This window comes from Pan troglodytes, chromosome 7, assembly GCF_028858775.2.
Source record: "Pan troglodytes isolate AG18354 chromosome 7, NHGRI_mPanTro3-v2.0_pri, whole genome shotgun sequence".
Taxonomy (NCBI): domain Eukaryota; kingdom Metazoa; phylum Chordata; class Mammalia; order Primates; family Hominidae; genus Pan; species Pan troglodytes.
In genome coordinates, this window is record NC_072405.2 from 129,518,387 (window position 1) to 129,590,475 (window position 72,089).

The 72,089-nt window shown below is 39.7% G+C and overlaps 1 protein-coding gene across 1 annotated transcript; it reads left to right on the top strand.

Annotated features, from left to right (window-relative positions):
• The first annotated feature begins 2,751 nt into the window (after positions 1–2,751).
• Positions 2,752–42,672, top strand: MAL2 (mal, T cell differentiation protein 2). Its single transcript, XM_001142529.5, has 4 exons — positions 2,752–2,999; positions 15,753–15,923; positions 37,147–37,302; positions 40,406–42,672. The coding sequence occupies exons 1-4, from the start codon at positions 2,868–2,870 to the stop codon at positions 40,475–40,477; spliced, it is 531 nt and encodes a 176-aa protein (XP_001142529.2). The 5' UTR covers positions 2,752–2,867; the 3' UTR covers positions 40,478–42,672.
• The last annotated feature ends 29,417 nt before the right edge of the window (positions 42,673–72,089 follow it).

Sequence of the window (72,089 nt, forward strand, 5' to 3'; positions counted from 1 at the left end):
AAGAGTCTTCATTATGACCTTCTTTCAGCAACCCTGGGCAGTGTGATGAATGATTCAGAGAGGGCAGATGTAGATTGTGGGTTGAACTCAAGCTGAAGAATAAGGAACGGTGAGAGTAAGTTTAGAGTCAAGTACAAGATGGGAAGAAATGTGGGACCAATACGAGCATCACGAAAATGCCTTCCCATAAGCACAGGCTGGAAGGGGAAGCTAGAAAAGCTAGAATGGGGCCAATGAGAGAATACAAGGGATGGTAAGGCTGGAGGCCAAAGAATTGGGGATGAAAGAGAGAAACCAATAGGAGACAGTCATCAGAATGTCAGTGTCCAAGAGAATGGAAGCATAAAAATTCCCAGTAATAAGGTGAGAATTTATTGACAGTAGCAAGTCGTTTTGAGTCAAGATCATTGAAAATATTATAACATGAATGTTGACATTCCATAAAAATGGAGTTCAAAGGAAGTCTATGAGCAGGGTTAAAGTTATGCTGGAAGTCAGGAACCACTGGAACAGGTTGGGAAAAGAGCAGAAAGTTGAAACTGTTAAGAGCTCATGGTTAGTGTCCTGGAGGAAGAGGCAGAGGAGTGGGGTGGAGTGGAGCTAAGTGCATTTTCTTCCTTTGATTTTAGAGGTGTTGCCTTCACTAGAAGGAAACTGGTATTATCAAGAACAAACAGGTGTTGGTAGCGATCATAAGAGAAAAAAGCGTTCTAGAAAAGAGTTCTCTTTCAGCCAGGCGCAGTGGCTCACACCTGTAATCCCAGCACTTTGGGAAGCTGAGGTGGGCGGATCACCAGGTCAGGAGTTCGAGACCAGCCTGGCCAACATAGTGAAATCCTGTCTCTACTAAAAATACTAAAATTAGCCCGGTGTGGTGGCAGGTGCTTGTATTCCCAGCTACTCAGGAGGCTGAGGCAGGAGAATTGCTTGATCCCAGGAGGCAGAGATTGCAGTGAGCCAAGACCACACTATTGCACTTCAGCCTAGGAGACAGAGTAAGACCCTGTCTCAAAAAAAAAAAAAAGTGTTATTTTTCAAGCAGATAATATGTTACAATAACAGAGCACTCATTGACAACCTTTTTCATGCCACTGGTCACTGTGGAAGCAGGAAGGAGAGGCAAAGCAAAGATGGCTGAGGATATGCAGTACAGCAAGGAGGGTGCAGTAAGAGACCCAGTTGAAAGTGTTCTCCTAGGTGGCAATGCTAAAATAAGCTCACTTGAGGCTCTTCTGAATCATTAGCCCTTCTAGAAACTCCAAGGACCTATTCATTCACTAAAATATTTTGGGCATAGCGTAGTTGCTGATCATCTCCATGATTACTTCTTTGAAGTCTTTCCTTTGAACATTTTTTAAGTGCTTACTGAGAATTCTTAGGCAGAAAATAAAACAGAAAGATCATCCCGTGCCAATCAGAGTCTGAACACAGACAGGGCTCATCGATCAAACAAATCAATGCAGAAAACTAAAATTTCCTATTAAATAAACACCACACATTAAATACCAGAAAGTGGTGACTAAGAGGTGGAGAGAGGAGGGATATACAAAAGGTTTCACCCACACCCTGTTTTGTGGTTTTTACCCGGATGCCACAACCACACCTATGAGTTTCACTTATTAAAATAATAGAGAAGTAGAGTAACTAGAATCTGCTGAGCAGAGCATAGTGCTAAATACAGTTTCTCAGAGACTGAACCTGACAGGCAAGGTCAGGATTCAACTTGGAGAATGTCTGATGAGATTAGCCAATGTTTTTTTCCAACGTGGTCTACCTGTGTGTGCTGATGCGTGTAGATTTGGTAGATTTGCTCATCTTTAGTAGACGAGAAAATTAAGCTCATCTCCTCTGTTGAACTTACAAAATGTTGACGTTAAAACCAAGGATAAAATGGAGATAAATGGGGATAAACTAGAGCAGGAAATTCGAACCATACATAGACTTAAAAAAAAAACCCCTTAAGCCATTAAAAGGCAATAAGCAAGTAGTTTTATACCAGTGAAATCAATAATTAAAAGTTCTACTTAAAAAAATATAACCCATGCAACATCGTGTGTCCACTGAGCAGTGATAGGTGCCTGTGTAAGGAAAAGAGCTCTCATCATATCAGCTAGCATTTAAGGAGGTAACTGTGCGCTAAACTCTTTTCATGTTATATGATCTAATGTGAGCATCTATGCCAGTGGATTTCACATCCCCGTTTCACGGACGAGGACACCTCCGGTGACCTGCAGGGACCCCGCGCCAGTGGCTGCTGCAGCTGACTCATCCGACTCCCACGCGCGACGCTGCCCTAGTGGCGTTTTAAAAAATCCCACTCGAGTCCCATTGAAAACATAAGCACCCCACTTTTTAAGTGTGACTGGTGACCTCGATTTTACCTTCTGAGTCACAGCACCAAGACCTGTGTATCTGTCAAACTGAGCACAGTGGGCGAGGGCGCGCTGTGAGAGCTGGGGAGAAGACAGGTGGAGAGCACAGGTGCAAACTAAGGGGAGGGCTAGAAGGTAAAAATAGCGATCAGGGGTATGGGGGTGCGCACGGAGACGCCCGCGGAGCGCTGGCGCTGGCCAGCGGAGCAGGAGGTGAGGTCGGCGGAGCTGGGAGGACCGCGCCTGGCGGCTGCAATAGCCGCACCTGTGCACGTGATCGCGAGCGGCTCGGGCGCCAGGGCGGAGCGGCGCTCACCTGGGCCCACGTGACGGGGCGGGGCTCGAGGAGCCCCCACGGCCACGCCTCCTCCCGCGCGGCGCGCCCGGAGCCCGCGGAGCTGAGCGGCGGCTGCGGCGGCGGCGGCGGCAGGAGCCCGGGAGGCGGAGGCGGGAGGCGGCGGCGGCGCGCGGAGACGCAGCAGCGGCAGCGGCAGCATGTCGGCCGGCGGAGCGTCAGTCCCGCCGCCCCCGAACCCCGCCGTGTCCTTCCCGCCGCCCCGGGTCACCCTGCCCGCCGGCCCCGACATCCTGCGGACCTACTCGGGCGCCTTCGTCTGCCTGGAGATTGTAAGTGGGGCCGCCGGAGCGAGGGTCGCGCGGGGAGCGAGGACGGGCGGCGGCATCCTTGTCCCCCGGGCTGTCTTCCTCTGCGTCCGCCCCCGGCCTCCTTGCCTTCGACGTGGCTTTGTCCTGCGCTCCCTCCCGGGGTCCTCTCGGTGCCCCGCGCCGCCGCCCGGGCCCTCCCTCCTAGCACCTGTTACGCGGGCACCTGCTCCCCCGCGGGCGACGGAAATTGCCTGGGGAGGGCGAGTAGGCGGCTGCCGAACATTGGGGACGTGGAGGAAAGAAAGGTGTTGGGGCTCAGAGGCGCCTTTAGAAACCCAGGGCATGGCCAGGGGCCGCGCTTGGCCGGAGCGAGCTCCTGGCTCTCGGCCTCGCCTGTTGCTAACCTGCCATTTTGTTGGGTGGTGCAAAGGTGTAGCCGATGACTGGGTGACCTGGTGGCTGCCACGCTGTGGAAAGTGGGGGCGGGAGGCAACAGGAAGAGGAAGAGGGCTGAGGACTTGAGTATGCTTTTTCCCCACTCACCCTTGCCATCATTAGTGGCCTTTGGATTGGAAAGAGGAGCTGGGCAGGAGGCAGGGCAAGGAGAAAGGTGAGTTATGTGCCATGCCCTGGGCAGTTTCTAATCCAGTGGGTGTGAGAATGGTGGGGGAAAGGTGGAAACGTGGCTTTCGAGTTCTTCTCTGCCTGCCTTTGCACCTTCTCACTTCCTGGCCTCCTTACGCAACTCCAAACCTTTTTAGCACACTTTGTTGGGCCCAAGTAAAGGTGGGGTTACCTGCCTGTCGTGCAGCCTTTTTAGGTAGCACTTGAACTTTTTAAATGGAATTTTATGGAGTTGGAAACTTTCGAAGCTCCTTGTGGACAAGTAGAAAATGTGCAAATATAAATTGGGCAACCTGAGGTTGCATCATGCCTGAGAATGGCAAATAAAAAGTGAAATGTTAGCGAGTTAGTGCCTTTCCGGCAGGCTGGTATTGTTTGCTCGGTTTAGGATTTTCATCTCTCCCCTCACCCTCGCCTTTGAGCTTGCATAACCTTTATTTGGGTCGCTTTGGTTTCACTTTTGTGCTTGTGGAGCTGGAACACCTTGTGAGCACTGTTCTATTATGCTCAGGTGGCCACATCACCCTAAGTTAAGTTTAGCCCGGATTTGAATCTGAAAGAGGAGACGTGAGTGAGTTGCAGGCTATGACATCAGTAATGGGATCCTGACTGCGAGGCTGGTTTGAGTTTGAGCCTGGTTCAGAAGCATCTGAGTGCTTGGGATGAGGTGCAGGCATCCATGTGGGAAGAGCGGAGAGAGGATGGCATTGGGCTGGCTGCCTTGCTGTGGGAGGGAGACACGTTTAGAACTGGAAGATCTGCAAAGAACGATTTCTTAGGTTCTCGGCTACTTTATTCCATGTTCTGCAAGCTCCAGTTTTTTGCCTACCTCTTTGAGAAGTTTTTGCCATATCCGCATTCCACCTGTACTAGAATTTACAGACAGTTCATTGAAATACTTTCTAAACTTCAGTACTTTTGTCTTTTCTTAAGCAATAATATACATGAAATTTCAAATTTGATATTCTGGTTATATTTTTCTAATGTTTATTCAAATATATGTATGTATGTATGTAAAGATACATGTATGTGTATATGTAAATATATATACATGTGTATATGCAAAGAAGGCTTATCCATATGCCCTCTAATCAAATACCATCTCAAGAACCTGTAGTCATGTCAGACTTTTAGGAAACAAGGCCTAATTCTGGGGGAAAAGAATAGAAAGTGACTTAGTCAATTTCCCCTTCCCCCTCCCCATTATATCTTTTTTAAATCTAGCCCAGTGGTTAGTTCTCAATTCTTGCTGTACTTAATAACTTGAACAGCTTTTTAAAATACTGTTACCAGCCCAGACTAATTAAATCAGAATCTCTGGGGGAGTGCCAGAGTTCACTAGTTATTTTTTAAAGCTTCCCTGGTGATTCTAATATTCAGAGCCTAGAGAAGACAGCTCTGCTTTCAGAGATGTGAATTCTATCTGCTAAAACTACCACCACTCCCCAACCTAGGAGGGATTCCAGACTCACAGAAGTGTCCAATCTAATCCTCTTATCTCATTTCCTCTGGCTTCTTACATCCTGAAACATGTCTCACACTCCTGGCTACGTAGAACAGCATCACTTCCAAAAGCTTATTAGTTTGCTTCTCTCTTTTTATGGCCAACTCAATAAGTTTACATTTTAGGCCCCCTTTATCTCCTTTACTTGAATATCAATCTCCCCCACCCCATTGAAAAATGACCAAAATGTTCCAGTGAAACTGGTGACCTTAGAGAAACAAAACAAGAGATCACACTAGAGTCAAACTATAGCTCCTCGGCTCTCATCCTTTAGGACTGTTTAGAGATATTGGTTTACATGCTTTAAGAGAGCAGAGATCAAAGCTGCCTTGTTACCCCTCCATTTAGAATACTCATCTTGAGTGGATGTACAGATAGAAGCTAAGTGAACACTTTTGAAGCAACTTAGCTCCTAGATGTCTCAATTTCCATCTAATTTTCTGATTCTTTTAAAATTGGCCATCTCCCATGGCTCCTCCTCAGAAATTCCTCAACCTGTAAAGTAAATGTGAGAATTTCCCAGGCACTGTCCTAAATGCTAAGTGATCTCCATTCTGGGGACCCATTATTTTAACCTCTGCCAGTGTTTCTGGATATCCTCAAACTCCATTTTAATTTTGACCTTCTGTTCAAATTCGTTTGTCTTTAAGAGTTCTTCATTTCTGTCCCATTGCCTTCTGAAACTTAACATGTGAAAATTGTACCTCACAAAGGAGGACTGGGCTATCAACAGTTGACTACGCTATTGACACCATGCTCTTGGAGTTTGGTTCTCACACTAACCATTTAACTTGGCTCAAAATATTCATTCCCAATTCCCCTTAACGTATTCTATTCATAGCCTGTCAGATATAAGCCATTTGTTGGGGAGATATTACAAAATATATAAATAGTGCCAGCCTACGAGCACCAGGAAAAGCATTATAGCACTGGCTTCTTAAGTGGAGAATATTACAATCTCACATGCATAGTGATTTTTTTTTTTTTTTGAGATAGGGAGATAAGGTGTGTTCCACTCCTGGATACCTAATTGTCAGCTCTTTGGTTTTGGGCTTAGCAGTACTTACCAATGTATGCTTGCCACAGAGTTTAATACTAAGTTAATATTGCAAAGCTAAGCCTTTTAGCTTAGAATGGAAGACATCACCTTCAAAATTCTCATTTTCAAAATCTCACAGTTTTTTGAGTGAATATTTTATAAAAATCACTCATCGGGTATTTACTGAATACCTACTATGTGCAAGGCACTCCTCTGGGAACAAAGATGTTTAAACCCTTCCTCACTGGAAAGACCTATAACCTAGTTGAGAGTATATTCACAAAAGTAACTACCATTCAGGGAAGAAAGAATTAAGTATGGGAAGTGAACTGCAGCTAAAACATTTTCCAGGTGGGTCTATCTACTTTAAAAAATAACATGGGATCATCTGCACTATTGGGCTGAACAAGATATTTAGGGTCCCTGCTCTCAATGAGCTTATCTTGTAAAATGCACAAGAAAAATTGAATTTTTAATAGTATTAATCACGAAAAAGAATACAGATAATCATTGAATTCATTGTGTTTTATTTTGCAGTTTTAGTGTTTAAGAAACTACTTATATTCCCCAAGTTATTCATTCACATTTATCTTTGTGGGAGATACTCTAGGATTCTTATTCACATGCTTCTAACTGCAGTGTTTTGAGTGCCATAGTAATTTTCATTTACTCAGCTTATAATTAAGAACATACTAGGCATCAAGCCTTCTTTTATGCCCTGAAAATAGAGTAACCAACATGGCTCCTGCCCTTAAAAGAAATTACTGTTTGGTGGAATATAAAGTCAAGAAAGAATTACCGTGCTGTGTATGAAGTGCTAATATAGGTTTATAAAAAGTATTGTGGAAAAGCAGGATAGAGTACATCTGACTTCTGGAGAGGTCAGAACAGGCAGCTTTAATGAGGTGGGGACATTTGAGGTTAGCCTTCAATAATGAGCCATGGTTCATTAGAAAATGGGAAAGATAATTCCAGGTAGAAACAAGGACACGTACAAACACAGAGACAAGAAGGACAATGGCAAGAACGTTCTGTCAGTTGTGAGATTTTGGTGGGCAGTGGCAGAAGAAGGAAAAACAGCAGGTAGGACTCAGGTTCTGGTTTGCTGAGAAATGCTAGGCCAAGGCATTGGATTTATTGTCTGATGGAAAGCTGTGAAGGACAGAGATAAACTTGATCCAACCTGTGTCTTACAAACCTTTGAGTGATGAAGTTTGGTTGTAAAACAAAGAGACTGAAGGCAGGAAGAGCAGTTAGGGAGCTTATTGCAATAGTTTAGATAAGGGATGAAAAGAACCTGAAATAGAACCAATGAAAGAAGGATGGAGAAGAAGAGAGAGAGGTTTGAGGTTTGGGAAGTCAATTAAGTATGTAAAGTTTGATTTGCCCCAAAATGATACCTAGACTAAACTTAAATATAAGATGTAACTCAGAGGAATTATGCCAGAAAAACAAATGTTAATGAAAGGATGATTGTGAGGGAGGGACTTTAGGGGAGGCAGGTTCAGTCATGCAGATAAATCTATGAAAGGGACTTCAGGTTATTTTCAACTGAGAGCTTTGACTTTGGACTAGTAACATGTATATGTTCTGATGTATAGAGTTTGTTGCCTGGAAAATAAATTTTGACTGTGAAGGGACATTGCTTATTTGCAGTGTGCAAGAGGGAGCTGTCCATGGACATAGTTGTCCCCTAAATGGGTTTTAAAACTGTTAAGTATTTTTTTTCCTTTGCCTCTGGATTAAAAATCTTCATCCACATTAAAAGAATCTTTAGGCCGGGTGCAGTGGCTCATGCCTGTAATCCTAGCACTTTGGGAGGCTGAAGCAGGTGGATCACCTGAGGTCAGGAGTTCGAGACCAGCCTGACCAACATGGTGAAACCCCCATCTCTACTAAAAATACAAAATTAGCCAGGTGTGGTGGCACATGACTGTAATCCCAGCTACTTGGGAGGCCGTGGCAGGAGAATTGCTTGAACCTGGGAGGCAGAGTTGCAGTGAGCCAAGATTGCACCATCGCCCTCCAGCATGGGAAATAAGAGCGAAACTACATCCCCAAAATAATAAATGAATAAATAAATAAGCATTAAAGTTTCATAAGGGAAAATAAACCAATGCCCCTGCCAGAGATTATTATCAACAGTCATTTGCTCCGACTGGCAGTCCTTTAAAAAAAAATACGAAGAACTGAAATATGGAAAACTTTAAACCAAGTAGCTGAAAAGATTCACCTTGAGCTCCAAAGGAAAAAGTCATGGAGAAGAGATTTGTTTTGTAGAGGCTGATAGAAAGGTTGTACGTGGTGGTAGGAGCTGTGGACATGGTGTATTTGCAGTGATATGGCTGAATAGAAATGACCCTGTAATGACAAAGGACAGGAACCAGGTTGGCATACCCAGTATCATGCACATGCAGTACTTAACAAATGCTACTTGTTTGTTCTATAGTACAAACTGAGCAGTATGTGAAAATAGTCTGGAGACATTGGCTGGAGTGGAGAAGGGCAGCTTGGGAGTAGATGCCCTCTTAAATCTTGCCCAACATGTAAACTGCCATAATTCTTCTCCAGGTTTCTGCACTTTAACTTGAATTTCCTAAGTGTTCTATTTCATATGAGAGTACCATGTCCTTTTATAGACAACATATATAACAATCTCAACTTTTGTATAATAGCTATGAGAAGGAGGAAGGTAAAAAGAAAGGAAAGAGCAGTGATTTATGCAGGTCTGGCCAATATCAGGGCATTGGCACGCAGGAACAGCTTTAAACTAAAAGTGATAACTAGTTACCTGCAAACATGAAAAGAGAATTTTCAGAATCGAGAGGAATTATTATAAAGAAGAATAAAAAGAACCAGAACATATTTCTCCTCTGTAATATGAGCTTTCCATTTTAGGGTCAGTGTCAGCTATTTAAGCAGCTGAATTAGAGGTTTAGGTCACATGGGGAGGAAGAAAGTATAACTCTTTATAGCACTCTCAGACATATTTTTAAAGCCTTCAAATGTAAAGCTAAAAAGTAGAACTTCTTTTGCAATGAGTATTAACGTATTTTGGTCATAAGCCTCTTATGTGTATGTCATTTCTCATTACATCCCAGAATTTGTTCTGTTTTCCTAAATAAATAAATAAATAAACACCTTGCTGCCTTGCATCTCTAATGCAGGTCTATGCCAGGGCCAGTCCAGAAGCAGTTTGGACAGAAGTCAGCATGGTTAGAGGACAGATGGGGACTGATGAGGGGAGCAGGAGGCACTGGGAGAAGGCACAAGATTTACCCTGGTCAAAAGTTCCAGTGGCAGTTACAATAGAAATAGGTCATGTGGGCAAATTTGGGGCCGAAAAAAGATTTAAAATTGGGTGTCATGAATTCAACTGGCAAGAGGTACAAAGTTTCCCATAACTTTCCATCTCAGCCTCCTGAGGTCTGGTACTAGGTGGTGGGTGTCACCAATAATAACTTGAGAATTGAGAAGTACATATTCTCGCTTCACTCGTTTTCATGCCTATTTTTGGACATCCACCATGAACCAGGGAGTGAGCTGGGCTCCAGACCGGAGTGTGTTCCTAGCATCCCAAGCTGCACTCCTCGAGCATTCTCTTTTGGAACCATTCATTACACACGCCGGTTGGTTTCCATTCATTTCAAGGAGGATGGATTGAGGACCTTCTGTAGAAAGCACCATCCTGGGTAATGAGCATACGGAGATGTTGAAGGCAATGTCACCGACTCTGACGTCACAGTCTAGTGGGTGAAACGGGCATGTGGATCCATGATTTTGATCCAGTTGTAATTGCTGTGGAGAATACACGCGTCAGTAACCGTGGAAGCACCGAGGGATGGCACCTGGCCAGGGAAGTCTTTCTGGAAAACATGGTAACTGGAGTTTAGTTATCCAGCAGAATTTTTACTGGCAGCATGCTAGGCAGACACATGGTCAAGTGTGATCATTTCTCTGTGCTCAGGGGATGAGGGGTAGAGGCTGGAATGCAAAGAGAGGGTGGTAGGAAAAGAAGCATTACAGGGAAGATGATGAGCTTGGGGAGGGGGGCAGCAGTACGCCTTGTAGTGGTACCAGTGATCTACAGTCGCATTGTGAATGAATCCATACTTGTGTGGGCTGCTTTGTAAATACATCTACCAGTTATTATATTGTATCTGTTGGCTAAGTATGTTTCTAGTTTAAAGAAATCTTTCAAAATGTGAATTGTATGTAAAATGTAGCTAATTGTAGATAATCTTTTTTTTTCTAGCTGATAAATTTCTGAATATACTGAACACTTCTATAACCATGATGTTTCCTGTGAACACCCCATAAGTAAACATCCATTAAAATAGAAGGGGTTACAAGTAGATAAAGTGTTCTGAACTTCTGGTTGGGGGGGCCACATGCCCCTTTGTGATTCTGATGAAAGGTGTGGACTGTGTCCTCAGAAAAATGCATATGTACTTGTCCACCCAATTTTATATGACTTTAGGAAATCATATGGAATATGGGTAGAAACCCTGCTTTAGAATGAACACTAAACCATGAGAGGGGCAGAATAGCAGAATGTTAAAATCATAAGTTCTGGAAGCCAATTGCCAAGTTCAAATTTCAGGTCTAACACTTATTAACTATATAACTAGGAACAAGTTATTAATGGATTTTACCTCAATTAACTTATCTATAAAGTAGGAATAATAATGTTGTCTCTCAAGGTTTGTGAGGATTAAATTGGCACAAATAAAACCCTTATAACAGTGCTTATAACATAAGAGCTCAGTAAATGTTAAGTACTATTTCTGCTATCACCATTAGCTTCAACTTCTTACTCTAACTCTACAAGCCAGACTGGAAGACAAATATTTTTTTGCTTTTCCTCTATGTTTACTGGGTGTTCATTCTCACTGCAGTAGAATAATGAATTATCCAATATATAGATAATAGAATTAGAAGGAGGGAGCTTAATACGGAAAGTTCTAAATAGTGTTTTCCCTTATGGGTAGTTTAGCCAGCCTTTATCCTTTCAAATTCACTTACCTTTTCCTGTTCTCATTCCAAACATTAATTGAAAATAGGTCACAGTAGAAATTAGCCTGTTTACTTTGTGGGTATACTAAGATGGAGGTGTCAAATTGGTTTGAAAAAATTTTTAGCTGTCAGAGGGTATGTTTAAAAGCAGGTAATTAGGAAATAAGTGACATTTGAAAAGAAAAAGGGCATTTGCAAAAGGAATCCTTTGGGAACATAAGACCGTCCAAATAGGAGATGAGTTAAGAATCTGTAATTCATGCACCCAGAATTGCAAGAGTTGCTACTTGCTCAAGAGCATGTTTTCCCGTGGGACTATGTATTTTTCCCATTCCACAGTTTCTAGTGAAAACATGTTTTAACATCAAACCCTGAGGATTCAGTTTAGTGTGATTTGTGGATAAATACTTCTGTGGTTTTCTTATGGGAGGGTTTCAGCCAAGTCATACCTTTCTGGTCTGCAGAGACCAAGCAAACATAACAAACATATGTTAAACCAGGAAGAAGATCAGTTGTTTTAGGAATGTGTAGCAATTTAATAACTGCAACTCAGAATATATTTGAGTACTTCTGGTATGTACCCAGTACACCTAAAGTTGGGTTAAGAAGATAAAAGGTGACTGAGTCACCGGGAAATGCTGATACCTACTCCTAGGAGGTTTTTACCTTTGTATTGCCTGGAAGCAAAGGTAGTCTTTTTGTTAGAGCTTGAGGTTTGATGTCATAAGCACTGACTTAGTTTCTTAAAGAAATTTCAAATTGAGGGGCATTTGGCTATTTTATACATAATTATTGGATTTTTTAGAACACTAGAAAGCAGTGGAAGGCAGTGGCAGGGAAGGGGTCAGAATATGGATTCAGATCCAAGACGATGAGAATAACGTGGGCGAAACATATAATAGTTCCGAATACCTTTCTTCACAGTGTGTACTCTGCAGTTGCTACGGTATTTATCATCTGTTCTCTGTCAGATTTAACCATTTTTGTGTTCTGCTTTTTACTTCTAAAAATATGGCCACCTCCAGAGTCATCTCTACTGAACAAGAATGCTGATAATTACACCATTTTGCAAACACTCTAAGCTCACTAATGCCCAGAATTAGAGGAAGTGAATATACTGAGCATTGGTCATCTCAATTTTTTAAGTTCAGTTTTTTAACTTAAAAAAACTGGAGCCAAGTTTAAGTTGGAGCCAAGTTGGGAAGCTCAAGAAGAAAAGTAGCTTTTGTCGAAAGGAAATCACAAAGTAGGGAATAATAACTGTGTCAAGGCCAGAGTGATCCATACACCAGTATGACAGTTTCAAAATGAGGATGGTGGCCCTCCAAAGTGGGCTCAATTATGTTCTCTGGCCCATCCTCTCTCTTCCAAAGCGAGCCTGGATTTCACAGAATCTCAGCTCTAGGGATGTATCATATGTATTTACTTGAGTGAGAGAGAGGGGGCATTCCTACACTCCTTCCCTCTCCCCTTTCCATGCAGCACATACCCCACAAGTGAGGAGGTGAATCTGACTCCTGTTCATGCAGCATTTAGTTTCCCTTCCAAGCCTTTGAGGTGTTTGAAGGGCTGTAATTTTGAGTACGATAAGAATGGTTAATCTATACTGTTTTACAGTATAGCCTCTGCTGTCAAAGCCTTGGTCTGTCTTGAAAGCTTACTCTGAAGCCTGCCTCCCCTGCCTACCTTTCCAGATTCTTCCCATTATATTTCTTCTCTCCTCTCCCAGCCTCTCAGAACACACTGTGTTGAGCTCTTTTTATAGCATCCACCGCAATCTGCTCCTGAATCAGTTTAATGGTGTCTATTTCTTCTTTATTTCAAGCTCCTGGAGATGGAACCTTGCCTTTTTTGTTTTTTCTTGAGTGTTCTTCTATAGTACCTAGCAGTAGGTTCGGGGCTGGCCTGTTTGAGGTCCAGTCTGGGTTTAGTAAATGCTGTGTTTAATTCCAAAGGATCATATAGCCTCCTCTTTAGAGGTGTGAATATATCATCATCCCTAACTCATATTATTATGTTTATCTATTTGGCTCTGCCTGTCCCTAACAAACAGTGGCCAGTTGCTTTTTATTATCCTTTATATTTGCACATAGGTTTTCAGGAAATAACTCAGAAGAGATACTTAATGTATATTTCTTAAACTGTATTTAAAGTTATGTAGGTTATTCTTTGTGGGAGAGTAAGAAAAGACTACCAGAAAGAAGAAAGTGGAAAAAAAGGAAAGATTGATCCACTGAAGACATACTTATATCACCTTCAGATATTTATTTAATAGTATGTAAAGGTAAATAATATTTTATTAGGAACAAGTTTTTTCTTTTATAGGCACTGATAAAGTGGTGGTTAAATGTTTAAGATGCATTGATATTCATTAGATTTATTTCATAACACTTTCTGGATCAAATGTTAATTTTTTATTTGACTTTAGCAGTTGAGGTATACACCACAACTATACATATTTTTAGACTGGTGATTTGATTATCATTGATCAAGTGATCATTTATGCTTTCAAAAATGTTTCTTCAAAGCAGTAACAAATTATATGATTGGGCCTTTTCTTGAAGCTTGAATTAAAACTTGTGTTTTTAACTTTCAGTGACTTGTGGAGTAATTTGGATATCTAGATACTGAAATGCAATGTACAGATGAGTATTGATTTTTAATATTTGGAGCTCAAACTGTTCTCATATGAGCACTAGCTTGTTTACTAAGCAAATAATTGAGAGCGTGCTCTATCACTCTCCCTGGGTGTGTGTGTGTGTGTGTGTGTGTGTGTGTGTGAGAGAGAGAGAGAGAGAGAGAGATTGATTCTCACTTGCTTGAGGTGTCTTCAGGGCAGGTATGTAGCCTAAGGTTTTGTGCTGCCAAATCTAGCATAGTACCTGACTGATGGTTAGGAAAGGATTACTGTGTAGATTAATAAATGGCTTGGGATGCAGAGACATATAAAGCAGTATGCTGCCAAGAAGGCCTGGTAGTGCAGATGGAGAGCCAAAGGGATTTAATTACAGTGTATCTCACTGATGTAACAAAGCCCAGTAGGGAGGTTGCCCAGAGGAGGGAGGCATAACTGAGCAGGGGTGGATCTCAGGAAAAATGTTGTAAATGATGTGCTCAAGATTAGATGTGAGTGGGAGAACCTCAAGTACACATAGGGAGGGAATGACATTCACGGCATGCAAGTAACAGGCCACTCTGATGTGAAAGATCTTTGTCTTGGAACTGTGGATTTTTTTTCTCCCCCTAATACAAAATGTGAGGGGCATAGTGGCAAGAGACAAGGATGAAAAAGACATGTCAGATCACAAATGGCTTGGAATGCCAGGCATGGTAGTATGGAGGAGACCAATGGTGATAGATGCATAAAACTCATCTTCACACCATTTCTCCTGCGGTGTTCTCTCAAGCCTAGAGGCCTTTCCAGAAATCTGGGTGTTTTCCTTATCTGTCCTTTTTCTGTTGTGTCCCACATCTGATCAGTTACCAACTATTATCATGTCTACTTCTAAATTTCACTCTAATCCATTCCTTTCTCTCTGTCCTCAGTGTTCTGATTCTTACACTCTGTTGGTATAACAGTCTCCTGTGTTACCCAATGTTTGTGAAATCTCTGTGTTGATAGAGCTGAGAAACACAGAGATGTGCTGCCTCACCATCCACCCTTGCCTCCCCAGTCCATTCTCACATTCTAGCCAGAGACAAATTTCTAAAGGCAAATCTTGACCATGCTAGTTTCTGCTCAAGATGATCTTGGCTTTGTCATCGCCCTTAGGTGAAGTTCAGTTCCTTGGCCCGAGCTTCAGCACCTCCTCGCTCAGTCTGCAGTACAGTTCTCTCCATTCCCCACCAGCACATGCCCCTCCTGTCTTGCTGAGCTTTGTTCTTCACCTATACGGGGCTACTCTCAGCTCCTGCCATGGAACCCCCCGTTTCCTCCCTCTGCTTTACCCCATAGCCCTGTGCTTTGGATTGTTGTTTCTAGGAAGTATTTTCAAATCTGGATTTATAGCCCTTGCTGTGTGGACCTGCAGTGCCCAGTATTTGCCCAATTGTGACATTTATGAAGCAGCTTTTTAATCACTTGCTTACTTGTCTCTTTCCTCTAATAGACTGTGAGTTCTGTGGTGACAGAAACCAAGTGTAACCTGTTTACCATTTGATTCCCAGCACCTGGCATAATGCCTGAACTGTAGTAGGTATTTATTGATACTTAGATCCACAGATATGTGAAGTACTTATTCCTATGTCGAACACATAATACTCAATAAATGATGGTAGTTTTTATTGTTTACTGCCATATACAACAGCTGCAACTATTATTCTAGCCATTTTTTACTAACTCTCTGAGTCCAACCTGAAGATACAGGTGTGGAGTTGGATCAGTTCTCCAAGCAGGAGGATTGATCTTGCACCTGAGGAAAGAAGGCATCTTACATAATAAGGGGAAAATCGAAGGGATGGGGTTGCTGGAATATGTGCAGGGGTCTGGGAGGAAAATGAAGGCAATGCTGAGGGTAATACAAGCATGTTTAATTCTGTTGTGTGAAAGGTATCTTTTAAGCAAACCAATTACCCTCTTTTTCTCTTTCAGCTGTTCGGGGGTCTTGTCTGGATTTTGGTTGCCTCCTCCAATGTTCCTCTACCTCTACTACAAGGATGGGTCATGTTTGTGTCCGTGACAGCGTTTTTCTTTTCGCTCCTCTTTCTGGGCATGTTCCTCTCTGGCATGGTGACTCAGATTGATGCTAACTGGAACTTCCTGGTAAGGACTTTTTATTTTAAGTCTATTGCAGGAAGATGGGAGAAACCTGTATCCTATTCTGTTCTGAAATGCCAGAGTCCCAGTTCTGTTGCCCCTAATGGGAGAGAAGCGGTCCAACCACAGAGACTGCTGTGGTGCTGTGGTGGTGTGTGGCTGCCTTGATGGACAACAGGGCCCCAGTTTGCGAAATCTCTGTGTTGATAGAGCTGAGAAATAATTGTTACTCCTACAACTTAGATAACTCTTACTCAAAAACTGTTTCATTTCATATGGCAAATGAATTGCATTACAATTATCAAACAATTGAACAAATGCCTTTGGGAACTAAACATTGTCACATCTTGAAATTTTCCATCAATTTCTGCCCCAGATATTTAAATATGTATTTTTTTTCAGAAAACAAATACTTACAAAAGGGCATGTTTCATATTGATAATAAACGTCTGTCCCAAATTAAAAAGAATTGGTGAGTTTTTAAAAATGAATTTGTGGCCGGGCGTAGTAGCTCATGCCTGTAATCCCAGCACTTTGGGAGGCCGAGGCAGATGAATCATGAGGTCAGGAGTTCAAGACCAGCCTGGCCAACATGGTGACACCCCGTCTCTACTAAAAATACAAAAATTACCCCGGGCATGATGGGGTGTGCCTGTAGTCCCAGCTGGTTGGGAGGCAGAGGCAGAAGAATTACTTGAACCCGGGAGGCAGTGAGCCTAGATTGTGCCACTGTACTCCAGCCTGGGTGACAGAGCAAGACTCCATCTCAAAAAAAAAAAAAAAAAAAGAATTTGTGACCAAGTGCAGTGGCTCATGCCTATAGTCCCAGGACTTTGGGAAGCTGAGGCAGGAGGATCACTTGAGACCAGGAGCTTAAGGCCAGCCTGGGAAACATGGTGTAACCCTGTCTCTACAAAAACTACAAAAAATATCTGGACATGGTGTTGCACTCCTGTAGTCCCAGCTACTCAGGAAGTTGAGGCAGGAGGATCACTTGAGCCCAGGAAGTCGAGGCTGCAGTGAGCCATGATCACACCAGTGCACTCCAGCCAAGGAGACAGAGCAAGACCTTGTCTTTCAAAAAGAAAAAAATTTGCAATCAACACAATGTTTAAAATTATGACACCATTAAATTAGATCAACTTTTTGTTTAGTATATAGAGCTTGTCTTTCATGCTTGCAGCCATTTATTCTCTAAGACTGTTTTAGAATGACTCAGAGGATCACAGTGCTTCAGGGAAGTTCAAGAAGAACCCCCATTAGGTTATGATCATACTTTGGTGTTTAGAAGCTTACATCAGACCTTCAGTCAGGCTTTATATATATTCCTTTCAAGTATAACAGCATATTATTCCACAGCTTTAGTGCAGATGTTAAATATCTGTTCTTGTTTTATTTATAGGGCATAAGAGGAACTGTAATCCTAAATGTTATTAGTGGTGAAGTGTAGGGAATGTGGCTGGCCTTTAAGCCAGCCCTGGGGCAAATGGCATAGCTTAGTATAAAGCTAAGAAGGAAGTGGAGTACCGTGGTTACAGTCCTGCATGGGCTTTGAGCATAGATCTGGTTTGCTTAGTAGCTGTGTAGCCTTGGGCACAATTATTAACCTCTCTCAATTTTAATTTCTTCCTCTGTAAAATGAGAATAATATATTTGATATTGAGTACAGTCATTCATGTCCTTATTAATTTATTTGTTTTCCCAAGTTTGCATTTCCCACCCATTTGTAGCATTATATCTGATGTTCAGAAAATTAAATGTTAAGCGTTTCTGTTGTTTTAATTGTGCTACTCTATGAAAGTGACAGCTGAAATTGGAAATCTTTGTTTCATAGGTCAGCTGCAAAGGTTACCTGTGGTCTTTTAGCTGGAGTAGTCTTTTAGCTCAGTAGCTGTTACTGAGGCCAAAGATGGTAATAGCAATGCACAGTGTTGATTGCATGGTAGGCATGCTTTCTAAGAGCCAAATCTTGTCTTCAAGGAATTTATGAAATGTTTTCCCTATTTCGAAAGGGCTTCTCTTTTTTTCTTCTTTTGTGTGTGGGTCTTTTTTTTATTATTATTCAGTCATTTTTTATTGCATGGCTTGCTTTTGATAGGTTTGGTAACATATTTTGTACACTCTCCCAGGAAAGCTTTTTAGCCATGTATATAATGGAATTGTCACAAGTTGGTAACAATTTTTAATTGTTGCATTCTGGAACTGTCAGACATTAATGGCTCAAAAATAGTTGTTTTCTCCTGTGATAATAGTTTACCACTTTATACCATACTTGAAGGAAGCAAGAATGCATTTTGATAAAGAACTTATTTTCTAGATGTATTTGTTGTAGGATATTGAGTTTACTATTTCTTCTGGGTTTTATTGACTAAGAAAATTACATTCATGATAGATAGCTTCAGCAGTTTTTCCTGAGCTTTCTAGCTTTTATATAAATAGTGAAATAAAAATATACTATCTAATAACAGATATAAAGTACTAAATACTTGCCTCATTCTATTCTGGGAAAATAAGGAGATTTTGGTTTTGAAACAGGTTTTCTGTATTTTTTTTCTGGAGAGGAAAAAAATACCATTTTTGTGGAACTTTTAACAGAAGATTCTAAATTTATATAGTCCCCTTTGTAGGGGAAGGGTACTAAGGAAAGATACATTTTAGAAAAATAGAGCTATTTAAAAATCCTATGCAATTAAACATGTTTCCCTTTATTCCCCCAAAGTATAACTGGCACACATTTTATCATTTGCCTATTATGGACATCACTTAATATATTGGTTTTTTTAAGATTTTTTTTTATTTCAATAGCTTTTAGGGTACATGTGGTTTTTTATTACATGAATGAATTGCATAGTGGTGAAATCTGAGATGTTAGTGTAACAGCCCCCCGAGTAGTATACATTGTACCCAATATGTAGTTTTTTTATCCCTCCTTCTCCTCTCCCCACCCACTCTTGAGTCTCCAATGTCCATTATACCACTCTGTATGCCTTTGCATGCCCATGGCTTGGTTCCCACTTACAACTGAGAACATACAATATTTGGTTTTCAAATAATAAGTGAGTTACTTCACTTAGAATAACGGCCTCCAGCTCCATCCACTGCTTAGTATCTTACATTTCGTCAGCTATATTTTCTGGCCCCATATTCATTTGCTTATTTGACCTTAATGACAATTCTTTATGGGTGATAAGTATTCTTGTTCTCATTTTTACAAATGAGAAAACTGAGGTTCAAAGTGGTTGTCATCCATTTTTCTTGCTGCTGTTAATGTAAACGAGGATCCCCCTATACACAATGCAGCTTTTTTTTAAGATTAACTTTGTAGAGTTTTACTACATAAACTTGCAGATAGTATTTTCTCACTCCAACTTTTTTTATACTTTAAGTTTTAGGGTACATGTGCACAACGTGCAGGTTAGTTACATATGTATACATGTGCCAGGTTGGTGTGCTGCACCCATTAACTCATCATTTAACATCAGGTATATCTCCTAATGCTATCCCTCCCCACTCCCCCCACCCCACAACAGACCCCGGTGTGTAATGTTCCCCTTCCTGTGTCCATGTGTTCTCATTGTTCAATTCCCATCTATGAGTGAGAACATCAGTGTTTGTTTGGTTTTTTGTCCTTGCGATAGTTTGCTGAGAATGATGGTTTCCAGCTTCATCCATGTCCATGCAAAGGACATGAACTCATTTTTTATGGCTGCATAGTATTCCATGGTGTATATGTGCCACATTTTCTTAATCCAGTCTCATTGTTGGACATTTCGGTTGGTTCCAAGTCTTTGCTATTGTGAATAGTGCCGCAATAAACATACGTGTGCATGTCTTTATAGCAGCATGTTTTATAATCCTTTGGGTATATACTCAGTAATGGGATGGCTGGGTCAAATGGTATTCCTAGTTCTAGATCCCTGAGGAATCGCCACACTGACTTCCACAATGGTTGAACTAGTTTACAGTCCCACCAACAGTGTAAAAGTGTTCCTATTTCTCCACATCCTCTCCAGCACCTGTTGTTTCCTGACTTTTTAATGATTGCCATTCTAACTGGTGTGAGATGGTATCTCATTGTGGTTTTGATTTGCATTTCTCTGATGGTCAGTGATGGTGAGCATTTTTTCATGTGTCTTTTGGCTGCATAAATGTCTTCTTTTGAGAAGTGTCTGTTCATATCCTTCACCCACTTTTTCATGGGGTTGTTTTTTTCTTGTGAATTTGTTTGAGTTCATTGTAGATTCTGGATGTTAGCCCTTTGTCAGATGAGTAGATTGCAAAAATTTTCTCCCATTCTGTAAAAAATTTTCTCCCATTCTGTAAAAAATTTTCTCCCATTCTGTAGGTTGCCTGTTCACTCTGATGGTAGTTTCTTTTGCTGTGCAGAAGCTTTTTAGTTTAATTAGATCCCATTTGTCAATTTTGGCTTGTGTTGCCATTGCTTTTGGTGTTTTAGACATGAAGTCCTTGCCCATGCCTATGTCCTGAATGGTATTGCCTAGGTTTTCTTCTAGGGTTTTTATGGTTTTAGGTCTAACATTTAAGTCTTCAATCCATCTTGAATTAATTTTTGTATAAGGTGTAAGGAAGGGATCCAGTTTCAGCTTTCTACATATGGCTAGCCAGTTTTCCCAGAACCATTTATTCAATAGGGAATCCTTCCCCCCCCCTTTTTTTTTTAACTAGTAGATGGAAGTTTGACCCTGAAATGAAGAGCAAACATGGGCTTAAGACAAGAATGTGAGATATAGTCACTTGCGGGCGGGGTGTGGGGTGGAAGCTATGCCTGAGGCTGAGGTTGCCCAGGGAAAAGGCAAACACATAGTGGGCAGTGCTCTGGGGTGTGTGAGCATTGATAAGATGGGTGAAACAGCAAGAGCACATGAAGGCAATTAAGAAAGAGGCTGGGTTCATCTGCTAATAAGTGGAGGCCAGGGGCCTAGGGCAGAGATTTACAAATGGTGGTCCTGGCCAGAAGAGCAGCAGCATCTGGAAACATGTCAGAAATGGACATTATCAGGTTCCACCCTGACCTGCTAAGTCAGAAACTCTGGGAGTAGGACTCAGCTGTCTTGTGTTTAAACAAGCTCTCCAGGTGGTTCTGATGCAGGCTAACATTTGAGAACCATTCACTTAGCAGAAATGATCTGGGCTGTCAAATGCAATGAGTGAGGCTTATGGAAGACCTTCTTAACACACATCCCACACCTGGCACAAATTGGAATAGTACACTCAGGATGGCCAAATACAAATATAGGTACAGTCCACCAGGGGTTGGGAATAGTTACTGAGTAGTTGGCCCTATACTAGGCCCTGGGAATACAATTGTGAAAAAAGACAGATCTAGCAGTTGCTGTCAAAGAGTTTGTTGTAGTAGACAATGTAAGTAAATTGTTACAAAATTAATACATTAATTAATGTTATGTTAGTAGCCAAAAAGGAAAAGCCTAGCATGCCAAAACAACATATGTGTCATCTCAGCTTCACTGGGAAGTAGATTCTAAGATGGATTGAGAAGTACAAGAGTTTTGGTTTGGGCTTTTTGTGCATTTTGTTGTTGTCGTTATTGTTTAAGGGAAAGGGGAGATAACACTTGTAAAAGAAAATAAAAGAGGAAGTAAGATCAGGAAGAAAACCCAGAATGATACACTCTACAAAGTCTTGACCAAATCCATACAAAACTTCAGAACACAGCCTGTCCTTTGAGAGTTTTGTGTTGGGCACAAGTGGCCAAGCACTAGTACCTCCACTGTGCTGTCATTAGTGGGGTTGGGGGATATCCAGGAAGAATGTGGCCTTGGCTCATGCATTGTAGCAGATCGCAAATCCACTGAAGCTGGAGGCTGTCAGCTACCTGCACCCCTCACAGCTAAACATCAAGTTCCTTCTTGATGGAAAATGTGTGCAGTGCACAATTAGATGCTCCACTCTCCTCTCATACTGCAGATCCATTTCTCCATATACATCTGGGAGTCACTCCTCTGGGGTTCCCATGTGCCTTTCTTCCTGAAGAAAGACTTAAAGGAGAGAGGTTAGAGGGATACATGACATCTCCGTTCATTGGAGTTGGTCTCAAGGCCAACTGGTACTCATCTTCTTCTTCCACTGACCATTTTACATTCCTCTTCTCAGCTTTCCTGTCTGGTGGTCTCAGTGGTTTCCTGTTGGTGAATCCAAATCTCATTCCTGAGAGAGTCAGGGCCCCTGGCAACCACATCTGCTTCAGGCCAGCATTGCTACACTTGTTTGTTTTTAGTCACAATTGGCAGAGAGACTTCCAAGAAGACCTCAAGTAGATCACCTGAGGTCTACATATAATTCCTTTCGCCCTCTTGTGGCACATACACGAGGGCAATACATGCTCCTTACTGCCATCCTGACTTCCAGCAGCTCTGCCTTCTCTTGAAGTTTAGTGGCAACTACCTTTGTCAAGATGGTAACTCCTCTTCCTGCCTTTTTGTCCCTGGACAAAAGAGTCCAAAGTGGCCAGAGAGTAGCCATAGCTTGTAGCTCAATGGGACCATTGCTGTCCCTTTGGGGACAAGGACCCCTGACCATGAAAAACCTAGAGCTGTGGGAACATAAATCATAAAGGATTTCATCAGGTTATTAGAAGCGATGACAAGTGGAGAAACTCTTGCTTTTACCCCTAAGTTTCCATTCTTCCAATGGGGACACAATAACATGTAGGAAGCTCTTCTTCAGTGTATCTACTGCATCCTAAAGGATGACCCCCATCCTCACAGACTAGTGCCTCCAAGCTGTGCCTTCAGCCAGCCATTCCTTTGTGCTATCAGGCCAGGCCAGCAGCTTCTAGGTGGTGCAGTACATGATGCAGCCCATGGGTAGGCACCCATTTCCACTCCTGCTTTGTTGAGAAGTGGTTTCCTTGATCAGAGACTGAGTGAATGCAGTCTGTAAATCCTTGGGTATAGCTGGTGGCTCAAGCTCAGAGAGTCATAAAAGCAAATTCATAAATCCTCGATGCCCTAGGTAATTGTATTTTAGTGAGAATAACCATTATGGGTGTGTGTTTTTGTGAGAGTGAAATATTTTGCCCTCCAGGAAGGTAGGAGCTCAGTTTTCATTCATTTACTACAGGTAAGTGGTTGGTCCCCTTGAGGATAATCCCTTATGAGGAGCTCAGAGTTGGTCTCTGTTGCTGGCAGTTCAACATTCAGAGGAAGCAGTGGGTAGATCAGCTTTGGCAATAAGGAGGCCATACTCTTGGGCCTTTCCATGGCCACTTTCTCTGACCATGGGTACTCTGTTTATGTGCCCATAATGCCAGGTATGGGATGGTTGATGACAAAGGATTGCTAACATCAACTCGAAGGGTCCTTTTGGCTACGTAGCATTCTAAAGTGATGCTTCTGGTAAGCATTACCAAGTGACAGAAAGATCTCCACATAGTATGCCTAATCCCGTATCCCTTCCTTGTCCCTGAAGCTTTGAAATGTTTTAATCCCATGGCCCTGACAAGTACAGTAGTCTATTTGCTATTGATCATCAGTCTATGTATATTCTCACTGTGGGCCTCTTTTTTTTTTGAGACAGAGTCTTGCTCTATCGTCCAGGCTGGAGTGCAGTGGCAGGATCTCTGCTCATTGCAACCTCTGCCTCCTGGATTCAAGCGATTCTTCTGCCTCAGCCTTCTGAGTAACTGGGATTACAGGCATGCACCACCATGCCCAGCTAATTTTTGTATTTTTAGTAGAGATGGGCTTTTGCCATGTTGGCTAGGCTGGTCTCGAACTCCTGACCTCAAGTGATCCACCACATCGGCCTCCCAAAGTGCTGGGATTACAGACACGAGCCACCGCACCCAGCTATGGGCCACTTTTCTTTCTGAGCAAAGTGTATAACATGCATCATCACTCAGCTCTACCCATTGGGAAAATAGTCCCTAACCACTGTCTTTCAAAGCCAACTCTGAATATGGCTATAATGCACATACAATACAGCTGCTGTCCCTTTCAACCTTGCAACCACATAGGAGCCAACTCTTCCAAAAACAAAGCTCAGGGTTTTTTTCTCCTTCAGGTGGGCATAAGGAAACCACTCTTCCCTGTGGCCATAGGTACAAACTGAGGAAGGACAGCAGTTCCACTCTGGTGGGTAATATGAGAGCCTAGGCTACCTGCTCTTGCAGTTACCTCTTGTTAACTGGTCTTGCTCAGGTCAATATCATATGTGCCCTTCCCATCACAAGGAGACAGCTGCTGGCCCACCTGATTTTTTGAGTTAGTGGCTTCCATGGAACCCAACCCAAAATAAGCAGTTCTGGATGCCTGGCCACTGGTGTTAAGTGTTTCTTCTCTACCAGGTCTAGTACCAGGAGCTACTTTTCAAACACTTGTCACTCTCCAGTGCAGGTTACTAGAGGCTCTAAAACTCCAGGAACCTCCAGTGATTTTCGCATTGGCATTGCCATAAATTCCACACTATGTACTTTCTCCTAACACCAAGAGTATATATGACCCTGGCTGGATAGGATGACCCAAGCATATGGAGTGAGAAGCGCGAGAAGTGTGTTGGGAAGTAACACCTATAAAAGATGAAAGGGGAAGAAATAGGATTGGACAGGAAAGCCTTGAAACCACAATTTAATTCAGATACTTCTGAAAAGGAGGGAGGAAGGGAGGGAGGAAGAAGCAAAATTGGCAGGATTGGGGGCGGGAAGGGGCAAGCAGTAATTGCTTGTGGGCAGAATCCTTTCTGGCAGACAATACCATGTGTAAAGAGTAGCATCCTTGAGCTATAAAATGCTTCCTAGGGACCAAAATGAGGTGAATGTGGGTGACATTGAAAAAGGTATGTAATGGTAGAGAAATTAAGGGATCAGATCACATGAAGAGTTGCAGGTCCTGTCACCAAATCTCTTTATTTAAAGATAAACTATTTCTGATGATTCACCTCAGTAAGTTAAATGAGTGCCTAATGATCTCAGACAAATTTTCTCTTAATTTTTCTTACTAAGATCTAGCATCATTTCATTAAGCCATTAAAAATGGTGACATTTGAATTTGGGGTTTGACCTTCATCAGCTAATATTTGTTGAATAACCACATGTATTTGTGCATCTCTCCTACAAACGTGTGCCCAGTATGTAACACTTTTCTTAAATCTTTTGAAGGCATTTGTGAATCAGTTTACAAATGAGAGTTATTTAATAGAAAGCACACCTTTGTAGTTCTTACCCATGGTTAGTTAAATTTGTCCTAGCAGAGTATTTTAGATGTGAGAACAATTTCTTTTTTTTTTTTTATTTTTTGTTTGTTTTGAGGCAGAGTCTTGCTCTGTTGTCCAGGCTGGAGTGCACTGATGCAGTCTTGGCTCACTGCAAGCTCCACCTCCCAGGTTCACACCATTCTCCTGCCTCAGCCTCCCAAGTAGCTGGGACCACAGGCGCCCGCCACCACACCCAGCTAATCTTTTTGTATTTTTAGTAGAGACAGGGTTTCACTGTGTTAGCCAGGATGGTCGGTCTCTCCTGACCTCATGATCCGCCCGCCTTGACCTCCCAAAGTGCTGGGATTACAGGCGTGAGCCACTGTGCCCAGCCAGATATGAGAACAATTTCTATAAACAGTATGATTTGCTGTATGGGCATTTACAAAAGCAGTGCAATGCTCTCCTTTGTAATATTGCTATAACGGTAATAGAAATCAATAATAGGTTTGATAGGAAAGAAAGTAGACTTCAAAGGGAACCCTTGCACACTGTTGGTAGGAATGTAAATTAGTGCAGTCATTATAGAGAACAGTGTGGAAGTTCCTCAAAAAGTTAAAAATAGAACTACCATATGATCTAGCAATCCCACGCCTGGGTATATATCCAAAGGAAATGAAATCAGTGAGATATCTGCATTCTCATTTTCAATACACCATTATTCAAAACGCCAAGATATGGAATCAACCTAAGGGCCAGTATATGAATGGATAAAGAAAATGCAGTATATATTCACAATACTAATTGCCTTTAAAAAGGCAGAAATCCTGTCATTTGCAATATAGATGAACATTGTGTTATGTGAAATAAGCCAGGCACGGAAAGACCAATACCGCATGTTCTCACTTATATGTGAAATCTTAAACAGTTGAATTCACAGAAGGAGAGAATAGAATGGTGATTACCAGGGTATGGGGTGATGGGGGACTGGGGAAATGTTGGTCAAAGGATACAGAATTTCAGTTAGGAGAAATGAGTTCAAGAGATCTATTGTACAGCATGGCAACTATAGTTAATAACAGTGTATTATATTCTTGAAAAATGCTAAAAAATATTTTAGATGTTCTCACCACAAAAAAAAGATAATTATGGGAGGTTTTATATATTTTTTTATATATTTATGTATATATAAATTAGCTCCACTTAGCCATCCCACAATGTATAAATATTCCACAATGTATATTTAAAAACATGTACACGATAAATATGTATGATTTTTGTCAATTAAAATAATTTTTTTTGAAAACTAAAGAAACTGGACTTTGGGACCAGACACACTACATGTTTTTCTTCCTCCAAAAGTTAATATTTGTCTGGCTTCAAACAGTCAACAGTCATTTAACTGAAAAGAAAGAAGAAATTCTTTGTAAAATGGAGATAATAAATGATGGTTATAAGGATGAGTAATAATGCACATAAGGTACCTGATATGTGGGAGCTATTAAACAGTGATGTGTTGATGGTATATTAATTCAGGTAAGACAATATGAACTGAAGTAGTGTTATGCTTCACATGAATGTCAGCAACATACAAAGAAGCCTAATAAACGAGTTCTTATACTTTTGGTGGAAGTATATATGCTGGTAGTTTTTAATGAAATATATGAATATATGTTATTGAATTCTATTATTAGTCTTCTGTATCTTTCAGTGGAAAATCTCTAATGATAAAAATAACTGCTCAAAAATAAAACTACATAATGTGTATGAATACATATCATAACCATAATAAAAAGATGTTATTTAAATGCTATTTTACTTGAATTTTAAAGACAGCATATGTTATGGCTTTTTCATATTATCCTAATTAACATTGATCTCTATGGCATCTTAATCCAAATTAAAATTACATATTATTAGGAGCAGGTTGTTCAGTTTCCATGTAGCTGAGCAGTTTTGAGTGAGTTTCTTAATCCTGAGTTCTAGTTTGATTGCACTGTGGTCTGAGAGACAGTTTGTTATAATTACTGATCTTTTACATTTGCTGAGGAGAGCTTTACTTCCAACTATGTGGTCAATTTTGGAATAGGTGTGGTGCTGAAAAAATGTATATTCTGTTGATTTGGAGTGGTTGGGTACATAACAAAATGAAGGCAGAAATGAAGATGTTCTTTGAAACCAACGAGAACAAAGACACAGCATACCAGAATCTCTGGGACACATTCAAAGCAGTGTGTAGAGGGAAATTTATAGCACTAAATGCCCACAAGAGAAAGCAGGAAAGATCCAAAATTGACACCCTAACATCACAATTAAAAGAACTAGAAAAGCAAGAGCAAACAAACACATTCAGAAGCTAGCAGAAGGCAAGAAATAACTAAAATCAGAGCAGAACTGAAGGAAATACAGACACAAAAAACCCTCCAAAAAATTAATGAATCCAGGAGCTGGTTTTTTGAAAGGATCAACAAAATTGATAGACCACTAGCAAGACTAATAAAGAAGAAAAGAGAGAAGAATCAAATAGACGCAATAAAAAATGACAAAGGGGATATCAGCACCGATCCACAGAAATACAAACTACCATCAGAGAATACTACAAACACCTCTATGCAAATAAACTAGAAAATCTAGAAGAAATGGATAAATTCCTCGACACATACACCCTCCCAAGACTAAACCAGGAAGAAGTTGAATCTCTGAATAGACCAATAACAGGAGCTGAAATTGTGGCAATAATCAATAGCTTACCAACCAAAAAGAGTCCAGGACCAGATGGATTCACAGTCGAATTCTACCAGAGGTACGAGGAGGAACTGGTACCATTCCTTCTGAAACTATTCCTATCAATAGAAAAAGAGGGAATCCTCCCTAACTCATTTTATGAGGCTACCATCATCCTGATACCAAAGCCGGGCAGAGACACAACCAAAAAAGAGAATTTTAGACCAATATCCTTGATGAACATTGATGCAAAAATCCTCAATAAAATACTGGCAAACCGAGGGGAGGAGCCAAGATGGCCAAATAGGAACAGCTCCGGTCTACAGCTCCCAGCGTGAGTGACGCAGAAGACTGGTGATTTCTGCATTTCCATCTGAGGTACCGGGTTCATCTCACTAGGGAGTGCCAGACAGTGGGCGCAGGCCAGTGGGTGCGCGCACCGTGCGCGAGCCGAAGCAGGGCAAGGCATTGCCTCACCTGGGACGTACAAGGGGTCAGGGAGTTCCCTTTTCCAGTCAAAGAAAGGGGTGACCGACGCACCGGGAAAATAGGGTCACTCCCACCCGAATATTGCGCTTTTCAGACCGGCTTAAAAAACGGCACACCACGAGATTGTATCCCACACCTGGCTCGGAGGGTCCTATGCCCACGGAATCTCGCTGATTTCTGGCACAGCAGTCTGAGATCAAACTGCAAGGCAGCAACAAGGCTGGGGGAGGGGCGCCCGCCATTGCCCAGGCTTGCTTAGGTAAACAAAGCAGCCCGGAAGCTCGAACTGGGTGGAGCCCACCACAGCTCAAGAAGGCCTGCCTGCCTCTGTAGGCTCCACCTCTGGGGGCAGGGCACAGACAAACAAAAAGACAGCAGTAACCTCTGCAGACTTAAATGTCCCTGTCTGACAGCTTTGAAGAGAGCAGTGGTTCTCCCAGCATGCAGCTGGACATCTGAGAACCGGCAGACTGCCTTCTCAAGTGGGTCCCTGACCCCCGAGCAGCCTAACTGGGAGGCACCCCCCAGCAGGGGCACACTGACACTTCACACGGCAGGGTATTCCAACAGACCTGCAGCTGAGGGTCCTGTCTGTTAGAAGGAAAACTAACAGAAAGGACATCCACACCGAAAACCCATCTGTACATCACCATCATCAAAGACCAAAAGTAGATAAAACCACAAAGATGGGGAAAAAACAGAACAGAAAAACTGGAAACTCTAAAACGCAGAGCACCTCTCCTCCTCCAAAGGAACGCAGTTCCTCAACAGCAACGGAACAAAGCTGGATGGAGAATGACTTTGACTAGCTGAGAGAAGAAGGCTTCAGACGATCAAATTACTCTGAGCTACAGGAGGACATTCAAACCAAAGGCAAAGAAGTTGAAAACTTTGAAAAAAATTTAGAAGAATGTATAACTAGAATAACCAATACAGAGAAGTCCTTAAAGGAGCTGATGGAGCTGAAAACCAAGGCTCCAGAACTATGTGAAGAATGCAGAAGCCTCAGGAGCTGATGCGATCAACTGGAAGAAAGGGTATCAGCAATAGAAGATGAAATGAAGCGAGAAGGGAAGTTTAGAGAAAAAAGAATAAAAAGAAATGAGCAAAGCCTCCAAGAAATATGGGACTATGTGAAAAGACCAAATCTATGTCTGATTGGTGTACCTGAAAGTGATGGGGAGAATGGAACCAAGTTGGAAAACACTGCAGGATATTATCCAGGAGAACTTCCCCAATCTAGCAAGGCAGGCCAACATTCAGATTCAGGAAATACAGAGAACGCCACAAAGATACTCCTCGAGAAGAGCAACTCCAAGACACATAATTGTCAGATTCACCAAAGTTGAAATGAAGGAAAAAATGTTAAGGGCAGCCAGAGAGAAAGGTCCGGTTACCCTCAAAGGGAAGCCCATCAGACTAACAGCAGGTCTCTCGGCAGAAACCCTACAAGCCAGAAGAGAGTGGGGGCCAATATTCAACATTCTTAAAGAAAAGAATTTTCAACCCAGAATTTCATATCCAGCCAAACTAAGCTTCATAAGTGAAAGAGAAATAAAATACTTTACAGACAAGCAAATGCTGAGAGATTTTGTCACCACCAGGCCTGCCCTAAAAGAGCTCCTGAAGGAAGCAATAAACATGGAAAGGAACAACCAGTACCAGCTGCTGCAAAATCATGCCAAAATGTAAAGACCATCAAGACTAGGAAGAAACTGCATCAACTAACGAGCAAAATCACCAGCTAACATCATAATGACAGGATCAAATTCACACATAACAATATTAACTTTAAAAGTAAATGGACTAAATTCTCCAATTAAAAGACACAGACTGGCAAATTGGATAAAGAGTCAAGACCCATCAGTGTGCTGTATTCAGGAAACCCATCTCACGTGCAGAGACACACATAGGCTCAAAATAAAAGGATGGAGGAAGATCTACCAAGCAAATGGAAAACAAAAAAAGGCAGGGGTTGCAATCCTAGTCTCTGATAAAACAGACTTTAAACCAACAAAGATCAAAAGAGACAAGGCCATTACATAATGGTAAAGGGATCAATTCAACAAGAAGAGCTAACTATCCTAAATATATATGCACCCAATACAGGAGCACCCAGATTCATAAAGCAAGTCCTGAGTGACCTACAAAGAGACTTAGACTCCCATACATTAATAATGGGAGACTTTAACACCCCACTGTCAACATTAGACAGATCAACGAACTAGAAAGTCAACAAGGATACCCAGGAATTGAACTCAAATCTACACCAAGTGGACCTAATAGACATCTACAGAACTCTCCACCCCAAATCAACAGAATATACATTTTTTTCAGCACCACACCACACCTATTCCAAAATTGACCACATAGTTGGAAGTAAAGCTCTCCTCAGCAAATGTAAAAGAACAGAAATTATAACAAACTATCTCTCAGACCACAGTGCAATCAAACTAGAACTCAGGATTAAGAGTCTCACTCAAAACCGCTCAACTACATGGAAACTGAACAACCTGCTCCTGAATGACTACTGGGTACATAACGAAATGAAGGCAGAAATAAAGATGTTCTTTGAAACCAATGAGAACAAAGACACAACATACCAGAATCTCTGGGACGCATTCAAAGCAGTGTGTAGAGGGAAATTTATAACACTAAATGCCCACAGGAGAAAGCAGGAAAGATCCAAAATTGACACCCTAACATCACAATTAAAAGAACTAGAAAAGCAAGAGCAAACACATTCAAAAGCTAGCAGAAGGCAAGAAATAACTAAAATCAGAGCAGAACTGAAGGAAATACAGACACAAAAAACCCTTCAAAAATTTAATGAATCCAGGAGCTGGTTTTTTGAAAGGATCAACAAAATTGATAGACCACTAGCAAGACTAATAAAGAAAAAAAGAGAGAAGAATCAAATAGACACAATAAAAAATGACAAAGGGGATATCAGCACCGATCCACAGAAATACAAACTGCCATCAGAGAATACTACAAACACCTCTACGCAAATAAACTAGAAAATCTAGAAGAAATGGATAAATTCCTCGACACATACACTCTCCCAAGACTAAACCAGGAAGAAGTTGAATCTCTGAATAGACCAATAACAGGAGCTGAAATTGTGGCAATAATCAATAGTTTACCAACCAAAAAGAGTCCAGGACCAGATGGATTCACAGCTGAATTCTACCAGAGGTACGAGGAGGAACTGGTACCATTCCTTCTGAAACTATTCCAATCAGTAGAAAAAGAGGGAATCCTCCCTAACTCATTTTATGAGGCCAGCATCATCCTGATACCAAAGCCTGGCAGAGACACAACCAAAAAAGAGAATTTTAGACCAATATCCTTGATGAACATTGATGCAAAAATCCTCAATAAAATACTGGCAAACCGAATCCAGCAGCACATCAAAGAGCTTATCCACCATGATCAAGTGGGCTTCATCCCTGGGATGCAAGGCTGGTTCAATATACGCAAATCAATAAATGTAATCCAGCATATAAACAGAGCCAAAGACAAAAACCACATGATTATCTCAATAGATGCAGAAAAACCTTTGACAAAATTCAACAACCCTTCATGCTAAAAACTCTCAATAAATTAGGCATTGATGGGACGTATTTCAAAATAATAAGAGCTATCTATGACAAACCCACAGCCAATATCATACTGAATGGGCAAAAACTGGAAGCATTCCCTTTGAAAACTCGCACAAGACAGGGATGCCCTCTCTCACCACTCCTATTCAACATAGTGTTGGAAGTTCTGGCCAGGGCAATTAGGCAGGAGAAGGAAATAAAGGGTATTCAATTAGGCAAAGAGGAAGTCAAATTGTCCCTGTTTGCAGACGACATGATTGTATATCTAGAAAACCCCATTGTCTCAGCCCAAAATGTCCTTAAACTGATAAGCAACTTCAGCAAAGTCTCAGGATACAAAATCAATGTACAGAAATCACAAGCATTCTTATACACCAACAACAGACAAACAGCCAAATCATGAGTGAACTCCCATTCACAATTGCTTCAAAGAGAAAAAAATACCTAGGAATCCAACTTACAAGGGATGTGAAGGACCTCTTCAAGGAGAACTACAAACCACTGCTCAAGGAAATAAAAGAGGATAAAACAAATGGAAGAACATTCCATGCTCATGGGTAGGAAGAATCAATATCGTGAAAATGGCCATACTGCCCAAGGTAATTTACAGATTCAATGCCATCCCCATAAAGCTACCAATGATTTTCTTCACAGAATTGGAAAAAACTACTTTAAAGTTCATATGGAACCAAAAAAGAGCCTGCATCGCCAAGTCAATCCTAAGCCAAAAGAACAAAGCTGGAGGCATCACACTACCTGACTTCAACTATACTACACAGCTACAGTAACCAAAACAGCATGGTACTGGTACCAAAACAGAGATATAGATCAATGGAACAGAACAGAGCCCTCAGAAATAACACCGCATATCTACAACTATCTGATCTTTGACAAACCTGAGAAAAACAAGCAATGGGGAAAGGATTCCCTGTTTAATAAATGGTGCTGGGAAAACTGGCTAACCATATGTAGAAAGCTGAAACTGGATCCCTTCCTTACACCTTATACAAAAATCAATTCAAGATGGATTAAAGACTTAAACGTTAGACCTAAAACCATAAAAACCCTAGAAGAAAACCTAGGCATTACTATTAAGGACATAGGCATGGGCAAGGACTTCATGTCCAAAACACCAAAAGCAATGGCAACAAAAGACAAAATTGACAAATGGGATCTAATTAAACTAAAGAGCTTTCTGCACAGCAAAAGAAACTACCATCAGAGTGAACAGGCAACCTACAAAATGGGAGAAAATTTTCTCAACCTACTCATCTGACAAAGGGCTAATATCCAGAATCTACAATGAACTCAAACAAATTTACAAGAAAAAAACAACCCCATTAAAAAGTGGTCAAAGGACATGAACAGACACTTCTCAAAAGAAGACATTTATGCAGCCAAAAAACACATGAAATAATGTTTATCATCACTGGCCATCAGAGAAATGCAAATCAAAACCACAATGAGATACCATCTCACACCAGTTAGAATGGCAATCATTAAAAAGTCAGGAAACAACAGGTGCTGGAGAGGATGTGGAGAAATAGGAACACTTTTACACTGTTGGTGGGACTGTAAACTAGTTCAACCATTGTGGAAGTCAGTGTGGCGATTCCTCAGGGATCTAGAACTAGAAATACCATTTGACCCAGCCATCCCATTACTGGGTATATACCCAAAGGACTATAAATCATGCTGCTATAAAGACACATGCAGACGTATGTTTACTGCGGCATTATTCACAATAGCAAAGACTTGGAACCAACCCAAATGTCCAACAATGATAGACTGGATTAAGAAAATATGGCACATATACACCATGGAATACTATGCAGCCATAAAAAATGATGAGTTCATGTCCTTTATAGGGACATGGATGAAATTGGAAATCATCATTCTCAGTAAACTATCACAAGAACAAAAAACCAAACACCGCATATTCTCACTCTTAGGTGGGAATTGAACAATGACATCACATGGACACAGGAAGGGGAACATCACGCTCTAGGGACTGTTGTGGGGTGGGGGAAGGGTGGAGGGATAGCACTGGGAGATATACCTAATGCTAGATAATGAGTTAGTGGGTGCAGCGCACCAGCATGGCACATGTATACATATGTAACTAACCTCCACAATGTGCACATGTACCCTAAAACTTAAAGTATAATTAAAAAAAAAAAAAACCCATCTGGGGCTGGACACGGTGGCTCATGCCTGTAATCCCAGCACTTTGGGAGGCTGAGGCGGGCAGATCATGAGGTGAGGAGTTCGAGACCAGCCTGGCCAACATGGTGAAACCCCGGCTCTACTAAAAATACAAAAATTAGCTGGGCAAGGTGGTGCGTGCCTGTAATCCCAGCTACTCAAGGGGCTGAGGCAGGAGAATCGCTTGAACAGGAGGCGGAGGTTGCAGTGAGCCAAGACTGTGCCACTGTACTACAGCCTGGGTGACAGAGCAAGACTCCGTCTCAAAAAAAAAATTAAATAAAAAATAAAAAAAATAAAAATAAAAATAAAGAAAGAAGGGGGAAAAAAGGCTGTGGTTTTCGGGTTAAGTGAACTCCTTATAAACATGTAGTAACCGAAAAAAAAAAAAAAATACTGGCAAACCGAATCCAGCAGCACATCAAAAAGCTTATCCACCATGATCAAGTGGGCTTCATCCCTGGGATGCAAGGCCGGTTCACTATATGCAAATCAATAAATGTAATCCAGCATATAAACAGAACCAAAGACAAAAACCACATGATTATCTCAATAGATGCAGAAAAGGCCTTTGACAAAATTCAACAATGCTTCATGCTAAAAACTCAAAAAATTAGGTATTGACGGGACGTATCTCAAAATAAGAGCTACCTATGACAAACCCACAGCCAATATCATACTGAATGGGCAAAAACTGGAAGTATTCCCTTTGAAAACTGGCACAAGACAGGGATGCCCTCTCTCACCACTCCTATTCAACATAGTGTTGGAAGTTCTGGCCAGGGCCATCAGGCAGACGGAAATAAAGGGTATTCAATTAGGAAAAGAGGAAGTCATATTGTCCCTGTTTGCACAAGACATGATTGTATATCTAGAAAACCCCATTGTCTCAGCCCAGAATCTCCTTAAGCTGATAAGCAACTTCAGCAAAGTCTCAGGATACAAAATCAATGTACAAAAATCACAAGCATTCTTATATACCAATAACAGACAAACAGGGAGCCAAATCATGAGTGACCTCCCATTCACAATTGCTTCAAAGAGAATAAAATACCTAGGAATCCAACTTACAAGGGACATGAAGGACCTCTTCAAGAACTACAAACCACTGCTCAAGGAAATAAAAGAGGAAACAAAGAAATGGAAGAACATTCCATGCTCATGGGTAGGAAGAATCAATATCATGAAAATGGCCATACTGCCCAAGGTAATTTATAGATTCAATGCCATCCCCATCAAGCTACCAATGACTTTCTTCACAGAATTGGAAAAAACTACTTTAAAGTTCATAGGAACTGAAAAAGAGCCCGCATCACCAAGTCAATCCTAAGCCAAAAGAACAAAGCTGGAGGCATCACACTACCTGACTTCAAACTATACTACAAGGCTACAGTAACCAAAACAGCATGGTACTGGTACCAAAACAGAGATATAGATCAATGGAACAGAACATAGCCCTCAGAAATAATGCCACATATCTACAACTATCTGATCTTTGACAAACCTGAGAAAAACAAGCAATGGGGAAAGGATTCCCTATTTAATAAATGGTGCTGGGAAAACTGGCTAGCCATATGTAGAAACTGGCTGAAACTGGATCCCTTCCTTACACCTTATACAAAAACTAATTCAAGATGGATTAAAGACTTAAACGTTAGACCTAAAACCATAAAAACCCTAGAAGAAAACCTAGGCATTACCATTCAGGACATAGGCATGGGCAAGGACTTCATGTCTAAAACACCAAAAGCAATGGCAACACAAGCCAAAATTGACAAATGGGATCTAATTAAACTAAAGAGCTTCTGCACAGCAAAAGAAACTACCATCAGAGTGAACAGGCAACCTACAAAATGGGAGAAAATTTTCTCAACCTACTCATCTGACAAAGGGCTAATATCCAGAATCTACAATGAACTCAAACAAATTTACAAGAAAAAAAAACAACCCCATCAAAAAGTGGGTGAAGGATATGAACAGACACTTCTCAAAAGAAGACGTTTATGCAGCCAAAAAACACATGAAAAAATGCTCACCATCACTGACCATCAGAGAAATGCAAATCAAAACCACGATGAGATACCATCTCACACCAGTAGAATAGCAATCATTAAAAAGTCAGGAAACAACAGGTGCTGGAGAGGATGTGGAGAAATAGGAACACTTTTACACTGTTGTTGGGACTGTAAACTAGTTCAACCATTGTGGAAGTCAGTGTGGCGATTCCTCAGGGATCTAGAACTAGAAATACCATTTGACCCAGCCATCCCATTACTGGGTATATACCCAAAGGACTACAGATCATGCTGCTATAAAGACACATGCACATGTATGTTTATTGCGGCATTATTCACAATAGCAAAGACTTGGAACCAACCCAAATGTCCAACAATGATAGACTGGATTAAGAAAATATGGCACATATACACCATGGAATACTATGCAGCCATAAAAAATGATGAGTTCATATCCTTTGTAGGGACATGGATGAAATTGGAAATCATCATTCTCAGTAAACTATCCCAAGAACAAAAAACCAAACACCACATATTCTCACTCATAGGTGGGATTTGAACAATGAGAACACATGGACACAGGAAGGGGAACATCACACTCTGGGGACTGTTGTGGGGACGGGGGAGGGGTAGCATTAGGAGATATACCTAATGCTAAATGATGAGTTAATGAGTGCAGCACACTAGCATGGCACATGTATACATATGTAACTAACCTGCACATTGTGCACATGTACCTTAAAACTTAAAGTATAATAATAAAAAAATAAAATAAAATTACATATTATAAAATTCAGTATATGGAAAGGTTTACCAATGTGCCAATTAAGATGGGTTAGTTGCTTTTCGCTTGGGTTCTGATAGTCTAACATTTCTAAAGCAGCTAAGCTAAACAGTGAATATAGTTAAGATTGTTTAATTAAATGTTTTGATCTTGCTAAACCTAAACTTCATTATTTAAAATAAGGAACAGAAAAATATTTTTTTTTAATTGCAGATGTCTTTTCTCTCCTCTTTTAGGATTTTGCCTACCATTTTACAGTATTTGTCTTCTATTTTGGAGCCTTTTTATTGGAAGCAGCAGCCACATCCCTGCATGATTTGCACTGCAATACCACCATAACCGGGCAGCCACTCCTGAGTGATAACCAGTATAACATAAACGTAGCAGCCTCAGTAAGTATTCATATTCAATGAGTACCATTCACCAGCACTTCTGCTCCACTGTCAAGGCCTCCAAGAAACTCCTCAGGCAACAATAGTTTTCTTCAATGCTAGCCATTGGCATTAAATATGTAATAGCTATTTATCTGTACAATAACCCTGTAAGCAAAGTGCCATGATCACCCCAGTGTTGTGGATGATTAAACTGTAGCACAAAGAGGTTGATGTTCATGTAAGATCATAGCGAGCCAGTAGGACTGCTTGGCTTTGCACAGCAGTGTCTACTTTGCAAAAAGAGTTGTGTTTTTTGCTTCTGATAACTTTCAGAGATGGTAAAGGAGATTTCCAGTTTTGTTCTTTAGTATTCAATAGCTGCTTGCAATTTATTTCTATTGAATGAATAGTTACTGTGGGCCTACCATTTATCAAGTAATTTTGCTGGGTGTTGAGGATGGGGTGAATAAGTTGCAGTTCCTGCCATTAAGGAAAGTGCAGGTGAGAAAGGGAGGCAAATATGCCAGCCGTTGCAGTAGATGATAGGCAGATGAAATATATTCCTTGGGGTATTTATTAAATTTTTAAAATCATCTTTAATTCATATACTGGAGTGAATTTGTCATTTTGTGTAGATAATTTGAGGAAATAATATATTATTTTTGTTGTTAGAGATCATTGTTAAGATGTCAGAAGTCCAAATTATTTTCTGAAATATTGTGATATTTAATATAAGTATATGGCAAGTTAGTGACCCTAATGTTTTATTATGTTCCCCAGGTAGCCTATAAATAACCCAGTACTCATATAGTCATTGAAATCTGTCTGGAGCAGCACTGTCTAGTAGAACTTTCTATAATGACAGGAATATTTCATGTAAGTGCTGTCCAAAATGGTGGCCACTGGCTTCATGTGGCTATTGAGCAGTTGAAAATTAACTAGGCCAAGGAATCATAGCTCATGCCTGTAATCCCAGCACTTTGGTAGGCCGAGGTGGGAGGACTGCTTGAGGCCAGGAGTTTGAGACCAGCCTGGTCAACATAGCAAAACCCTGTCTCTGAAAAAGGAAAAAAACAGAATAAAGAATTGGCCAGGCCTGGTGGCTTGTGCCTGTAGTGCTACCTACTCAGGAGGCGGAGGTTGCAGTGAGCAGAGACCACACCACTGCACTTCAGTCTGAGTAACAGACCAAGACTCTGGTCGGGGGAGAGAAAGATAACTAGTATGACTAAGGAACTTGAATTTTTAGTGTTATTTAATTTTAATAATCACATGTGCCTAGTGGCTATCATGTTAGATAATACATGTCTAGAGTGAGTTTTGAGGGGTACAAGACAAATGATTTCAAGACCTATTGTAAGTTTCCCAAGTCTCTGGTAGGATTTGTCAAAATTTATTGAGTGCCTGCAATGAATTAGGCTGAAGGTGGGATTACAACAAAAAGGAGTCATGGTTTTAGCTTTGAAAGGTTTATAGTGTAGATTCATGACTTTAACACTTGCTTATAAAAGAAATAAAGGTTTTATTTAATCAATTCTTACCTAAAACCCCAATAAATCTAGAAGATAAAAGTGTAAGTGCTGTAGTTGAAGTGGAGGAAGAGGGCCTTGAATGATGCTCATTCTCTTTTCATAAAGCTGCCTCTACCCACCCATATGATCCCTGAGGATGATAGAATCCTTGTGATCCACATTAGAAAACCCTTGGTTTTAACAGCTTTACAAAGCAAAGTTCAGGGACTTTTTCCTATGCTATTAGTCATCAGTTCCCATTGTATTTGCCTTTATGTGTTTCTTACTTCCAGTCCCTTCATTTTAACGGTGCAGGCTAGATTCTTGTATGTTGGATCATTGAAGTAGCCCCAAATCTATTGACAGTCACCCTAGAACCTACTTTCACAAGAATAGTAGCTGCTGAAATACGTGATGGTTGTCTGAGGTCTTTAATTTGTCACCTTTGTCCTAAGGGCCTAGTTTTCCGTGTTCTCCATAATGTAGTTCTGTTCTGGCTGCTTCTCTTTTGTGACTTTGTCCCTGTTGTCCTTCCCTTTCTAAGTGAAGCTGTCTCAGTAAACCTCTACATGCTTCAAGTTCAGCATTACATCCCATTTCATCCATATGCTCACTCCAGTCTAAGTAAATCTCTAGTTTGAGTTTTATTGTAACTAAAATGTATTAGCCATCCATTTGGGAAATTAGAGAGGAAAATTCCTTTTCCCTAATAATAGGTATCAAATAATAGGTATCAAAAAATAGATATCAAGAGCTATTGCTCTCATTCAGAAAACAATGTCTAGATTAGAAATGTATCAGAGAAACAATCAGCAGAAGAAGGGTGGAAAGAAAAGCAGAATAGTAAACTGTGAAAATGGTCTATAGGTGAATCTGGTATTCCTTCCCAGAACTAGTTTCCTGGTTAAGAATCCCTGTGCTAAACCCACAACATTTATCATGTTGAACTGCTTTTGCTTTGTCTTTTAGTCTTCTATGGATCATAAGCCCCAAAAGGGTGAGGACATTATCTACTGTTTGTTTATATGTACCAAGTACAGTGATATACACACAGTTGGTGCTGAAGAAATTCTTATTAATTCCAAGTAGAGTGCAGATTTGTACATAGGACTGTCTCCCATACAAGAGCAAGCCAACCTGATAATTCATTTCCACTTGTCTTAGTTGAGTTTTAAAGTTACCTTCCATCATCATAGAAATTATTTGATGCATCCTCAGGTTCTGATAGTTGCTGGCTTCCTTGGCTGTGAAGCCACTACATGAACAGAACTTCATGCTGAATTTTTAAATACAGTGCTTAGGGATTCACAAATACTTAAGTGAGCCCAGAATGTGAACAAATTGAACAAATTTTCAGTGTAAAGTTGTCCACAAATGAGAAAATTATTAGGACCTAAAATGTTTAAAGGAAGGGGGGAGGGTAATTGTATGAGGGAATAAAACAGTTGTACAAATCATCAAAAAAAAAAAAACCAATGTAAAATATTTTTGTAAGTGTCGAAGTATCTTTAGGTAGATTGTTGGTCAAACTTCATATGGTTGTTCTTTATGACACTGTTTATAAGTCGGTGTTGTAAATCTGATGTGAATTTTTGTTTCTTTTTTCTTAGATTTTTGCCTTTATGACGACAGCTTGTTATGGTTGCAGTTTGGGTCTGGCTTTACGAAGATGGCGACCGTAACACTCCTTAGAAACTGGCAGTCGTATGTTAGTTTCATTTGTCTACTTTATATGTCTGATCAATTTGGATGCCATTTTGTCCAGATGCAAAAACATTCCAAAAGTAATGTGTTTAGTAGAGAGAGACTCTAAGCTCAAGTTTTGGTCTATTTCATGGATGGAATGTTAATTTTATTATGATATTAAAGAAATGGCCTTTTATTTTACATCTCTCCCCTTTTTCCCTTTCCCCCTTTATTTTCCTCCTTTTCTTTCTGAAAGTTTCCTTTTATGTCCATAAAATACAAATATATTGTTCATAAAAAATTAGTATCCCTTTTGTTTGGTTGCTGAGTCACCTGAACCTTAATTTTAATTGGTAATTACAGCCCCTAAAAAAAATACATTTCAAATAGGCTTCCCACTAAACTCTATATTTTAGTGTAAACCAGGAATTGGCACACTTTTTTTAGAATGGGCCAGATGGTAAATATTTATGCTTCACGGTCCATACAGTCTCTGTCACAACTATTCAGTTCTGCTAGTATAGCATGAAAGCAGCTATACACAATACAGAAATGAATGAGTGTGGTTATGTTCTAATAAAACTTATTTATAAAAACAAGGGGAGGCTGGGTTTAGCCTGTGGGCCATAGTTTGTCGACCACTGGTGTAAAACCTTAGTTATATATGATCTGCATTTTCTTGAACTGATCATTGAAAACTTATAAACCTAACAGAAAAGCCACATAATATTTAGTGTCATTATGCAATAATCACATTGCCTTTGTGTTAATAGTCAAATACTTACCTTTGGAGAATACTTACCTTTGGAGGAATGTATAAAATTTCTCAAACTATCTCAGGCAGAGTCCTGGATATAGGAAAAAGTAATTTATGAAGTAAACTTCAGTTGCTTAATCAAACTAATGATAGTCTAACAACTGAGCAAGATCCTCATCTGAGAGTGCTTAAAATGGGATCCCCAGAGACCATTAACCAATACTGGAACTGTTATCTAGCTACTGATGTCTTACTTTGAGTTTATTTATGCTTCAGAATACAGTTGTTTGCCCTTTGCATGAATATACCCATATTTGTGTGTGGATATGTGAAGCTTTTCCAAATAGAGCTCTCAGAAGAATTAAGTTTTTACTTCTAATTATTTTGCATTACTTTGAGTTAAATTTGAATAGAGTATTAAATATAAAGTTGTAGATTCTTATGTGTTTTTGTATTAGCCCAGACATCTGTAATGTTTTTGCACTGGTGACAGACAAAATCTGTTTTAAAATCATATCCAGCACAAAAACTATTTCTGGCTGAATAGCACAGAAAAGTATTTTAACCTACCTGTAGAGATCCTTGTCATGGAAAGGTGCCAAACTGTTTTGAATGGAAGGACAAGTAAGAGTGAGGCCACAGTTCCCACTACACTAGGGCTTTTGTGTTGTTCTACTTTTTCAGCCCTTTACTTTCTGGCTGAAGCATCCCCTTGGAGTGCCATGTATAAGTTGGGCTATTAGAGTTCATGGAACACAGAACAACCATGAATGAGTAGCATGATCCGTGCTTAATGATCAAGTGTTACTTATCTAATAATCCTCTAGAAAGAACCCTGTTAGATCTTGGTTTGTGATAAAAATATAAAGACAGAAGACATGAGGAAAAACAAAAGGCTTGAGGAAATCAGGCATATGACTTTATACTTAACATCAGATCTTTTCTATAATATCCTACTTCTTTGGTTTTCCTAGCTCCATACCACACACCTAAACCTGTATTATGAATTACATATTACAAAGTCATAAATGTGCCATATGGATATACAGTCCATTCTAGTTGGAATCGTTTACTCTGCTAGAATTTAGTTGTGAGATTTTTTGTTTCCCAGGTATAGCAGGCTTATGTTTGGTGGCATTAAATTGATTTCTTTAAAATGCTTTGGTGGCACTTTTGTAAACAGATTGCTTCTAGATTGTTACAAACCAAGCCTAAGACACATCTGTGAATACTTAGATTTGTAGATTAATCACATTCTAGACTTGTGAGTTGAATGACAAAGCAGTTGAACAAAAATTATGGCATTTAAGAATTTAACATGTCTTAGCTGTAAAAATGAGAAAGTGTTGGTTGGTTTTAAAATCTGGTAACTCCATGATGAAAAGAAATTTATTTTATACGTGTTATGTCTCTAATAAAGTATTCATTTGATAATCTTTGTGGTCATCTTTTACACCATTCACTTTGAAATTCAGTTAAAGGTTTGATATAAATTTGGCAGAGCTTATAGAATTATAATGTATAAAAAGTTCTGTTTTAAACATTTCTGTGTAAAAGTCTCTCAGGAATTGTCAGTAAGTCTTTTTTCTTTGATGAAGGTGAAAGAGGCAAGTCTTTGGAAGTAACGTTGCAAAGGAAGTTTAAATGAGAATTCTGTTTTGCCGAGTGTGATGACTTATGCCAGTATTCCCAATACTTTGGGAAGCCGAGGCAGAAGGATCACTTGACACTAGGAATTCAGGACCAACCTGGGCAATATAGCGAGACCTCATCTCTACAAAATAATTTAAAAATTAGCTGGGTGCATGTGGCACGTGCCTCTAGTCCCAGCTACTTGGGAAACTGAGGTGGGAGGATTGCTTTAGCCCAGGATGTTGAGGCTCCAACCTGGGTGACAGAGTGAGACCCTGTCTCACAAAAAAAAACAAACAAAAAAAAAAAAACCACTATCCATGCTAAAAAGAATTGTTTTATTTAAAAAAGCATTTATACCATGTTTTATATGTTTCAGGCATTTTTTTTCACATATTCATTTATTTCTCATCATAACAACCCTATGAGGTGTATACTCTTATCCCATTTTAAAGGCTTGGGGACTAAAAAACCTTAAGAAACACCCAGTGCTGCCTGCCTAGCAAGTGAGAAAACTGGGATTTAAACCCCAACAGTCTGACTCCAAAGTGCAGACTCTTAATTTCTGTTTGCCTCAGTTCACCCAGATTTTATATCTATATCCAAAAATGTGATCTTTTCTTCACCCAGAGAAGTTTTAGCAGAATGTTTAACATCATAATTATTGTAAATGTCATATCTTATAACTTTTTTGTCATAACCAAGGACTCATGATTTTAGCTGTAAGAATTTAAGCCAAACCTGCATGATGGAGAAAAGGTTAGGCCACTTGCCTCTAGAACGGTCCCTGAGTGCTTGTCTACCTGAGTGTTTTTCCACTTTGTCACTTCTGGCATGAACTATGGGGGCTTTGGTCTGCTGTATTACCTTACATTGAGTCAGCCTTTTCCCAAATTATCCAGGCTTCCAGGGATGTCTGGAACTGACTTCAGAAAGGTTTTCCAGTCTGAGAGATGCCATTCGATCTTGAGCATGGACTATGAATTTCCACCTCTGAATACTCTAGAATCTGGAACTCTGGATCACTGTCATGAAGGTTCTATCATTAACAACATGCCTGAAGTTCATTAATTGGTGAATCAGTGTCTCAGGTGTCAGCTTAATGTATTCATCAGGCAGGGGTCCAGAGTATGGGGATAGCAATGATCTTTAACCTATCTATGCCTAGTGTTCCATTATTGGAACACTAAGCTTGTGGGAGTTATTTATATCCTACTGCTCAAGGTCATCGCCAAGGTCTGATTTTTCACAAAAAACACTTGCAACCTCTGGCAAAAATTGGTTATGTTTAATGTTTTGAATGTCCAGCTTTGTAACAAAAAAGGACGTTAGTTACACTTTTATTAGGCTGTGCCCCTAGCAAAAGGACAATCCTAGTTCCTCTCTCTGGAGCACTTTTTTCTCAAGTTACCTACAGAGCTGGCTTTCTCACCCTCTTTGGGTCTTTGCTTAGTCATCACCTTTACAGTGAGGTCCTACCTCAGAACCACATTTAATCTTGAATCTCACACTAGCACTCCCTGTTCTCCTTTTCTACATTTTTCTCCATAGCTCTTAGGACATACTTTATGTATAGTGTATATGCATATAGCATTAATTTATTATATTTGTCCTCTTCTCCACTAGAATGGAAGGCTTGTGTTTTGTTAATTTTAGACAGCAGGTTTTAACAGTTGTCTCCATTTTTGAGCATACATAGTTTATGCATGTGGAATATATGAACTGGTGTCCGCCTATTTTAAGTATTTGGTTGGTTCAAAAGTAATTGTGGTTTTTGCTATTGAATGTAATGGCAAAAGCTGCAATTCCTTTTGCACCAACCTATTAGTAAAAGTTTAATTTTATGTTCATAAAATAGTTAAAATATTTCCTTTGTCACTCTGTGTATTATCTTGCATATTTCTTTAAGTGCACATACTCCATTTTAGAGGCCATAGTAATAGAATATTGGCTTGGAGGGCATAAAACTGGACTATCTCCTTTGCTGTTTTGATGGATGTGTCTAACACAGGCTGGCAGCCATAAGCATTGAAATTGGTTTCTCAGTAAGACGATAGGTACTCCATTTCTTCAGAATGACTACATTGACTAAATCTCAAAAATTAACTCTTGGCCAAATATGCTTTCATAGAACAAACAAATTCTCAACAAAAAAAAATGTGATATTATTTACTTTTCCAATGTGGGATAACTAAGTTGACCAGACGTAGTCTTGTTTTTTATTTTAAATTTAATAGTTATACTTTCAATGTGAATTAGGGAATTATAACTTGCGTGATTTCATGGATATTATTCAGTATGAGAATAAGTATTGTGAAAAAATAGTCCATTTAACATTTGTGGGACCTGAGGTGAGCCACTTAATTTATTCAAGCCTAAGTTATCATCTACCAGTGATGATGATGCAAGTCTGGGAGAGGAGGTCCTTTGGAAAGAAGAAGCCAAGATGCAGTTCAAAGTACGAGATGTTTGTTGGAGATAATGCCTATAAAATATAAAGAGGAGAGAGAGCACAAGCAGGAAAAAAAATATTTCTGCCCCTGATAGAGGTTTGACTCACATGAAAGGAGAAGTAAGATTAGGTAGGAAGAGCCTCAGACTGTGCTCATTCTGAGAAAGTCTCAACCAATTTAGCAGTGAGCTCCAGCACCAAGACTGCCCATAGAGGAGGAGTCTCACACTAGCTGGAAACGATGAGCCCTGATACCAACACCATGTGCAGTCATTGCCTGTGGACTGCCCAGAATGAATGGCCTCAGCTCATTGGTGTGGACACTGAAGGAAGATCCTGAGGGTATCTGCAACTGGTGCTGTCAGATAACTGCACTCCCTGTGGATGGTTATCTTTTGGAGATCTAAATAGCACACTTCATAACTGCCACTTTTCACCCCTTGTACCAAATCAATCCACTTCTCCATGCATATCCTGGGAGCTACTCCTCAGTGGGCCTCTCATCCTGAGGGTAAGACTTTTAGAAAAGAAAGGTTAGTGGGTCAAACTCAGCCACATCACTGCAGTTGGTCTTGGGGCCACAACTGGTATTCATCTCTCTCTCCAACCATCCATTCTGAATTGTCTTAGCAGCTATCACCTACCTTTGCAGGTCTGGGTGAATTATCTGGTGGTGTGACCCACACACTCATTCTTGAAGGGTCTGAAACCAAGACAACAGTAACTTTTTCAGGTGGGGGTCACTGCACTTGTCCATCCACAGTCATAATTGGACAAGGAATTACCACAAAGGTGCCCATGTGGATCACCTGAGTTTCATACATATTCCTATTTCTATTGTGTAATAACAGCCCTACATACCTTTTTATCAGGATAAATTACCCCTGCAAAAAGGGCAACTCCTTCCTGCCCGCTTGGTGCTTAAAGACTCCAAAATGCCTCAACAGCAGCCACAGCTTGTAGTTCAATAAAACCCTTGCTCTGCCCCAGATAAGAATAAGCCTCCTTTGGAGATCAGAATGGTAATCAAGCAGAACCCCAAATCGTAAGGATGGGAAGCACAAAATCCATAGTGAGTCACTGGGAGTGATGGTAAATGAGGCCACTCCTGTTTTCATCTCTCTTTTCCCAGGCCGATTAGTTTTTCCTTTTGGGAACACAATACTCTACTCTATAGAAGTTTCAAATTCAAATTCAATGTGCATGTGGCATTCAGGAAAATGGCACCCCACTGTCATGGGTATTGCCTCTGTGCTGGTGCTTCAAATGTGCTTTTAGCAGGCTATTCCAACACTATCAGGCTGGTTGATCCTGAATCATGAATTATGTGATATGGTCAATGACCACAGTCATGGGGCTATCTCCTGGTTAGATGCTAAGTTGAGTGTGATTTCATGCTTCTGGAGCAAGCACTCCATAAGCCCACTGCACATGACTGTATATATTCTCACATCGGAGCACTTTTATTCCACAAAAGTGTCATCAGATAAACTCAGAAAACATAGGGGTAAATCCCAATGACCTTGAATTTGATCATGGATTCTCAGGTATGACACTAAAAGCATAAGCAATCAAAGAAAAAACAGATAAATTGGTCTCCATCAAAAGTTTAAACTATTTTTACATCAAAGGACACTGCAAAGAAAGTAAAAACTTACACAATGGGAAACATTTGCAAATACATCTGATAAGGGTCCAGTATCCAGAATACATAATTCTTAATCCAGTCTCTCATTGTTGGACATTTGGGTTGGTTCCAAGTCTTTGCTATTGTGAATAATGCCACAATAAACATACGTGTGCATGTGTCTTTATAGCAGCGATAGACTGGATTAAGAAAATGTGGCACATATACACCATGGAATACTATGCAGCCATAAAAAATGATGAGTTCATGTCCTTTGTAGGGATATGGATGAAATTGGAAATCATCATTCTCAGTAAACTATCGCAAGAACAAAAAACCAAACACCGCATATTCTCACTCTTAGGTGGGAATTGAACAATGAGATCACATGGACACAGGAAGGGGAACATCACACTCTAGGGACTGTTGTGGGGTGGGGGGAGGGGGGAGGGATAGCATTGGGAGATATACCTAATGCTAGATGACGAGTTAGTGGGTGCAGCGCACCAGCATGGCACATGTATACATATGTAACTAACCTGCACAATGTGCACATGTACCCTAAAACTTGAAGTATAATAATAAAGAAAAAAGAATTCTTACAACTCAACAAGAAACAAACAACTCAATTTAAAAATTGGCAAAAAACTTGAATGGACATTTCTCCAAAGAAGATATACAAACAGCTAAAAAGCACATGAATAGATACTCAGCAACATTAGCTACCAGGAAAACGCAAAGTAAAACAATAATTACCACTTCACCACCCACTAAGATGGTTAGCTATAATTTTTTAAAGAAAAGAAGTTGGAAGCCTTGTACATTGCTCATAAGAATGTAAGATGGTGCAGCTGCCGTGGAAAATAATTTGACAGTTCCTCCAAATATTTTGGCAGGCAAACAATATAATTATATATGACCCAGTAATTCCACTCCCAGGTATGTTTTCCAAAGAATTTAAAACAGATACTCAAGCAAATAAAGCAAATACTATACACAAATGGCCATTCACAATACCTGAAAGGGGGAAACAATCCAAATCCCATCAATGGATGAATGGATGAACAAATGTGGTATATCCATAACATGGAGTATTATTCAGCCATAAAAAATGAAGTACTGATACATGCGACAACATAGCTGAACCTAGAAAACATTATGCTAAGTCAAAGAGGACATACACAAAAGGTCAAACATTGTATGATTTTATTTATATGAAATATACAGAATCAATAAATCTATATAGACAGAAAGCAGATCAGTAATTGCCAGGGGCTGGAAGGAGGAGGGATTGAAGAGTGACTGCTTAATGGATATTGAATTTCCTCTCAGGGTGATGAAACTAAGATGTAGGTAGACGTGATGGTTGCACAACATTGTAAATGTACTAAATGCTACAGAATTGTACACTTTAAAATGGTTAATTTTATATGTGAATTTCACATCAATTTAAAAATGCTCCAAAAAACAAGGGGAGGTGATGATTAAGCTCCACTTATTTTTAAGATATTTTCCTCACCACTTTCTTCAAAACCACCCCTGGATATGACTCTAATGGAGCTATCATGCATTTTCAGCTTATACCCACATAAGGAAACCCCCATAAAAGGCAAAGGTGTGAGCTAGAGGGAAAGGTGATGGCTGACAAGCAAGTCTGAGCTAACTGCTCATGCAACTTACTCATGCCTTCCACCCTAAAGTAATGTCTCCACTTATAATAAACTACTGTGCTCACCCAAATTTATGACTTGATTGTAGCCCAACAAAACCTAGCTCAATTGAGCAGCTCTGGGTGGCTGCTCACTTGGTATCCCATGGTCCAGTGTTCTGTCTCTACCAGGGCCCAATGGCATGTAGAAGCTATTCCTAATAGGCATTTAATTCTCCACTTCAAATGGGATGACCTTGCTGCAGAACCCACAATTTGGGGCCTAAATTGTGATTCTATTTTTACACACACCTCCACCTGAATTCATATGTTGAAGCTCTAATTTCCACCGTAATTGTATTTGGAGATAGGATCTTCAGAAGACAAAGATAAATTATTTTATAAAGGTTGGGCCCTAATCCATAGGACTGGTGGACCCATTAGAAAAGCAACTCTCTCTGACTCTGTCATGTGAGGGCAGAGCAAGAGGATGGCCATCTGCAAGCCAGGAAGAGGTCCTAATAGGAATTGACTCTGCCAGAAACAGATTTGGGACTTCTAGCCTCCAGAACTGTGAGGAAATAAATTTATGTTATTTAAGCCACCCAGTTCTGTGGCATTTTCTTATGGTAAAGTGAAGTCACCAAGACAAGCTGCTATGTCACAGCCTGGATCTGCTGCACAGCTCTTTCCTGTTCCAGACACCACTCAAAGATGATTCCCTTTTATGTCAAACCATGTATGAGCCAAAGGGACATTCCTATGAAACATATTACCTTAGAAAACCCAGTGAGACCTACAAACCATGGTACTTCCATTGTGGAATTAAGAAAGCAAAATGCAACCATTTACCTTTTTCTTTGGAGCGGAGGTCCCAATATGCCCCTGACAAGTAGATGCCTAAAATTTTTACAGAAAGAGCAGGTGCTTGAATCTTCAGAGGCTTCATCTCATGCCCTCTGGAATGCACATTTTACCAAGCTCTTCATTCTGCCCTTGCTCATCCTGATGTTATTGATGTAATGAACCAATATCATGTTTTACAGTTATATCCAGGTGGTCTTCAGATTATGACATACAACAGGAGAATTATGCCAGTCCCAGTACAAATCTGTCAACGTCAGATGTGGCCAATGTGATGATTCAGGCCTTTGTAAGTACAGAGGAAACAATACTTGAAAGTACAGAGGGAACAATATGTTTAGTGCTGTTTGATCCATGTAGTAAACTGTTTCTGATGCTCTTTTCTGACTAAAATAGAACAAATTCCTTCACCATACCATAATATGATATTATGTACTTTTCCAATGTGGGATAACTAAGTTGCCCCGACTTAGTCTTCTTTGTTTTTTATTTTAAATTTAATAGTTATACTTTCCATCTGAATTAGGGAATTATAACATACCTCATATCTGGCATCACAGCTGTAGTCAAGATCACCAGTTGGTTGAGCTTGTGGTATTCTATCTATGGTCAATCTCCAGGATGCTTCTGATTCCTGCAAGGGCCATACTGTTGAATTAAATAGAGATGTATTAAAGACAAACTTCCCTGCATCATTAATATCCTTAGTGATGGCACTATTCTCTGTCAACCCCCTTCCCATGAAATGTAATTTTTTTTTTATTTAGTGCATTGGCTGAGGGACTGCACAGTTTCAGAAACTTTTACTTGGGCTTCCCCAATATGACAGTTCTTAATATACAGACTAGAAATTCAATACAAGGTTTACACCAATTGCCAAGTATGGTAAAACCAATTATACATTTAGGGACCAGGGAGATGACAAAGCTTAGTTTACAAACTCAGTAAGTTTATCATAAGATGGACTTTGACCAGGGTTCTATTTATTAACTTTCTACCTAATCTAACAGTGAAATGATATTGATGTTTTGGGCCTTCATATATGAATGTCAACTCAGTCCCTGTGTCCAAAAGCTTCAAAATGTCTTATAATTCCCCTTGACCCAATATCAATCACTTGAATAAGTTGTCATACATCTCTTTGGGGGAAAGACCAAGGGAATCATCATAGTATGCAATTGCTCTAGGGTTGCAGGGTTTTTTCTGGCAAACCATCCACCTCGTCAGTCAATAGTTTCCTGGTCTTCCAACTGCTTCAGATTTGTGAACGGACCAAGAAAATGTGAGCCCTTGCCAAAAGCTTCCTGCTCATCTATTCTTGCCTCTTTTATTGTGTGTAATAAGCAGTACCCTCATTCACTGTCCATTTGTTCTTGCCCCTAAGAATGCCATGTTCTAGTAAACATCTGCATAAATCCCTGTGGGTCAAGGCTCTATGACTACCTCTCCTAGAATGTGCAGCCCCCTGGACGTGGGTGGTTAAGGTTTACCATCTAGACTCTTATCTTGGGGTCTTATCTTCATTAATGATGAGGCAGGCTCTGTTAATACCTTTTATACCATCATTCCTGGTCTTTGTAGGGGATCCATCACTGATATTAGGATGATCTTGATTCCTCTCACCAGAGCCTTCCTGAGAGCATTGGTAAATTATGTGTCCTCTATGACTTCCTATAAAATAAAATCTTTTAGAGAGTATTGTTCCTTCACATAATATATTATCCCGACACATTCAAAGCAGAGGGAAATTTATAGCACTAAATGCCCACAAGAGAAAGCAGGAAAGATCTAAAATTGACACCCTAACACCATAATTAAAAGAACTAGAGAAGCAGGAGCAAACACATTCAAAAGCTAGCAGAAGGCAAGAAATAACTAAGATCAGAGCAGAACTGAAGGAAATAGAGACACAAAAAAACCTTTCAAAAAATCAATGAATCCAGGAGCTGGTTTTTTGAAAAGATCAACAAAATTGATAGACCGCTAGCAAGACTAATAAAGAAGAAAAGAGGGAAGAATCAAATAGACGCAATAAAAAATGACAAAGGGGATATCACCACCGATCCCACACAAATACAAACTACCATCAGAGAATACTACAAACAACTCTATGCAAATAAACTAGAAAACCTAGAAGAAATGGATAAATTCCTCGACACATACACCCTCCCAAGACTAAACCAGGAAGAAGTTGAATCTCTGAATAGACCAATAACAAGCTCTGAAATTGAGGCAATAATAGCTTACCAACCAAAAAAAGTCCAGGACCAGATGGATTCACAGTCGAATTCTACCAGAGGTACAAGGAGGAGCTGGTACCATTCCTTCTGAAACTATTCCAAGAATAGTTCCTTCTGAAAAAGAGGGAATCCTCCCTAACTCATTTTATGAGGCCAGCATCATCCTGATACCAAAGCCGGGCAGAGACACAACAAAAAAAGAGAATTTTAGACCAATATCCTTGATGAACATTGATGCAAAAATCCTCAATTAAATACTGGCAAACCAAATCCAGCAGCACATCAAAAAGCTTATCCACCATAATCAAGTGGGCTTCATCCCTGGGATGGAAGGCTGGTTCAACATATGCAAATCAATAAACGTAATCCAGCATATAAACAGAACCAAAGACAAAAACCACATGATTATCTCAATAGATGCAGAAAAGGCCTTTGACAAAATTCAACAACCTTCATGCTAAAAACTCTCAATAAATTAGGTATTGATGGGACATATCTCAAAATAATGAGAGCTATCTATGACAAACCCACAGCCAATATCATACTGAATGGGCAAAAACTGGAAGCATTCCCTTTGAAAACTAGCACAAGACAGGGATGCCCTCTCTCACCACTCCTATTCAACATAGTGTTGGAAGTTCTGGCCAGGGCAATCAGGCAGGAGAAGGAAATAAAGGGCATTAATTAGGAAAAGAAGGAGTCAAATTGTCCCTGTTTGCAGATGACATGATTGTATATCTAGAAAACCCCATCGTCTCAGCCCAAAAATCTCCTTAAGCTGATAAGCAACTTCAGCAAAGTCTCAGGATATAAAATCAATGTGCAAAAATCACAAGCATTCCTATACACCAATAACAGACAAACAGAGAGCCAAATCATGAGTGAACTCCCGTTCACAATTGCTTCAAAGAGAATAAAATACCTAGGAATCCAACTTACAAGGGATGTGAAGGACCTCTTCAAGGAGAACTACAAACCACTGCTCAATGAAATAAAAGAGGATACAAACAAATGGAAGAACATTCCATGCTCATGGGTAGGAAGAAACAATATTGTGAAAATGGCCATACTGCCCAAGGTAATTTATAGATTCAATACCATCCCCATCAAACTACCAATGACTTTCTTCACAGAATTGGAAAAAACTACTTTCAAGTTCATATGGAACCAAAAAGGAGCCCGCATTGCCAAGTCAATCCTAAGCCAAAAGAACAAAGCTGGAGGCATCATGCTACCTGACTTCAAACTACTACACAGCTACAGTAACAAAAACAGCAAAGTACTGGCACCAAGACAGAGATACAGACGAATGGAACAGAACAGAGCCGTCAGCAATAATGCCGCATATCTACAACTATCTGATCTTTGACAAAGCTGACAAAAACAAGAAATGGGGAAAGGATTCCCTGTTTAATAAATGGTGCCGGGAAAACTGGCTAGCCATATGTAGAAAGCTGAAACTGGATCCCTTCCTTACACCTTATACAAAAATTAATTCAAGATGGATTAAAGACTTACATGTTAGACCTAAAACCCTAGAAGAAAACCTAGGCAATACCATTCAGGACATAGGCATGGGCAAGGACTTCACGTCTAAAACACCAAAAGCAATGGCAACAAAAGCCAAAATTGACAAATGGGATCTAATTAAACTAAAGAGCGTCTGCACAGCAAAAGAAACTACCATCAGAGTGAATGGGCAACCTACAGAATGGGAGAAAATTTTTGCAATCTACTCATCTGACAAAGGGCTAATATCCAGAATCTACAATGAACTCAAACAAATTTACAAGAAAAAAACAAACAACCCCATCAAAAAGTGGGCAAAGGATATGAATAGACACTTCTCGAAAGAAGACATTTATGCAGCCAAAAAACACATGAAAAAATGCTCATCATCACGGGTCATCAGAGAAATGCAAATCAAAACCACAATGAGATACCATCTCACACCAGTTAGAATGGCGATCATGAAAAAGTCAGGAAACAACAGGTGCTGGAGAGGATGTGGAGAAATAGGAACACTTTTACACTGTTGGTGGGACTGTAAACTAGTTCAACCATTGTGGAAGAAAATGTGGCAATTCCTCAGGGATCTAGAACTAGAAATACCATTTGACCCAGCCATCCCATTACTGGGTATATACCCAAAGGATTATAAATCATGCTGCTATAAAGACACATGCACACGTATGTTTATTGTGGCACTATTCACAATAGCAAAGACTTGGAACCAACCCAAATGTCCATCGATGATAGACTGGATTCAGAAAATGTGGCACATATACACCATGGAATACTATGCAGCCATAAAAAATGATTAGTTCATGTCCTTTGTAGGGACATGGATGAAGCTGGAAACCATCATTCTCAGCAAACTATCGCAAGGACAAAAAACCAAACACTGTATGTTCTCACTCATAGGTGGGAATTGAACAATGAGAACACATGGACACAGGAAGGGGAACATCACACACCGGGGCCTGTTGTGGTGTGGGGGAAAGGGGGCGGGATAGCATTAGGTGATATACCTAATGCTAAATGACGAGTTAATGGGTGTGGCACACCAACATGACACATGTATACATATGTAACAAACCTGCACGTTGTGCACATGTACCCTAAAACTTAAAGTATAATAAAATTTTAAAAATAAAAATTAAAAAATGTATATATTATCCCAACATGCCAACTTTGCTGAGTTTTCCAATCCCTTCTTGCACTGTATTCTTTTCTAATTCAGTTACCTCAACCGCTGGGATTAAAGAATTCTTTCTTATCTAGTCCTATGTTCCGCTTTGCTTGATCAAGCATCCTTAAAATCCAATCTCATTGGTACTCCTCTGGCTCCTACTAATACATGCTAGTTAACTTTTGCAACTGCTTTGGGTATAATCTCCTTATACTTTAACATATCCTGCATGAATTCAGCTGGGATATCTGAGGATTAACTGTAGTTATCAGCCTGGCAGCCAGGAGAACAGTGAGGACATATCCTAAAGAGAGCCTTCTGCTGACTCCTGAGGGATAGGCCACTATGTGGGGAAAGTGCTAGCAATTGATAGGGAGGGATTAAAGGAGGGAGCAGCAGCACCTCTGCAGCTCTAAATGTTTAGGGGATTCTAGAGAGCCTCAATATTTGAGAGTATTCATTCAAATGTCCCATCTCATGTTTTCCTAGGCTTTCCCTACTAGGGTGCTGAATTTAGCATTACATATTTGCCTTGGCAGAGCATTCTACTATCTTTGAAGTTCAATAAACCTGTCAGATCTTGAGTGGGCTCTTTAGCTGTGTTGCTCTTTGACTGCAAAAGACTGGTCCTCTTTATAAACTACAGAATAAGCCCCTTGGCTGTTATATTTAGCTTTCATTATTTGTTAAGGACCTCCATTGCTCATTATCCTTCTGTAGGGCATCAGTATAGCCAATCATTAGATTTTGTTGTTTATTTATAATTTAATGTGTCGTTCCCTCCGTGCTTTCAAAGGCCTGAATCATCACATTGGCCAGAGTGCTCACCTCCATGTTGACATTCCCCTGTAGAGTGGAATTAGGATGATGATATTTACCATTAAAGTATTTGTGCTTTTTATTTTATCAGTTCCTCTGACTGTAACTATAAAACTTAACATAAATGTATAAATGTGCTTGCCATTAACCCAAAAGAATACTATTTTATTCTACATAGAGTATCATTGCAAAATTTACTAAGGTTCCATAATATTTTTTTAGTCCAAAGGGATTTGAGTAGATTTGGTTTCCAAATTTAGAAAAAAGAATCCAAATGACTTGCTAAAACAAACTCGAGGAATAATGTAAGAGATTCCCACAAACTACTATGAGTCTCCTTCAGACAAGTGCACACTATCCGGAACCATTCGGTCCTAAATTTACCTGTGGTATTTGTTCATGTTTTAATAACACTTGTCTGGATAAAAGTCCTCCTCCTTTCCTTCCGTTTTTTTTAATTTCTTCCACTTTTGAATCTGTTGGTCACTTCAGGTAAATCAAACATGGATATTTAAATTGTTAAACTATGTCATGTGGGGTAATTTGGGGGAGTGCAAATTAATATTGAGCATACTTGCTCATTTTTAAAAAGCTGAGTACTTTTGTCATTGTGTTAATCCATTTTGCATTGCTCTAAAGAAATATCTGGCTAATTTATAAAGAAAAGAGGTTTATTTGGCTCACGGTTCTGCAGACTGTACAAGAAGCATGGTGCCAGCATCTACTTCTGGTGAGGGCCTCAGGAGGCTTACAATCATGGTGGAAGGCAAATGGCCAGCAGATTTATCACATGATGAGAGGGGGAGGAGAGAGAGAGAGAGAAGGTGCCAATCTTTTTAAACAACCAGCTGTAATAGTGACTAATAGAGTGAGAACTCACTCACCACCGAGGGGATGGCACCAAGCCATTCATGAGGGATCCACCCCCATGACCTAAACACCTCCCACTAGGCCCCACCTCTAACAGTGGGGATCAGATTTCAATATGAGATTTGGAGGGGACACACATCCAAACCATATCAGTCATTTGCACTATATATTTTTTCTCATTTGGGTACAATGGAACAAGTGGGAGACTGTTATTTAAGAGATCTTTCACTCATCCACTTCATTCAGCAAATATTTATTGAACTCCTATGTGTGCTATGTGTTCTATATGCTCCAGAGGCAGACAGTGAAGAAAATTATGTCCCTGTCTTCATAGGGCTTCCATTTTGGTGTAAGGAGAGAGGCAAGACAAAATTGCAAAGTACATACATGAAGTATTACATACTCATGAGTGCTAAGGAAAAAAGCAAAGTAAGGTAAAGATTGTGGACATGCCAGGGAAGGGGGAGTTGCAATTTTAAATAAGCTAGAAAAGGAAAGCCTAACTTGGAAGCAAGGAACTGAATTCTGAAGTTGAGGGAGGGAGTCATGTAGGTATCTAGGAAAAGGAAGAACCCTTTAGAAGGACTGACTTGAGAGCATGGTAATGTGGTCAAGTTTAGCAAAGAAGGTAGTGTATCTGGAAAGAAGTGAGTAGGAGAAGGAGTGGTGTGAGATGAGGCAGGAAGCTATGCTGTTGGATGCAGCTCACATAAAACGTTGACATCAGATGATAGGACCCTACATTTTTCTGAGAGATACGGGGAGCCATTTCAGAGTTTTGAGCAAAGGTGTGGTATAATCTGACATGTTTTAACAGGACAGTGCTGGCTGCTGGGTTGACAGTAGATGGTAGGAGAACAAAAGGAGGAACAGGGACCCTCATGAAGCGGCTACTGAAATAGACCAGGTGAGAGATGATGATGGGTGAGAGATGATGATGGGTGAGACCTCAGTGTCAGCAGTGGAGGTGGTGGTAAGTGCTTAGAGTGTAGATATGTTGTGAAGGTAAAGCTAATTGAATGCACTGATAGATTGAGTATGGAGTGTGAGCAAAAGAGAAAACAAGATATTAAGACCAAGGATGAAGTTACCATTTACTGCTTTACAAGAGACTATGGCGGGAGGTGTGTGCAGGCAAAGGTGACCCCATCTTGGATACTAATCCACCATATTGACATTTGAGTTGCCCCAGTTCTGGAAATGCCTCCTGATTCCTACTTTTTTACTGTCCATATTATTCTCCATAAATTCTATTCTAGATCAAAACCAACTTGATGTTATCACACAAACTATAGGCTATGATTCACATAGCATTCTTGCCTCTTCTGGAAGGTTGTCTTTAAGTGTCTCTATTGAGCATGTACACCCTTTCTCTATAGTACACAAGCCCTAGGTCTGGGGAGTCATGATGTGGAGATCTACCTGTCTTACCAATGTCCAAGAGTACACCTCTGTTCATAACATTCCCAGTAAATCATCCTCTACTGACAAACTGGATTTGTCTGCCTTATTCTTTGATTCCTCAGCTCCTTCTGCACTTGGGGGTCACTTTGCACATAAAAAACATGGTTTGGAAGAGAATTGGGCATTAAGTTTTGAACATTGCATTTGTTTTTTTAGGGTTGCCTTAACAGAACACCGCAATCTCGTACCTTATGACAACAGAAATATACTTTCTCACAGTTCTGGAGGGTAGAAGTCTAAAATCAAGGTGTCAACAGGATCTTGCTCCCTCTGAGACTCTTATAGAACCCTCTCTCACCTCTTAGCTTCTGGAGTGGCCTGCAATGCTTGGCATTTCTTGGCTTGCAGCTGCATCACTCCAATCTCTGCCTCAATTGTCACCTGGCACTCTCTCTGCATGTCTCTGTCTCTTCTTCTTATGTAGACACCAGTCAAATTGGATTAGGGCTCTTCCTAATGACTGCATTTTAACTTAATTGCATCTGCAAAGATTCTATTTACAAATAAGGTCATTCCTGTGTCCCATGAGTTTGGACTTCCATATACCTTTCTGGGGGACACAATTCAAACTGTAACAAACATGTCAAGTTTGTTTCTAAGTTTGAGATTCCTTACACATCCATGTTGAGAAGGTAGTTGGATATACAAGTCTGGAGTTCAGATGGAAGATCCAAGTTTAGGGCTGTCAACTCTGGCACCCACTTATTTACTGGATAAGCCTGGGAAAACTACAAAGCAATCATAATATCCTTCTTCTCTGTAAGATGGGAAAATACAATACCCACTTGGAAGGGGCCATTGCGAGAGTTTAATGGGACAATGAATGCGAAAGACCCCCATGAAGTTTCAAGAACGATATGAGTCAAAGCTCCTCATATTGTCTATTGCTCTAAATTCAGCAATCATATATTTGGCACAAACGTTTTTGGAATATAACATGCTTTAGTATACCACCAGTTTGTATTTAAAGCTAAATGTCAGCTTGCTTTGGGGCAGCTGATGTATACAAATAATGATAAATTACACACTGGTGAGAATTTTTTAAAAAAAGAAAAGAGTTCTAGGTTGGTGGTTGACCAGAGAGCTTTTAGACTCTTTAACATTTCATTAAAGCAATATCCAAAGCTTACCACACCACTAAAGTGAAATCACCAGAGAACTTCTCAAGTGGAAGTTCTGCATGATTCTTAGAGAAAGTAAGGGAATCCTTTCAATTGTTCAAAATATACATTGAGAATATATTTTGGGCTAGGCATTGTACAAGAGATGGGACTATAATGGTGAATAAGACCCAACAACTGTCCCTAAGGAGAGAGACTTACAGATAAACATACAATTAACATAGAGCAAGTTAATTTTAGATATAAACATAAGATGCTATTGGAAGCACAGGGAAAGGCTAATTAACTAGGTCTTGGAGTAAGGAATGACATGTATGAGATCTGATGGATAAATTAGAGTCATTCAAGAAAATAAGGAAAGGGCATTCCAGGCAGAATGACTCAGAAAGGCTCAAAAGAAAAAGAGATGATGGGTTCAGGAAGGAAAGTAGTTCGATGCAGCTGTAGCGTGGAGGGTCAGATGGTGATGGATGTAGGGATGACTCTACAGTTGTTAGCAAGAGCCCATTATGAAGACCCTTCTGTGTCGCGCTGAGGAGTATGTGCTTTGTCCTATGAGACTTGAGGCCACTTTAAACCAAATTGCACCTGCTCAACTATTTCTCATTATTTCTTTATGTACATACTATTTTTTTTTTAACTTAAGGACTATGAATGCTGAAGTTTTCCCAACTGCCCTGGAAGAGTTTGTCCAACGGTCTTGGCTATATCACTGTAGTCTGAGAATTCTAATGCTTTGTTTCAGAAGCATATAGCAGTTTATTCACAGACACTTAGAGGTAGCAGGTCCTATTTTTAAGTTTACCTTCCTTTCTCTGTGCCAATTTACTCTCATAATCCACTAATCTGCTGCCAGGTATTCTGTGACCTGGTATTCTAATCTGGCAACATTCTAGTTCACAACTATCTCTTTATTTCTGAAATAAAGAATGGTCAGAAATTCCTATTCCTTTTCCATTTTTGCTAACAGATTTAAGAGCAAAGGTGCATATCTGATATAGTATAATTATGTGCCCAGTCTTCTTGAGTCGGAACCGCTGGAATGATGCTAAATGGAAGGCAAGCGCCTGTTGGAGCTCCGTAGTGAGTGGAGTACTCAAGGGGTACTTACCATTGCCTGGCCATTGTGAATTTGTGTTTTCCCTACCATCTGAATAGTGAAGTTTTTCTTCCTGTCCATCATTGGATAAAAGGAATAGCTATATAATCCCTTTCAGAAAATTTCCTATTAACCTATAAAAATTCAAGTCACTTCTGACATTTTGAGCTATTCATTGGATACTTGGCCTGAAGGTATTTTAAAGGAAGAATTTCTTCTACTTTAAAACAGCAACAGAAAAAAAAATCTCCATTTGTGTGTTGTGTGGGTCACAGTTAGGTAAGAAGGTATATGCAGTAGATCTCAGGAGAGGAACAAAGATCTATAGAGTGTTTTGAGGTCAATGTAATTCTACTAGACACATCGAATCTCTATTAGACATTAGATATGTTGGTGGCAAGGAACGTTTTTATGGTTCCTCTGCTAAATGGAGGTTCTAACAAGTTACTGATCCTACCCCTCTTTTGACTATAGAATAACATAAGCACCTATCATTTACTGAGCATTTATTCTGTGTTAGTTGCTTATCTAAGAATTTTAAATGTATCACATTTAATCTTCACAATAATCTAACACATGCTTTCATGATCACCATTTTACAGATGTGGAAACTGAAGACACAGAGATTAAGGGATTTATGGAAGGTGACACAGAGATTAAGGGACTTATGGAAGGTAACACAGCTTGGAGCACAGATGCATTTCAAACCCAGGAAGTCTGGTCCAAAAGGCCGGGAAATATCCAAAGCATTTTTAAACATCAGAATTCTGAACCAGACGCAAGGAGTTGAGTAGATACATACATTTTAGGTTTTATCACAGCCATGAATTTAGTAGATGAATGCTGGAGAAATTCTGGAGTGTTTTACAAGAAAAAACAGAACATTTTCCATGGATTTCCAGCTACCTCTGTTTTTGCACTTCAGCCCGATATCAGTCTCTTTATCTGCCACTGAGGCACCCCAAAGGGCACCAGGCTACAAAATACATAGATGAATTAAAACAAATGCAACATTGATGCCCCCCAGCTTCCACTGGGTTCTGACCTACAGTTTATGAGGCTGAAACCAAACCCATCCAGAACTTGCATGAGATCTGGCCACTCATAATAGATAACTGTGGGACAACCCTACTGACCAAATGGTCCTAAAGTAAGACTTTAGTCCAACATTGGGGTGCTTTTTCATGGAATCTGTTAAGATTTATGTTGGCACTGCAGAGTCAGATCTGAGAATTCTTCTTCTGCACCATTGTTTTTCTCTTTTGATCACTAGGTAATTTCCATTTCTATTAAATTCAGATTCATCAAAGAGCATGCAATGAATTGTTAAAAAGCAATGTTCCTAACTGCTCTTCTTGCTATTCTTACATCCAACCAGGAGAGGGCAGTCAGAGTACATTTTAGAGGCCACAGGCAGCTGCTGATGGTGGGAAACTTCGAAAAGATTTTCCATTTTAATATGAGGTACCCTTGAGTCCCTTCTCCTCAGGGTAACGTGAAAACCCAAATTTTAAAGCCATATATAACATGCTGTTCTAAATAATTGCAGAGAGCTATAGCCCCTTTTAAGGCACCAGCCAAAGCTTAATCATTAAAAGCACAGATGGCAATAAATGTAATCAGAATTAAATTAAAAGCACAGATCAATATAATCAGAATGCAAGTTTCCATGAAGCAGGGGGTTGAGGGTGGATCAGACTGAAAACATCAGTGTCTTTCATGTCCTTGAGACACTCACTGTGTTATAATTAAAAGTTATTTTTCAACATCTTGCCATATATTTCTGTTAATCAAAATACAATTTCGGAACATGTAAACTGGGCTCCATTTGCAAAACTTGGCTTCTTCTACTGAGGTTGGGCATAGCTCTTTCACTTTTCACTAAAAAACCTTAGCAGTGATTGAGTTATTAATAACAACACGGGCTTAAGGCCATCAGACATTCCGTGCAAGGAGCAAAAGTAAAAGAAAGAAGGCTACATCTTATAGTAAACTTTCTATTTTTGTCTTTGCCTTCTTGATTGAAGTCACAGTTTTTCTCACAACCAGCTTTATCAGGTGGTTCTTTAAAAGGAACACAGGGTTTAGAGCCAGGTACAACTTGTTTTATAGTTTGGCTCAGTGAAAAGATTTGGGGCAAGTCTTATAATTTCTGGGTCAGTTTTTCCCCCAGCAAAATGATCATTGCTCTGATCTTACTGAGAAGTAAGAATTGAAGCAGGAGATGCTGCTGCTGTTTTTGTCATTATTTTGACCAAACTAGCCGGATACTAACCAGTGACTTCCCTCCAAAGAGTAGCTAAGCCTTTACCTTCTTTGTTCTGGTAATACAAATATAAGTCCAATAATTCTGACTTTTACCTAACATGCCAGTTTTCAATATTAAAAGGTAAAAATTCAACTTTGGGGGTTTTTGACCCTCCAGATAGTCCTATTTCTCAAATTTCTTTCTTTATATAAAATCTTCTTATACATACTTTCCTTCTCTTTAGGAATGTGAATACCATAAATAATGAAAAACAATAGCAAAAAAAAAATCTTCTCATTACTAGTTGCAGTTGATTCTAAGTATGTGTAGCAGTTACCTCTTAGGAACCAAATTAGGTTTTTTTAAAAAAAATAATATTTTCAGGAAATACCATAAATGTACCAAGTTATTCTTAGGTTATTTGCATATTGTCTTGCATTTTATACGTGTAAATTTAATGCAGAAATAAAATTATCAGTTTTAACAAAACACTTTCACAAACATGATTTGTTATTTTACAACAGTCTTCTAAGGAAACAGATATTACTTTATTCATATTCTACCAAGAAATAAACTGAAGCTAAAGGATCACACCGTTAGTTCTACACAGATCTCAGAAACCAGGTTTTCAGACTCCTAGTCCAGTACTCTTTATACAGTAATCATTTTTACAACCCAATTTCCAGAAATTTAAATCAGGGTGCATTTATAAGGAATCAACAAGTATACCAGCCCCCATCCATGTTCTCAGCAGGTACACCAGTGGCTGGGTGTGACATCCTCTGACCACCCTTAATACTACAAAGCATAGTTTTATAATACACCATCCCGCCCCAGAGGTAACCAAAGATTTTTGCAATTTCTTATGTCAAAGGTGTAATGGAGCTAGCCCATGAGGGGACTCTCTAGCAGCTAAAAAGGCAGATTGTTTGATCTTCAGGATAATAACACCTTTCAGGGGATGCTTAACTGTTGGTAGTCAAAGTGAAACCTAGCAAGACTAAGGACTAGAAAAGCATGCCATCATTTGGATAAGAACTGGAATAATTTATTGCAAAGAACTTGGTTATAGCCATTTATTTATTTTTTCAGTATGAATGATTGGCATCTGTGTGTTGTTAGTAAACTCTTTATTCTCAGAGAATCCTAAACAATAATGATATTGGAATACTGCACAGGCACTGCTAATTAACAAGAATTTCTAATGGGAGTGCCAGAAAGGGGTAAAATGTATTTTTAACAGTGTGTCACAATAATATCAAGGGCTGACTATGTCAGGACTGTGTGATCAGGGCTTTCTATATATTGTTTTATTCAGTCTTCTTGACAAGGCTATGAGACAGGGACGGTCATTATTAAACCAGTACAGATAAGAAAGCGAAGGCTCAAGGAGGTGCTCTTTGCATGAGCCAAAGACTTTCACATGGAGATAATGAGAGAATGAGGTCACAGTGGAGGTGGAGAACAAATTATAACAGGCCTTGGGTGATAAGCTATAGGCTTAATATTTTATTATGCAACCTCTGGCGCAACACTGAAACCCTAAGGATATTTTAATGGGATTATTCAAGCTGCAATGTGTAGGAGCAGAATGAAGGAGGGGAGACAGAAGAGTCAGCAAGCTAGTGCTATATTCCAGACACGAAGAGATGAAGGCCAGGGCAAGGACAGCAGGGAGAGGAAGGAAGGATTCCCTTGGTGATGGGACGCATGGAGGTCAGGGTGAGTGTTTAAGATTTAGAGGCTCAGAGAGTCAGGCCTTCACATGCTGATATGGAAGGAGAAGAAAAATCAAATTCATATTCATCTAGAAGTTGCTTTTTAAAAATCAACCTGTGATGTTAAGCAGTGTATTTTTTTCTCACAAATGTAAAGTTTAAAATGTGATAAAACAAATTAAAGGTCTTTACATCTAAAGTTCTGCTGGTCATCAAATATTATAAATGTTCCAGGATTCTAGGCACATGGTAGGCTTGTCTTGCCTGGGGCCCATGTAATGAATTGAGGCCATATGACCTCTAAGATTAGAGATTGTTTATTACTGCTTATAACTTTACTTAATCTGAATGACACGCTAGCAGTTTGAATCACAAAAATCAGAACAGCATTTCTTAGCGTTAATGAGCCAATATCCAAACTTTAGGGAAATAAAAACATACTGAATGCTTTATGAGAGCCTTAATATGTGAGAAAGGGGAGTATGTGCATGTGTGTGTGTGTGTGTATTCATTTATTCCTCCACTCAACAAAAGTTTATTGACAAAAATGGATCCGACATTATTCTAAACAATGAGGATATAAACTTTTTGGCCTCTGCTGACATAAAACCAGCAATCTTATGAAAGAAAATCAACATTATAAAGTATTTATAATAGAATTATAAACAGAGTGCTATAGGTGTGCAGAGGAGGATACTGATTCCAGCTGGGCATGATCAGCTGGAAACTTCCTGGAGAAGCAGGTGTCTAAGCTGAGTCTGAATCATAAATATAAATTAATTAGTTATTTGAGAGGATAAGCTGTTTTAGAAAATGAGGATACCATGTGCAAAGAAACAAGACAAAATGGTTTGAGCATGTTTGGAGAGCTATAAATAATTTCCTATGACTGGGACACAGAATGGAAACCAAAAGTGAGTCTAGAAATTAGAGGCCAGGTGACCTGGAGTGTAGTATCAAATAATGGAGTTTGGACTTGATCTTGAGGGTAAGGAAAGTCACAGACTTGAAGCAGAGTGATGACTTGATTAGATTTTTGAGAAAAGTGTCTCTAATAGTAATGGAGATAATGAATTATAGAGAGTGTTAACTAGAAACAGGAAAGTGAATTAGGAGGCCACTGAGTAATTCATGCAAAGGATGATGAAGTTCAGAATTAAGATAGTCACAGAGTAAATGATGGAGAAAAAGAAATACATAAGACAGATATAAGCTAGGTACTGTGCAATAGATAAAACTTCATAACTCAGGAATGTGCCTTGGGGACCTGAATAGCCAGTGATAGTTTTCACTGAGGTATGCTCTGTGTGTGTGTGTGTGTGTTTGTGTGTGTGTGTGTGTGTGTGTGTATGTGAGATAACGGGGAGCAGAGCAGAAAAAGAAGGAGGGGAACATAATAAATTTGATCTGTAAGTCATTAGCACATTTGATTTGGGAAACATCTTGTCAACCATAACTCCTGATCTTAGAAAATCCATATAAGCGGCTGGGCATGGTGGCCTACACCTCTAATCCCAGCACTTCGGGAGGCCGAGGCAGGCGAATCATGAGGTCAGGAGTTCATGACCAGCCTGACCAACACAGTGAAACCCTGTCTACTAAAAATCCAAAATTTAGCCGGGCGTGGTGGCATGCGCCTGTAATCCCAGCTACTCAGTGGGCTGAGGCAGGAGAATCGCTTGAACCCAGGAAGCAGAGGTTGCAGTGAGCCGAGATTGTGCCACTGCACTCCAGCCTGGGTGACAGATTACCCACTTAGGGTTATCTATCACAAAAATCCTAAGTGAGTAATCTATGCAGTTTACCAGTGAAAAATATGCAGAGGAACAAGACTAGTGGAATACCAATACACAAGGAGCAGATGGAGGGAAAGTAGCCCAAGAGAGAAATCAAGCAGGACCCTCCAGAGATTGAGATACAATGTGACTTGATGAAAATCAGTAAAAGACCCAGAGAGAGCGCTCTACCCATCAAATGCTATAAAGGCCATTCATGAATGTGATGTGACCATTCAGTAGAGAGAGTGAGACAGTGAGATGAAAACACAACCCATGAGCCCAAAATGAATAGAAAGTATGCATTTCACAAACAGTTATTAAACACCTACTATAGACTCGCACAGAGGAAAAAGACAAGGAGGTAAATTCCATGTACCTTAACAATAATAAAAACAATTCAACTTATTCATTGACATTCCAGATTCCATCTCTCTTCTTTATTTTATCCAAGATGATCTCAATCACCTCTGGTGCCTACAGATCCTTTGTCCACTACTCCAGAATCCAGAAAACTCTGGAAACTTAATTTTTGAAAAAATTCAACATGACCTGAACTAACAGAAAACTATTTGTAATATTTCTCAGTGTAAACATTCATACATTTTACTATAGTAATATTGATATAGATGATTAAAGGGTGCTACACTGTATCCCACTTTTGATATCATAAATGATACATATTTTCTATTTGCTTTTTAGAATTAAAAAAATTGAATTCCAGAACACATATGGCTTCAAAGCCTCTAGATGAGAGATTATGGATATGTAGAATTATAACAGTCTTAACACCTCAGAAAATATATGATTTTCTTCCTGTATTATGCACTGCTGATGGGAGCCATATATAATATTTATTTTGAATGTGAAACTTTCTGGTGGAAACCAAGTTATTGCACCAAACAACAGTCTATTTATCCCTCTCTATGGCAACTATCACCACTGCTCCAGTGCACTCGCTCACAAAGCAGTCGGTGGTGACTGGAGGGTGCTCCTCAGCTTGCAGAGAGATGTCCTGTCCTGGAGTTGACCTCGCTCCCCTGAGAATTCTTTTTGCTTCCTTCGTTCTATGGCCCAGGGTCTGCTGGCTCCCTTTTCTGCCCTGCACCTGGGCCTGCTTCCGTTTTCTTTTCCATGAAATCTTAGGCCAGGGGAATCTTCCCATTCTCATTTGGCAAGCTTGGGATCATTACCATTTCAGAGCTGGAAGAAAACTTGGAGAGAGCATTGAGTTCAATCCCTGCCTTTTAGAAATGAGGATACAGAGGCACAGAGAAGTGAAGGGATTTGGCCACATCATCTAGGAAATTTATGACAAAGCTAGGATGTCCATCCAGGTGGTGATTTCACTTTACCAATCAAGAGATTCAAACATCAGAGAAATAGGTGCAGTAGGTGTGTAATGGACATTTTTGTTTCACTTTGTTTGCTGGTTGGGTTGTTTTACTATCCAGTATTTGTTGTCTTTTCCTCTGGGTGTGATACCTCAAGTTTCCTTTCCAATATCTCCTCCCCTGTTTCTTTCCCAGTGCTTCAAGTAGAACTCACTCAAACCCTTAGTTCCACCAGGTAGCACATAACTCGGCCCTGAGCCATCAGAAAACCACAGCTTTCAACCACAGTGATTGGCTCATAAATGAGCTCTTGACCCAATCAGACACCTAAGGAGTTTTGGTATAATTACTGAGAGAGGAGCATGTGCATGTCATTTTAATCCTCCATCAGGCCTCAGGAAACTAGGAGTACATGGCCTCAAGTTACTTAAAAACACTTTCCCATCACATGAAGACAAGAGAGGAAACCAAAGATCAGAGGTGGAAAGACACAGAACTCTGTCTTTGACACTGTTTATTTGACATGTTCTGATGATATTGTTTGAGTCTCTAAATTCTCCCATACCTGAAACTCACTCTACCTCTGACTTTTTCAGCCACTTAAACCAATTAGTTTCTTATTTTAAGCCCAGTCTAGTGAATTCTTTGTTACATACGAACAGCAGGGCCTTACCCAATAAAATGACCTTTTACAATGCCTCTTCAAACACTGTCAGTATGTAATTTGATGACCTTTTTTTTTTCTGTAAAGGTCTGGTACTTCTGAAACTCAACAGCTTACTGAATTAAAGAAATAAGCAGAGTGAAACTCTTACCTCTCAATGATATGCTGTAGTTTTCTACTCTACGTAAAAGACACCCATTGTTCATGTTAACAAAGTCTGATTTTCTCACTCTATCATAGATGTGTAAATCCATTTGGCTAATTTGAAACTTAAACCAGCATCATAAATTTTTATGTTGCAAACTGAAATCTGGAATTGGTCTTTTCTGTTTTTGTGTTTATAATATTTCCTGTTCTTATGAACAAAAAGAGTTAAAAAGATCTTTTAAAAAAATTTTTTTTAGGTAAATAAGTCACAAAAGGTTTTTAAACTTCAAACCACTATAAAACAATGACATGGTAATGAGTTGAATGTAAATGAATCAGAATCATCCAGATTGTTTGCTTTCAAATCTGCGTGAATATACAAACCAAAGGGAAAGTTTTTTATCGCAAAATACCCCAAGGGAGAATGGATAATATTTAACATGTTTATCTACACTAAATAGGGCCACTTTTGTTGAATAATTACCCTATTTGCATATGAAAAGTGTCTTCCCATGGCCTCCAAAACAGAGAATTTGCCTGAGTAAAATCAATGGAAGAAGGTCTAAGTTAGACAAGGCAACTCATATACCACTCTTCAGATGGGGCAAACCAACAGTGACAAGACAGTTTCAGGTTTAGGAGGAAAATGGCAAGGGTTGTGTAAAGATAGCAACAGTGATTGATTATGTCTATCTTCTCATGAAGGGAAACTTCACTCTTTTATTCAGTTTCCAAATTACCTGCCTAGGCATTTCTATTCTCATTTCAGTTTTTGGCTTGTTGCTTCTCCAATTTTGCTGCATGCCACTCTCCCCTTCCCTACCTCCATTTGGCTATGTCATACCTCTTTCTGTATCTTGAACTTGTCAAGTTCTTTCATATCTCAGGGCTTTTGCACAAGCCATTCTCTCTACCTAGAAAGCTCTTTCTGTGGCTCTTTGCAAATTGGTCCATATGATATTCTCAGACCTCTGCTCATCCAATCTCATGTAGTCCACACCCCATTATTTTCTCTCATAACACCTTGGTAGCTTCTTCTACCACTCTTATAATGACCATTCATAGCTTATTTATTGCCTATCACTTCCTTTTAGAGTGTAAGTCCCTAAAGTGCAAAGATAACTTTTTTGGTGTTTACTGTTTCCAGAGCCTTGAACAGTGCCTAGTACATAGTGTACAAACAATAAATATTTGTGAAAATGTATAAGGGGCTTAAGGAAGGCAATTGTACAACTATGCTCCTGTTCCATCTTTTTCCACAAAGATTTCCCTTTACCTAAAGGATCACCTATACAGAGGGAAGGCTAATTTGACCAAAGAGTAGAAATCTTAGCTAGGTTTGCGGAAAGAAGGCTTTATTTGTTTAGCTGTCATTAAGTTTCACTACAAAAAGCAGCATATGGGTGAGAAATGAGAAGTTTTCCCACACAATAGGAACAGGGCAAGAATGTCCCTTCTCACTGCTCCTTTTTAATATCATACTGGAAGTGCTAGATAATGAAAACAAGAGAAGAAAAGAGAAGAGGGGGAGGGGAGGGGAGAAGAGAGAAGAGAAGAAAAAAAAAGAGGTATACAGATTGGAAAGAAAGAAATAAGGCTTTGTTCACAGATGACGTGATCATCTATGTAAGAAATCCGAAAGAATCAACAAAAACTTCTGGGACTAAGAAGTGATTACAGCAAAGTTGCAGGATACAAAGGTCAATATACAAAAGTCATATGTTCCTATATGCCAACAATGAAAAAATGGATTTTAAATCTAAAAACACAATACCATTTGAAGTGGCCCCCCAAAATTAAATATTTCTGTATAAATCACACAATATATGTACAAGATCTAAAAGAGGAAAACTATCAAACTCAGATGAAAGAAATCAATGAAGAACAAAATAAATTGGAGAGATATTTCATGTTCATAGATAACACTCAATATTGTCAAGATATTGGTTCTTTCCAATCTTATCAATGGATTCCCAATCAAAACCCCAGCAGTGGAAACCCAAGCAAAACCTCAGCAATTTAGTTTTATGGACATTGATTAATTTAACATTGACATGGAGAGACAGAAGACCCAGAATCACCAATGCAACATTGAAGAACAAAGTTGGAAGACTAATACTACATGACCTTAAGGCTGATTATGAAACCATAGCAATTAAGACAGTATAGTGTTGGTGAAAGAGTAGACAAATGAATCAATGAAACAGAATTGAGAGTTTAGAAACAGACTCACATAAATATGGTCAACTGATCTTTGACAAAGAAGCAAAGGCAATACAATGGATAAAAGATAATATTTTCAACAAACGGTAGTGGGACAACTGGACATCCACATGCAAAAAATTGAATCTAGACACAGACATCACACCCTTCAAAAATTTAAAATGGATTGCAGACCTAAATGTAAAATGTAAGACTACAAAACATCTAGATTATAACATAGGAGAAAATCTAGATGACTTTGGGTTTGGCAATTACTTTTTAGATACAACACCAAAGGCATATTTATGGAAGAAATAATTGATAACCTGGGCTTCATTAAAATTAAACATTTCTGCTCTGTGAAGATAATGTGAAGAGAATGAGAGGATAAATCACATACTGAGAGAAATATTTGTAAGAAACACATCTCATAAAGAGCTGTTATTCAAATATACAATAAACTCCTAAAACTCAATAAGAAAGCAAACAATCCTACTAAAAAATGAGTCAAAAACCTAAACAGACACCTCACCAAAGAAGATATACACATTGCAAATAAGCATATGAAAGCATTCTTCACATCATATGTCATCAGGGAAATGCAAATTAAAACAACACGATACCACTGCACACCTATTAGAATGATGAAAATCCAAAACCACAAGAACACTCATTTATTGCTTGTGGGAATGCAAAATGGACATCCACTTTGGAAGACAGTTTGGCAGATTCTTACAGAGCTAAACATATTCTTATTATACAGTCTAGCAATTGTGCTTCTTGATACTTACCCAAAAGAGTTGATAATTTATGTCTACACAAAAACATGCAAACAAATATTTATAGCAGCTGTATTCATAATAGCCAAAGTGCGGAAGCAACCAAGATATCCTACAGTAGGTGAGTGGATAGCTAAACTCTGGTACACCCAAACAATGAAATATTATTCAGTGCTAAAATGAAATGAGCTACCAAGCCACAAAAACACAAGGAGTAATTTCAAATTCATATTACTAAGTAAACAAAATGCCAATCTGAAAATCCTGCATACTATATAATTCAAACTATATGACATTCTGGAAACAGCAAAACTATGGGGAAAGTAAAAAAAAAAAAATCACTGGTTGCCAGATGTCGTGGGGGATGAGGAGGGATAAATCAATGGACCACAGAGGATATTTTAGGGCAGTGAAAATACCCTGTATGATACTATAATGATGAGTACATTTCATTAAATATTCACCAAAACCTACAGAATGTAAAACACCAAGCATGAACCATAGTGTCAACGATGGGTGATTATGATATATTAAAGTGGGCTCATCAATTATAACAAATGTGCCATTCTGGTGGGGAACGTGAGGATAGAGGGCAGATAAGAAAGCTCTGTACCTTCTGCTCAATTTTGCTGGAATCTAAAACTTCTCTGAAACCAAGGTATTTCAGAAAGAAAGAAAAAAGTATCCTGTACTATGTTTTATGACCCATAGCCTGAATGAATACAGACTTTTTGTGTGGCTATGATAGAATAACTGAGACTGAATAATTTATAATGAATGGAAATTTATTTCCTCACAGCTTTGGAAGCTGGGAACTTCCAGATTCAAGGCTCCAGAAAGTCCAAGATTCAAGGCACCAGCAGGTTTGGTTGTCTGGTGAGGGCTGCATCCTCTAGAGAGGAGGAACTTCATGTTTTCTCATGGCATACGGACAGGAGAGCAAGCTAGTGGAATGTTGCATGACACCTCTTTCATAAGGTTCTTAATTCCAGTAAGGAGAGAGAGGAGCCTTCACAGCCTAATCACCTCTTAAACGCCCCATTCTTTATTACTATCACATTGACAATACTGGAATTTTGGAGGGAATACATTCAAACCACAGAAAATACATCATACTGAATTGTTCCACCAATGTACATTGTTTAACTATCTTTACAAATTAAGAAAAATTAAATATTCAGAATTCTAGGATACTAGAGTGAATTCTACAAGTTTTCTTCCTCGACTTTTACTTAGAGATAAACCAGGAATATAGGTGACCTTCAGATTTAAGGACAAATGCCAATTAGCCAGAGGAGAAGTAACTCAAGTAATAATGAAAAGCAAGAAAGATATCAGGCTGGATATTGTCCATGGTGAGGACAACTTTAAATTGGGAGAAGAGAGGGAAGGAGAGTGCCAAGTTCAAGCTAGCTTACAAAATGAAAGCACTCCTTGGAGAATGTGGAAATTCAGC

Coding starts and splice junctions, on each gene's coding strand:
- MAL2 (XM_001142529.5), top strand. CDS start 2,868: ATGTCGGCCGGCGGAGCGTCAGTCCCGCCGCCCCCGAACCCCGCCGTG. Junction 15,924..37,146: donor ATGCTAACTGGAACTTCCTG/GTAAGGACTTTT, acceptor CTCCTCTTTTAG/GATTTTGCCTACCATTTTAC. Junction 37,303..40,405: donor ACATAAACGTAGCAGCCTCA/GTAAGTATTCAT, acceptor CTTTTTTCTTAG/ATTTTTGCCTTTATGACGAC.